Genomic DNA, 72089 nt, shown 5'->3' on the forward strand with positions numbered 1-72089 from the left:
AAAAGGCACCCCAACTGCCATCAGGCAGGAGCCCTGACATCAGGGTATGCCCCAAGGGAAGAAAGGGTGCGCCCTCTTGTCACTCCCCTTGCCCTAGGGAGCATCGGTGCGTGAATGATTATAGCAGCCAGAGCCACTACTACTCCAATCCTCCACTCCTGCTCCTCCTGGGCTGCTTCACGTGGGTATGATCCAAAGTGGCAAGTTTCTTCATAAGTTGGTCTGTTATCCGCTTCGAAGTTCCACTCCCCTATAATGTTACAGAAATGAATGACAGACCACGAAGTGGAACCTTTCTGGATTAGTCCCCTGGTAATGAGGGAAACCAGTCTGGACATGGTTACCTCGTGGTCCAGATTATGCATCAGGGTTTGTCTTCTGTCACATATTAATATAGTGGTACCCCCCAAGTTACAATGACCTCAGGATACAATATTTCTAACATAGAATGATCTTTCCATGGCCACTGTAACTTGAATCTACAGTTGACATACAATGCCTCACCCACTGCCAATGTTTGACATGTCATTTTGGGGACTTTGGAACCAATTTCCTTTTTCCCATAGACTTATGGTCTCAAGTTACTATATTTTTATCTTTCACTGATTGCCCTGGAACTAATTAATAGTGTAACCTGAGGGACCACTGTATTGTGCTCCTTATTACCTATTAGGACACACGTATGTAAAAATTATCCAAACCGTCTGACACGCCTTTTAGCTAAAAGTGAGATTCACAACCAGTGCAATTGCTAACACTGAAAGATTGAAGAAGTCCCAAATATGAGCACTGGATGTCAGGTTAAACTGGATATGCTGGTGGGACATCCCGGCAATCACATTCATTCTTGACAAAATGACAAAATGTAAGCCTGACTATAAACTTAAAAGCTATTGACACATTTGACAGGGAAAAACTGATCTTTACATAACAAAGACTGTGACAGTTTCAGTCTAAAGGGGATGAATCTCTCCAGTAACACATGCTAGATCTGTGTGTCCAGGATGCTTCTGTCTTTCCTGCCTTCCTCCATAGCTACCAAGGGCGGACTGGGAACTTAAAGTGGCCCTTGAAGAAAATTAAACGTGGCCCCATGCTCCTAGCATTAATTAATGGTGGGAGCATCAGATCGTTATGTACCCGACCATTGGCTATGAGGAGGGCTCGAGCAGCTCCCTGTGCATCAGCCCACAGGGAAATTTCCCTGTAGAGTCTGTGGCCAGTTTGCCTGTGATAGCTACAGTTTGTATCCTCCCCCTCCCTGCTGCTATCTCTAACACAGAGAGATTGGGGAGGTAGACCAGAGATCCATCAGAAACTCACAAACGTATGTCACATTTTATACTTTGTAGTGATGAGACGCACAGGAGTGGATGACCCCACAGAAGGAGGTGCTCACAGTAAAAAGGAATCGCCCCTCCTTTAAGGAAAAATAAAATTATATAGAGTATACTGGGCACTCAAACTGTATGTGGAACCAAATGATTAGTATCAGAAGCTTCAGTTAATAAGTTTATTAGCATAACCATACAATAACATATATAGGAATATAATGCCCCCACAATTAATATAATAAGAACAACCTAAAAACTAAAATTGAGATATAAAAATGAATAATTAATAATATGGTGGGTTATTTGAGCCTTAATATAACCACGGTACTTAATCTTGATGATTGATCTTATAATAAAAGGACGATGCCCACATACTAATAATTGTCCATCAGTGTGACCACATTAGTTGCCTTACGGCTGATGACCTTGATCACTTGCGACGATATATAGGGGCAAAAAGTCATTAAATTACTGCCAATATTGTCTAACTGGAGGATAAGGGTCCGCTGGTTGGGACAAAGTCTCTACGTTCCTAAGGTCCACTTTACAGGGAGTGTTTAAAGCGGCGTCCCGCTCTTACTCACTGTTCTGTGATTCCTCTTGCCAGGGCCGTCTTTGCCGCAGGGCAAAAGGGGCAACTGCCCCGGGCCCAGTTGCTCCTGGGGGCCCATGAGAGCTCCATTTCCCGACTCCCATTCACTAGTGGGCATCGCAAGGTTAAAACATTCGGGGCCTGGGCCCCGGATGTTTTGTCCCCAGCCCCGAATGTCCTGCCTGCCTGCTAGATGCACCTGGGTAGATGCTAGAGTGGAGTTGTTAGAACGAGGTCTGTGATGTCACTGGTCACATGCTCCTTCATGGTCACATGGTCAAGTGTGGGAAGTGCTTATAAACCCAGACTGCAGGAGCTTGTGAAGGAGGAGGAGCTGTGTGTGCCTGGATGTGCTGCAGAGCTAGAGTCCATAGGAGCGCATACATGAGGAGGCAGGTTACAGATCTGTGAAGGAAGGGAGGGAGGGGGCATGTGGTGTATTCTGGGGGGGTTAATCTGTGAGGGGGCCATGTGGGTGTATTCTGGGGGGGTTAATCTGTGAGGGGGCCATGTGGGTGTATTCTGGGGGGTTAATCTGTGAGGGGGCAGATCTATGGGGGGGGGGGCATGTGTAGTCTGTTACCATGAGGGTGCATATCTCTGTGGGGGGGGGGGGGTGCATGTGGGTGTATTCTGGGGCCATGAGGGTACAGATCTATGGGGGGGGGCATATGGGTGTATTCTGGCGCCATGAGGGTACAGATCTATGGGGGGGGAGCATGTGGGTGTATTCTGGCGCCATGAGGGTGCAGATCTATGGGGGGGGGGAGCATGTGGGTGTATTCTGGCGCCATGAGGGTGCAGATCTATGGGGGGGGGAGCATGTGGGTGTATTCTGGCGCCATGAGGGTGCAGATCTATGGGGGGGGGAGCATGTGGGTGTATTCTGGCGCCATGAGGGTGCAGATCTATGGGGGGGGGGAGCATGTGGGTGTATTCTGGTGCCATGAGGGTGCAGATCTATGGGGGGGGGGGGGAGCATGTGGGTGTATTCTGGCACCATGAGGGTGCAGATCTATGGGGGGGGGAGCATGTGGGTGTATTCTGGCGCCATGAGGGTGCAGATCTATGGGGGGGGGCATGTGGTGTATTCTGGGGACGGGGGGGTGTATTCTGGGGACATGGGGGGTTAATCTGTGAGGGGGCATGTGGTGTTTTATGGGGGGGTTAATCTGTGAGGGGGGCATGTGGTGTATTCTGGGGACATGGGGGGATTTAATCTGTGAGGGGGGCATGTGGTGTATTCTGGAGCCCATGAGGGTGCAGATCTATGGGGGGGGGGAGCATGTGGGTGTATTCTGGCGCCATGAGGGTGCAGATCTATGGGGGGGGCATGTGGTGTATTCTGGGGACGGGGGGGTGTATTCTGGGGACATGGGGGGTTAATCTGTGAGGGGGCATGTGGTGTTTTATGGGGGGGTTAATCTGTGAGGGGGGCATGTGGTGTATTCTGGGGGGGTTAATCTGTGAGGGGGGCATGTGGTGTATTCTGGGGACATGGGGGGATTTAATCTGTGAGGGGGGCATGTGGTGTATTCTGGGGCCCATGAGGGTGCAGATCTATGGGGGGGGGAGCATGTGGGTGTATTCTGGGGACATGAGGGTGCAGATCTATGGGGGGGGGGCATGTGGTGTACTCTGGGGTCATTAGGGTGAAGATTTATGGGGGGGTTATGGGGAGGTCAATCTGTGAGGGGGGTGGGTGTGGTGTATTCTGGGGACATGAGGGTGCAGATCTGTGGGAGGGGGGGCTTTATGGGGTGTATTGGAGAGGGGGCAGATCAGTAAGAGGGGGTGTGAGCCTCTGTGTATGGGGCTGGGTGTATCTTGTAGCTGCTGTGTGGTAACATTGATGTGTATTCACCCAATAGATTTTGTTCTTGAGAGCAGAATGGCCGAGCAGAGGGGTTGCCATCCAGCAGAGCCGGAGGAGACGGCACACAGTGCCCACTGCTGCACAGTCTGATAGCAGGAAGGATGCTGTATGCACCACTACACACTATATATAAGGGGTTGTTGTCACTGCTTGTCATGTTTCGGTGGCAGTCAGTAAACAGAATCTGTCCTAAAGACACAGCAGGATTGTGTCAGAAGAGCTATAGTCCCGTGTAGGGCTGCAACGATTAATCGATTATAACGACGAATCCAGTTATCGAATAATCGTCCGATTCGTTGCTGTGCGGGCGGGCGGTTTACTTTAAGTCACTGCATCTTTATTTTACCTTACAATGACGCTCCAGTAACAGGCAGAGCGGACGGCGGCGTAACGTCACTTACTCATGTGACGCGCTTGCTCCGCCTCCTTCATTCATAAAGTGGGCGGAGCAGGTGCGTCTCGTGAGTGACGTTATGCCGCCGTCAGCTCTGCCTGTTACTGGAGCGTCATTGTAAGGTAAAATAAAGATGCTGTGAGCAGCGGGGCCGGGGCTGTTATTGGGGGGGGGGGGGATCGGTCTATGGCACTGTTATGGGGAGGGGGATCTGGGCACAGGACCCCCTCTCCATAACAGTGTCGTCCACAATTTGTTTTAATATGGCCTTTGAACATAATTTTTCAAGTAAAATATATAAACCTCTCTGTTTTGTAATTTTGGTGGTGTTTTTTTTTCCCCGATCGATTAAATTATCGACAACTAATCGATTATTCAAATAATCGTTAGCTGCAGCCCTAGTCCTGTGTAAGCACCCTTAGCTGGGATTCAAATTGGTGATGTCAGCTTAACGGCATAGCAGTGTTTCTATGGCGGTGTGGGTGCATTCCAGTGTGCCATTGGCACTTTACTTGTGTAATTCCCCTGGATTCAGATGGCATAATGGCAGTGTGCTCATGTGCCCATACACCACAGCGTCTAAACTCCGGCCTTACAGCAGACACAGGCTAGCCCTAGTTTGGAAGCAGTGTCCTAAATATGCTGTCCTAATCCAGCCTTGCTTCTCTACCTTAGGGTGCCCATACTCTAGGCTCAGGGTGCCTGACCCCACTAAGCCACGCCTGACCATGTTAGACAATACTCCCTCCGATTCCGCAGCCAATACAAAATAAACTTCATGTCATCTGCTGTGGAGAGATGGTGACTCTCCCTGCACCGTGCTGCTGTATGAGAGGGAGCGGAGTCCATTCAGGCCCTGCGTCAGACGGAGGACAGGGAGCCTAAAGCTGGACCTCTGGCCGCCCTACTTTACCTGCTGAAGTAGCAAACAGCCTGAACGTTTATTACAGACCAGATAAGCGCACTGAATACAGCGACTGAACTTGGCCTACATGCACTTGGTTTAAAAACGACAGCCCTCATGTTTCAGTCACTTCAGCTGTCTTGCGTATGGAGGCAGGGTTACCAGGAACAAGAGGCAAATAGCCAATTTTATATACTTAAAGTATCTAACTTTATTTTTTTTATTTCTTGTAGGTAAACAAACTGATCAAATTGGTGAAAGTGGCATTACTTTTTTCATATGCAAGTCTGTATTTAATGTATAAAACTGTAAATGGTTCTGAAATGTTGGTAACAAACACTTTATTAATAACGGTTTCTCACTTTTTTTTCTCTTTGGTGTTGGGGGCTGAAAATAGACAACCAAATTTTATTATTGGTCTCTCAGAACATGTCAACAATTTACATTAAGGTGCAGTGTTCTCAGATATACAGACACCCTGCAGTTATATCTATGCACACACAGGACAAAGGGTATTTATTGAAAAGTTTTTAAATAAAGCATATATTTAATAAATCAAGTATGTGACTTTAATTTATGTATGTGTGTGTGTGTATATATATGTGTATATGTATATGTGTATATATATATTGGACATTAGACCAGTGGAAATCTGTGCTTTGGTCTGATAGTCCAAATTTGAGATCTTTGGTTCCAACCACCGTGTCTTTGTGCGACGCAGGAAAGGTGAACGGATGGACTCTACATGCCTGGTTCCCACCGTGAAGCATGGAGGAGGAGGTGTGATGGTGTGGGGGTGCTTTGCTGGTGACACTGTTGGGGATTTATTCAAAATTGAAGGCATACTGAACCAGCATGGCTACCACAGCATCTTGCAGCGGCATGCTATTCCATCCGGTTTGCGTTTAGTTGGACCATGATTTATTTTTCAACAGGACAATGACCCCAAGCACACCGCCAGGCTGTGTAAGGGCTATTTGACCATGAAGGAGAGTGATGGGGTGCTGCGCCAGATGACCTGGCCTCCACAGTCACCGGACCTGAACCCAATCGAGATGGTTTGGGGTGAGCTGGACCGCAGAGTGAAGGCAAAAGGGCCAACAAGTGCTAAGCATCTCTGGGAACTCCTTCAAGACTGTTGGAAGACCATTTCAGGAGACTACCTCTTGAAGCTCATCAAGAGAATGCCAAGAGTGTGCAAAGCAGTAATCAAAGCAAAAGGTGGCTACTTTGAAGAACCTAGAATATGACATATTTTCAGTTGTTTCACGCTACCAACCTGACTCCCAGTCCAAAGAAATCCAGCCCATACAACTTTAACCAATCTCCAGCAAGCTATGCAGTACTTTTCTGCATTTCAGCTACCTCACCCAGTGAGACTGAACCACCAGGTGTGATACACACCCCCAAGTTCACATCACCAAAATATATATATATCAAATTGCAATAGGGCCCATACAGAACACCTATATATTCTTCTGCCCACTACATGGTAACCAGAGCTCTGAAAACTGGCAGGAATGGAGGGTGAGGTGATAGAGAAGGCCAACTGCACACCCGCCTCACACTACATTCGTATAACATTTTATGTGAAATCAAAGAAAATGATGGGGGATGAGGCTCTTTTCTATGGAAAGGTTTTTAATCAGTTTTTGATATCTGCAGCATGAAGACAAGCTTTGGATATCAAACACTCAGTGGCATCAGATTGCATAGAAAAAATATACAAGAAAATAATAAAGGTAAATTCTTAATAGTAAAACTATTTACTTAAATGAGAATGTAAGGTATTTAATAACATCAAGAACAGGAGAACCTCTTCCTAACAACTCCTCCTTTCTAGCCTGCTTTATAGTTATTGAGCAGGCTAGATTTATGACCTGGGGGGGGGGAGGTTACGGGACCTCCTGCTAACAACTCCATTCTAGCATGCTCCACGCTGAACAGGCTAGAATACTGAGACTAGGATGGAGTTGTTAGGAGGTCCCGTAAACCCCCCCCCCCCCCCCCCCCGAAGTCAGAAATCTAGTCTGCTCACTAACTATGAAGCAGGCTAGAATGGAGTTGTTAGGAGGCGGTTCTCCTGTTCTTGATATTAAATTCTTTACATTCTCAAGGAAACTTTTTTAGAACAATGATTCCAAGAGGAGGAACTCCTTCTAAAAACGCTACAGCTTATACTACTGGCTTCTGACCTCTACAGCTTATATTACTGATAATAGAGGAGGACCTCCTAACACAGGCATCCTCCAACTGCGGCCCTCCAGCTGTTGCAAAACTACAACTCCCAGCATGCCCGAACAGCCTACAGGTATCAGCCTATAGCAGGGCATTATGGGAGGTGTAGTTTTACAACAGCTGGAGGGCCGCAGTTGGAGGATGCCTGTTTTAACACCTCTACAGCTTATATTACTGATAATAAAGGAGGACCTCCTTCTAACACCTCTGCAGCTTATATTACTGATAATAGAGGAGGACCTCCTTCTAACACCTCTGCAGCTTCTAGCAATGATAATAGAGGAGCACCTCCTTCTAACAACTCCATTCTAGCTGATTCTATAGTGAACGGGCTAGATTACTGACTCCAGGAGGAGGACCTCCTTCTAACACTTCTACAGCTTATATTACTGATAATAGAGGAGGACCTCCTTCTAACAACTCCATTCTAGCTGATTCTATAGTGAACGGGCTAGATTACTGACTCCAGGAGGAGGACCTCCTTCTAACACCTCTCCAGCTTATATTAATGATAGTAGAGGAGGACCTCCTTCTAACACCTCTGCAGCTTCTAGCAATGATAATAGAGGAGGACCTCCATCTAACACGTCTGCAGCTTCTAGCAATGATAATAGAGGAGGACCTCCTTCTAACAACTCCATTCTAGCTGATTCTATAGTGAACAGGCTAGATTACTGACTCCAGGAGGAGGACCTCCTACTAACAACTCTACAACTTATATTACTGATAATAGAGAAGGACCTCCTGCTAACAACTCCATTCTAATATATTACTGACTACAAAGTGTGGACCTCCTCCTAACAACTGCATGTTAGGGCCCATGCACACAGACGTGTGCCTTCCGAGACATAGCGTTCATGAGCAGGCCATATGTCCCAGAGCGGCATCAATCATGTCCCATGATAATACGAGTCTGGGACGGTAGTCCCGCGGGTCGCTCGATGTGCACTGCATTATAGTAAACTATGAAGCTATGCGCTCTGGGACATATGCCCTGCTCACGGACTGTATATCTCAGATGGCATATCTTTATGTGCATGGACCCTTATTAGAATAGTGGGAGAAATAAGGTCCTCCTTCTGGAGCCAGTAATATGGTAGAATAGGAATGTTAGGAGGAGGTCCTCCTGGAGCCAGTAGGATATGCTTTAGAGGTGTTAGAAGGAGGTCCTCCTCCTGGAGTCAGTAATCTAGCCTGTTCACTATAGAATCAGCTAGAATGGAGTTGTTAGAAGAAGGTGCTCCTCTATTATCATTGCTAGAAGCTGCAGAGGTGTTAGAAGGAGGTCCTCCTCTATTATCAATAATATAAGCTGCAGAGTTGTTAGAAGGAGGTCCTCCTCTATTATCAATAATATAAGCTGCAGAGTTGTTAGAAGGAGGTCCTCCTCTATTATCAGTAATATAAGCTGTAGAGGTGTTAGAAGGAGGTCCTCCTCCTGGAGTCAGTAATCTAGCCTGTTCATTATAGAATCAGCTAGAATGGAGTTGTTAGAAGGAGGTCCTCCTCTATTATCATTGCTAGAACCTGCAGAGGTGCTAGAAGGAGGTCCTCCTCTATTATCAATAATATAAGCTGCAGAGTTGTTAGAAGGAGGTCCTCCTCTATTATCAATAATATAAGCTGCAGAGTTGTTAGAAGGAGGTCCTCCTCTATTATCAGTAATATAAGCTGTAGAGGTGTTAGAAGGAGGTCCTCCTCCTGGAGTCAGTAATCTAGCCCGTTCACTATAGAATCAGCTAGAATGGAGTTGTTAGAAGGAGGTGCTCCTCTATTATCATTGCTAGAAGCTGCAGAGGTGTTAGAAGGAGGTCCTCCTCTATTATCATTAATATAAGCTGCAGAGGTGTTAGAAGGAGGTCCTCCTCTATTATCAATAATATAAGCTGCAGAGTTGTTAGGAGGTCCTCCTCTATTATCAGTAATATAAGCTGTAGAGTTGTTAGTAGGAGGTCCTCCTCCTGGAGTCAGTAATCTAGCCCGTTCACTATAGAATCAGCTAGAATGGAGTTGTTAGAAGGAGGTGCTCCTCTATTATCATTGCTAGAAGCTGCAGAGGTGTTAGAAGGAGGTCCTCCTCTATTATCAATAATATAAGCTGCAGAGTTGTTAGGAGGTCCTCCTCTATTATCAGTAATATAAGCTGTAGAGGTGTTAGAAGGAGGTCCTCCTCCTGGAGTCAGTAATCTAGCCCGTTCACTATAGAATCAGCTAGAATGGAGTTGTTAGAAGGAGGTCCTCCTCTATTATCATTGCTAGAAGCTGCAGAGGTGTTAGAAGGAGGTCCTCCTCTACTATCAGTAATATAAGCTGTAGAGATATTAGAAGGAGGTCCTCCTCTACTATCAGTAATATAAGCTGTAGAGATATTAGAAGGAGGTCCTCCTCTATTATCAGTAATATAAGCTGTAGAGATATTAGAAGGAGGTCCTCCTCCTGGAGTCAGTAACCTAGTCTTTTCTATACAGAGCAGGCTAGAATGGAGTGGGCAGAAGGAGGTCCTCCTGTATTTGCCGTGGCTTATTGAGTTAATATTGGTCCTCTCTGAGAAGTCCTTAATCTAGTCGGCTGTGGCAGATAAAACTGAAATTAAAATACATGAAGGGTGTGCTCATGCGGTCGGCGTGGTTTTAAAAGTGGCATCTTGATTGACACTTGTGTTTTATTGGCAAAACCACAGCCATTAATGAGAGTTTAAACAAAAAATGTCCGTGCTGTGTGAACACAACTGTAAGACTCTGAATGTGATCATGTCAGCTTAGAATTACATCATTGGTGTAGGAAATGATAAATGAGCCGGGCCACCCCTTCCCCGCCATTCCTCCTTATTTAGAACTGGTGTAAGTGACTTGGAAGGGGAAAAAGTCTTAGATTTTGCCGCAAATCACCTTTGCGAAAAAATCTGCACCAAAAATACACCAAAAGGTCGTATATATATTTGAAAATAAATGACCCCTTAGTTCTATTTTTATGTATTTGTGAAAACAAGCAGAATGGAATTTTTTTTTCTTTTGCATCGATAAAAATATATATGAAAAAATGATATAGGAAATTCATAAATCTAGTAAAACAGTTTCCAGAATTAAGAATGCAAAGAATTTAATAAGTAACATGAAGAACAGGAGGCCCTCCTCCTAACAACTCCATTCTAGCCTGCTTTCTAGTGAACAGACTATATTTCTGACTCCAGGGTGAGGACCTCATTGTAACAACTCCATTCTAGCCTGCTCTACACTGAACAGGCTAGATTACTGACTCCAGGGTGAGGACCTCATTGTAACAACTCCATTCTAGCCTGCTCTACACTGAACAGGATAGATTACTGACTCCAGGGGGAGGACCTCATTGTAACAACTCCATTCTAGTCTCAACCCAACTGTATTGCCGTACACAGAACGGCAATACAATTGAATCTAATACACTGTGAAGAGGCGAAGGACCTTTGGTGACATCACAGGTCATGTGATCAGCAAAACAGGCTGTGATAGGATGAGCTGGATGATGTCACCATCATGTGACCAGTGCAGGATTCGACTGGAGTGAAGAGGAGTACTAGGAGCCTAATGCTGATGTCTGTATATCAGGACTGGAGAGGTAAGTGAAGTGAGAGGCAGAGCAATGCTGGGAGTTGTAGTTATTTAACTGGGATGTATGTTAGGGCTGAAGGGAGGGATGTTATTGACATGGGACTGTATGTGGAAAGTGGATGGTGGGGGGAATGATGTTTATGTACATGGGACTTAATGTTTTGGCTACGTTCACACTTGCGTTTGGGGATCCGCTTGTGAGATCCATTTCAGGTCTCTCACAAGCAGCCCCAAATGCATCAGTTTACCCCCAATGCATTCTGAATGGATGCGGATCCATTTAGAATGCATTCGTTCAGCTCCGTACGGCCCCCCGTTCCATTTTGGAGGCGGACCCCAAAATGCTGCAAGCAGCGTTTTTGTGTCCGTATGGCCTTGCGGAGCCAAACGGATCCGTCGTGACTTACAATGTAAGTAAATGGGGACGGATCCCTTTGCATTGACACAAAATGGTGCAATTGTATGCGGATCCGTCCCCCATTGACTTTCAATGTAAGTCAGGACGGATCCGTATTGGGACTTAGGCTACTTTCACACTAGCGTTCGGGGCTCCGTTTGTGAGTTTGGTTTGAAGGCTCTCACAAGTGGCCCCGAACGGATCCGTCCAGCCCTAATGCATTCTGAGTGGATGCGGATCCGCTCAGAATGCATCAGTCTTGCACCGTTCAGCCTCCGCTCCGCTCAGCAGGCGGACACACCTGAACTCTGCTTGCAGCGTTCGGGTGTCCGCCTGGCCGTGTGGAGGCAAACGGATCCGTCCAGACTTACAATGGAAGTCAGTGGGGACGGATCCGTTTGAAGTTGACACAATATGGCTCAATTTTCAAACGGATCCATCCCCCATTGACTTTCAATGTATTCAATGTAAAGGATGGACGGATCCGTCTGAGCAACTTTCACACTTAGAATTTTTTCTAAACTATAATGCAGACGGATCCGTTCTGAACGGATCCCATCGTCTGCATTATAGGAGCGGATCCATCTGTGCAGACACCAGACGGATCCGCTACAAACGGATCGGTCCTGAACGGATGCATTGGTTTGTATTATATCAGTGCGGATCCGTCCTGTACAAGTACAGGACAGATCCGTACGAACGCAAGTGTGAAAGTAGCCTTAGGGGGTGATGTTTACATTGGATTGTGCGTTGGAGGCGGCTGGGGAGGAGGTGATGTTATTTACTTGGGACTGTATGGTGGAGGGAGGATTATAACTGCAGGGGGCACTGCAGATCCAGGGGACATTATAGGCGGTCTTATTACTACTGGGGGCTCTATAGGAGGGACTTATAGATCTGCCTTATTTCTACTAAGCGCACTATGGCGGCCTTATTGCTACTGAGGGGTCTGTAGGGAGCTTTATTACCACTGGGGGAACAATAGGGGCCTTATTTCTACTAGGGACTCTGTGAGGGTATTAATAATATGGGAGGGTTCTTCTAATAATGGGGGCATTGTTGAGGAGCATTATCACGGTTGGGGCAGTGTTACTAATGAGGGCATTCTAGAAAGGAATTACTATTGGTGGGACTATGAGGAGCACTATTACTATGTGGGGCAGTAATGTTTCTTCAGGATAGTATTTGGGGGTATTGGGGGGCAGGGGCGTAACTAAAGGCTCATGGGCTCCGGTGCAAGAGTTCGGCTTGGACCCCCCTTCTCTCAGTGCTTTGTGTGTCTTCTTATGCGGCACAAGTGTCCTTGGGCCCCTTCATGCTCCTGGGCCCGGTAGCGACTGCTACCTCTGCACCCCCTATAGCTACACTCCTGGGGGGGGGGGGGGACAGCAAGCAGCAGGATAACACTGTGGGGACTCCAGTTGGGGGATAATGATAGAATGTGAGGAAGCTAAGATGTCTGTGTGTCACACTCTGCAGAGACGAGGCGGCTGAGAGAAGTTGTCCAGACCGAGTGGAGAAGATGATAAAAGAGAAGATGATGACAGAGAGGAGACATCACCTGGAGGCCCTGGACGTGACAGGTAAGTGCTGCTGTATAGCAAGTACAGCAAAGTGCGGGCGGGTGGGGAGGGTGGGATCCAGGGGGCCCAAGTAAATTCTTGCCCAGGGTCCAACCAATATTAAAGACGGCCCTGCCTCTTGCAGTATTCCACTGCTGAAGTTCCGGTTCACTGTGTCGTCAATACCTAGCTACCAGGTTCATCTGCTGCTGGTCTTTTATGGCTCTGGGCACCGCTCCGTTAAGATGAAGAGCCGGTGTCCTCCAAGCCTATAGTTACCCTGCTTCCACGCTGCGTTGACTTTACAGACACGATGTTGGATAATCTCGTGCTGGGATCTTGAATGATCACTGTTTGTAGTCAGTCAGTTCGCCAGGATCTCTTTGCTTGCAGGATACTTAGATTTTTTTGCAGCGTCAGTCTGGAATAATAGTGCGGTATATCTTAACACAGATTTAGATGAGTGGACTGGGGGTCTTGAACCAAACGCGTTTCGGGGCTTAACGTTGCCCCTTCCTCAGTGGTGAGAGTATGTCACATTTTGCTGCAGCAGACTTGCACACACTCTGCAGAAGCTACATTTTTATTAAGGAAAGTTACAGAATTTTGCATTCAGGGAGCAAATGAACAATTTAGAAAAATTATTAGACAGAAACACCATGTAAGCACTCCGCAATACGGCTACGGCCGGGCAACGGGCGTGTGCATGAGGCCTTAGGGTACGGTCACATGGTCAGGTTTTCTGATGCAGTTTCAGAAGCTAAAATCGGGAGTGACTCATAAAAGGAGAGAAAGTATACAGGGCTGATACAACTTCTCTTTTTTGAATCCACTCCTAGTTTTGGCTTCAAAAACTGCTTTAGAAAAATGACAGTGTGGCTGTACCCTTAAAGTGTGATTCGGGAGGATACTGCTCTTCTATGCAAGTTTGATGGCATAAGGCTCTGTTCACACTTGGACCTTTTATTTTTGTGTTCTTTCTCATAACTTTACTATTCTTTTGCAGTTTGCAGGCACATGTAGGATTGCTGGTCAATTTAGTTTATAAAGCATACTGGTCCACTTATGTAGAAATGTGCTTGTTACTGGAATACTTGTGACTTTGCTTCTATTCTATTATTTTACAATTCTGCACACTGTGTCCTGGGTGGATTTTCTGTGACCTCAAAATCCATTTCTAGACACAAAACGACTTTTGTGTGGACTTGTTTTACTGGGTAGCACAGATGTCATAAAACTAGAGGCATGTGTGAGAATCTTTTGTTCTTTGACTCTTTTACAAAACCAGATTGTGTACAGTGGTATATTAATGAGTCTCATCCCGCTCGCACCCATACTAGTCATGTGATGACATTTCAGTGCCATTTCGGCAAACCATTCATGTCAAGGCACAATTATTTTTCTGTAGCATAAAGGACATCATCACATAACATATCAAAGTGTGCAATGCGAAAAAACTAAATCTCAAGTTTAATGCGTAAATGGCAAAAATATTGTTTACTACTTGATTTGGGGTTGCCATGGCAACATAAAATAGTTGATTTTCGCATGGCTCTGCAGCAGCTACGAAGGCATCTTTTATACAGTCACGCAAAGGCCCAGTGATCTGCAACACAAGAGAATAGAAGTACTTCTGATGGGTCAGTGGGTCACCTGTCACATATTTTACAATAGGGGCGGGAGCGTCAAAGTGCATGAATTTGCGATGATGTGAACTTACATTTGTAAATAATGGCAGAAACTGTTTGGAAAGGGTGAGGCACTCATAAAATCTGTTTAAACCCCCCTATAGTGGCGTCGCTAGAGGGGGGCGAGGGGGGGCAATTGCCCCCCCCTATGTTGTCCCTTGCCCCCCCGGGTGCCCCCCCGCTGATTCCCCAGAGTGAATACTAATGAGCGCTTCCATTATGGAAGCGCTCATTAGTACCGAAGGACCAGGAAGTGGTGAACGCTCTGTACTCCCCACTTCCTGGTCCTCGGCTGTCGGCTGTGCAGGGCTGCGCACAGCGTAAGGTCGCTCTGTGACCTCACGCTGTGCGCGCCAGTTTAGAGCACAGTCGACTGAGGAGAAAATGGCAGGCGGCGTCCGTCCAGGAGCAGGAGAGGTAAGTGTTTTTATTTTTTATTTTATAAAAAATGTGGCTGCTGGGGGCTGATTGGAGGCATATGGGGGCATTTGGAGGCATATGGGGGCTAATTGGAGGCATATTTTGGGGCTAATTGGAGGCATATGGGGGCTAATTGGAGGCATATGGGGGCTAATTGGAGGCATATTTTGGGGCTAATTGGAGGCATATGGGGGCTAATTAGAGGCATATGGGGGCTAATTGGATGTATATGGGGGCTAATTGGATGCATATGGGGGCTAATAGGAGGCATATGGGGCTAATTGGAGGCATATGGGGGCTAATTGGAGGCATATGGGGGCTAATTGGAGGCATATGGGGGCTAATAGGAGGCATATGGGGGCTAATTGGAGGCATATGGGGGCTAATTGGAGGCATATGGGGGCTAATTGGAGGCATATGGGGGCTAATAGGAGGCATATGGGGCTAATAGGAGGCATATGGGGGCTAATTGGAGGCATATGGGGGCTAATTGAAGGCATATGGGGCTAATAGGAGGCATATGGGGCTAATAGGAGGCATATGGGGCTAATAGGAGGCATATGGGGGCTAATAGGAGGCATATGGGGGCTAATAGGAGGCATATGGGGCTAATTGGAGGCATATGGGGGCTAATAGGAGGCATATGGGGCTAATAGGAGGCATATGGGGGCTAATTGGAGGCATATGGGGGCTAATTGGAGGCATATGGGGGCTAATTGGAGGCATATGGGGGCTAATTGGAGGCATATGGGGGCTAATTGGAGGCATATGGGGGCTAATTGGAGGCATATGGGGGCTAATTGGAGGCATATGGGGGCTAATAGGAGGCATAATGGGGCTAATAAGAGGCATAATGGGGGCTAATGAGGCATAAGGGCTGATATGGGGGCTAATGAGGCATAAGGGCTGATATGGGGGCTAATGAGGCATAAGGGCTGATATGGGGGGCTAATGAGGCATAAGGGCTGATATGGGGGCTAATGAGACATAAGGGCTTATAATGGGGGCTAATGAGGCATAAGGGCTGATATGAGGGCTGATATGGGAGTGATGAGAGGCATAATGAGGGCTAATGAGAGGCATAATGTGTCATCCACAGATCCCCCATAACAGTGTGTCTTCCACAGATCCACCATAACAGTGTGCCTGTGCACTGACGAGAGACAGAAAGAAGGGGAAAGAATCCGTGGAAGCAAGCAGGGGTCAGCACAGCAGACGACTCAATAGCTTCTTTTGTAAGTAAATTGCTTTATTATAACTATCCCTGCATATCGCAATTCTCTCGTATTTTGTAATCTTATTGATATATACTTATTTTGTTTGCGCCCCCCCATTTTTGACTGTGGTATCTTTGTGCCCCCCCCTATATATTGTTCCTAGAGTCGCCACTGCCCCCCTACAACAAGAGCACTCAACTTAGGTGTCTACTTTGGATCAGCATGTTCACGTGGAGGCTAAAGTAGTCACTTGCAGAGTATAATGATGATGCATACTTCCCCATAGTGTCCAGCTGTCCAGAATTTTCTGGATTTGTCCTGAATTTTAAGGGACAATCCAAGCAACTTTAGGGGGTCATTTATTAAGACTGGCATTTTAGACGCCAGTCTTAATAGCCTCTTTAGATGGCGATGGATTAACCGAAGTTATGAAGAGGCGCTGGCCTCTACATTACTTCGGCATATCCAGCGCCAGTCTAAGTGTAAGCCAGCTTCCTTGCTGGCTTACATTAAGACCATTTTCTATGCCTTAAACAGGTGTAGAAAGTGGTGAATGAGGAGATGGGGGCCCACCAAGGGCAAAAAATGTGCTTTTATTATAATATATATTTTTTTCTTTCTAGTCCCAGAGAGCGGTGAGTGTAGCTGTGCTAGCGATTGCTTTAGTCACTGCTCCCTAGTTCTCTTCTCTGAGTGCACAAGCTATAATATGCCCTGAGAGAGTACAGCTTCAGGACGCAGTTCGTGTAGGCATGCATTGTGACCTGGCACCTGGAGGAAGAGCACAGTGGACCAGGAACAGAGGAACAGTGGTGGTGCATTTAGAGGACGGAAAGATGGGAATTATACAGGGTCGACAATGTATATGGAGTTAGATCTGGTGTCTGAGTGAATCCACGGTTGGATTTGTGGTCTGTATTAAGTTTAAGTGTAGGGGATGATGAGACCCGCACACCCTGTTTTAGTGGTGGGTGCCCACGGAGGACGATAAAACGTCACGTAGCACAGAGAAGAAATTCGTGGCACACCAGAGTAAATTTGATGCAATTTAATTCATTGATGTTTTACATCATTTCATTTCATAACTTCATGTATATATACACATAATTAATACATCCGGATCGCAAATTAGGCTTGTATAACGTGTCCCAACGTTTCGGCCATATATCTGGCCTTTGTCAAGGGATCTGTGAAAAATTATATAAATAGAAATCACTAATAAGTACATATAATGATGAAAGTGAAATGAGGGTCATATGCAAAAATAAACAATAAATAATAAATGGTCAGGTATATATGTCAAATCAAGAAACAAAACAAGAGAAAATATAATTTCATGGGTATCATCCCTAAAAGAAAAATCACAGTGCGGCATTGACAGAGAACATATGTGGGGTAATAGTAAAGGCGCCATATAATCAAATGGTAGACATGAGTCAGTGGAAGTCACTGAATGCATCCATGTTGGTAAAGTATTGTCATATAAACCAGGGAGTATGGCTGGGTGCCCCACTATATGTTGTCAGAGGTATCAGGAGATACCTGTTACTGTAAACAGACCTGTTAGGGAGGAAAGAGAAGACCAGCGATTACCTGTGGTTATGATAGCGGAGACCTCGACCGGATGTGTCCGCAGTGAGAGGCGCGCTGGGATTTATAAAGGGTACTAGATTGTATCGTCTCTGTGGTGGCTGCGTGCGTCCTTGATGACGTCACGCCGCTCGCGCATGCGCGATAGCCTCTGCTGGACAAGTGAGGGCATGTGAGTTGCCCTTACTACAGGAATCAAACTACTGATATATAGAGGGCCCTGGTATCGCGTTATAGCTATATGGAGGGCGCTATTGAGTCACAGCTAATGTCTGGTCTGTTGGAGATGTGAAATAATAAAGACAAATAATAAAAACAAATGACATTATGTAGATAGCACCGTCCTCTGTTAGTCACAGGTAATGGCATATAATAATAACTGGGTTATATGGATGAGTGGGAAGGGGGAAGGAACAGTGGGAGGGTAAAGGGTTAGGGGAAGGGAAACAGGGGGAAGGGAAAGGATAAGGAAAGGGGGAGGTTGTGGGGATTGGAGGGGTAATCTCACCCATATGTTCTAGATCTAAACTCCCATTTTATCGAATCTGTGAGGAGAAACATATAATAATTGTTATTAGGGATATAGGATTGAACAGTGATAATAATAACAGCATAAAGTCCATTATATATTAAAGAAGAAATCGCATTCCCGGTTTAATCCTCTAGGGTTCAATGTGTCCAGGCGGTGGATCCAGTAAGATTCCCTTTGTTTAAGCAATAGTATCTGATTTCCACCCCTCCGTGGGGTTTTTATCTGCTCTAATACCTGAAATCTTAAAGATGAGATCTGGTGATTTCGTTCCTTAAAGTGAGCAGGGATAGGTAGAAGTAACTGATTGGTCCTGATAGTGGACTTGTGCTTCGAGATCCTGTCTCTGATATGTTGGGTGGTTTCACCCACATAACAAAGTCCGCATGGGCATTTGATCAGATACACCACATTTGTGGAGTCGCATGTAAAAAAGTCATTAATGGTGTAGCGTTTACCCGAATGTGGGTGTGTTACCGTGTTCCCTTTAATCACACTTGAGCACTGTGCACAGTGAAGGCAAGGAAAGGTGCCTGATTGTGGGGTGCCAAGGAACCTCTGCCGTGGGAGTTTTGTCAATGGTCCGATATCTGCTCGGACCAATCCATCCCTGATGTTTTTGGTACGTTTATAGCAGGTTAGCGGCGGAGTTTGAAATTCTGCTATCCTTGGATAGGCTTGTGTCAGTATATGCCAATGACGTTTGAGTATGTACTGAATCTTTGGTGTTAAAGGATGGTAAGTAAGTATACTGGGTATACGTCTAGAGGATTGTGGCTGTGACTTGGTCATATCTGTAGATTTGGGTTGCTGTGCAAAGGAATCATTGGGGTAGCCTCTCTCAATGAATTTCTTAGTCATTTCGTCTAATCTTTTTACCTTTGTGGAGGAATCGCTGACGATGCGTTCTACCCGAGTAAGTTGGGAGCGTGGTAATGATTTCTTAGTGGCTTTTGGGTGATTACTGGTGTATAGTAGGAGGCTGTTTCTATCCGTTGGTTTATTGTATAGATCAAAGGCTACATTACCATCTTCGTCTTTTAGTACTAGAGTGTCCAGAAAGCTAATCTTATTACTATCAATTTGCATAGTGAAGCTCAGCTCAGGGTGTATACTATTAAGATACTGGTGAAAAGCTTCTGCGCTGGATGTGGGTCCACTCCATAGACAAAAAATGTCGTCAATGAAGCGTAACCACACCCGGGCATGTTGCTGAAAAAGAGGGTGTTTGTACACATGTGTCTCCTCGAAGTAAATCATGTATGCATTAGCATACGGGGGGGCCACATTTGCCCCCATCGCGGTTCCCCGTTTCTGAATGTAGAATGTGTCGCCAAAGAGGAAGAAATTCTCATGTAGTACTGTGGAAAGGAGGGCTAGACAAAATGCTTGTTGCTGACCAGTGAGTACGGATTGTGTTTTGAGTATGTTAGCAGTTGCTTCAATGCCCTTCTGATGTTCTATTGACGTGTATAGACTATTAACATCCAAAGTTATTAATATGGAGTTAGCTGTTGGTGTGCTCTGACTCAATTTGGTGATAAAATCTTGGGTATCTAGTAAAAAAGAGCGTGATTTTTTGATAAGGGGGGTCAGAATCTTATCTAGATAAATGGATAAAGGTGAAAGTATCGAATCTGTTGAAGCAACTATCGGTCTCCCAGGGGGATTGCTAAGGTTCTTATGGATTTTGGGGAGAGTGTAAAAAACTGGCGTAATTGGGTGTTGTTTTGTCAAGAAGGTGATAGTCTTGTCATCTATTATCTCTTGTTCTTGGTAGTGTCGGAGTATGTCTTTAATTTTTTTAGCAATGCTCGGGGTTGGATCAGTTTTGAGAGGTTCATATGTGTCAAGGTCATTCAATTGGTTGGAAATGTCTGTAATGTACATTGTTTTATCCATGACCACTATGGCCCCTCCCTTGTCTGCTGGTTTGATCATGATTTTTGTGTTTGTTTGTAATTCTTTTATTGCTCTCTGTTCCTCTACCGTCAGGTTAGAGGAATGTTTGAAATCACCCCTGGTGTATGAATCCAGGGTCTGTTGTATGGTGTGTTTTGTAAATGAGATATAGGTCTCTACTGGGTGGTATGATTTAGGGGGCATGTAGGAGCTTTTGTTTCTCAGGCCTAATGTTTGTAGTGCCAGGGCATCATTCATGTTTCCACTTGATACCACACTTGGTTGGTCACATTGGCCAAAGTGTGTTTTTAGTCTAATGGTTCGGTAGAACCGTTGTAGCTCTTGTTCCAGAAGGAAAGTATTAAGTGGAGTAGTGGGACAGAATGATAGCCCTTTTTGTAAGACTGAAATTTGAGCAGGTGAGAGAATCACAGAGGAAATGTTCATCACTAAATTGTTCATGTTACCTGTGATCGAGTCAGAATGCGGTTGTCTGGATCTCCTCCTCTGGCTTCTCCGCGGTCGCCTCTTCCTTGTCTGTAACGATTGCGTCCTCGTCCTAAAAAATGCTGGCGGCGTTGGGTGTTGATCCTTCCGCTTTCCGAGCCGGATGAACTTTGTCCTGAAGAGAAGTCGTGGTTTCTGTTGTCCCAGCTTGCTTGTGAATTGGGGTCGCGCCATCTGTACACTCTGTTCAGCCTATAATCCTCAGCGTCGCGGATGAATTTGGCCCTTTTGGTTCCTTCTGTGTATTTTTGATATTCAGAGGTGTGTTTAGATGTTTTTTCTTTTAGTGTTGTCCACTCTTCCGTAGATAGTAGGCTTGATAGTTCATCCGGCTCGGAAAGCGGAAGGATCAACACCCAACGCCGCCAGCATTTTTTAGGACGAGGACGCAATCGTTACAGACAAGGAAGAGGCGACCGCGGAGAAGCCAGAGGAGGAGATCCAGACAACCGCATTCTGACTCGATCACAGGTAACATGAACAATTTAGTGATGAACATTTCCTCTGTGATTCTCTCACCTGCTCAAATTTCAGTCTTACAAAAAGGGCTATCATTCTGTCCCACTACTCCACTTAATACTTTCCTTCTGGAACAAGAGCTACAACGGTTCTACCGAACCATTAGACTAAAAACACACTTTGGCCAATGTGACCAACCAAGTGTGGTATCAAGTGGAAACATGAATGATGCCCTGGCACTACAAACATTAGGCCTGAGAAACAAAAGCTCCTACATGCCCCCTAAATCATACCACCCAGTAGAGACCTATATCTCATTTACAAAACACACCATACAACAGACCCTGGATTCATACACCAGGGGTGATTTCAAACATTCCTCTAACCTGACGGTAGAGGAACAGAGAGCAATAAAAGAATTACAAACAAACACAAAAATCATGATCAAACCAGCAGACAAGGGAGGGGCCATAGTGGTCATGGATAAAACAATGTACATTACAGACATTTCCAACCAATTGAATGACCTTGACACATATGAACCTCTCAAAACTGATCCAACCCCGAGCATTGCTAAAAAAATTAAAGACATACTCCGACACTACCAAGAACAAGAGATAATAGATGACAAGACTATCACCTTCTTGACAAAACAACACCCAATTACGCCAGTTTTTTACACTCTCCCCAAAATCCATAAGAACCTTAGCAATCCCCCTGGGAGACCGATAGTTGCTTCAACAGATTCGATACTTTCACCTTTATCCATTTATCTAGATAAGATTCTGACCCCCCTTATCAAAAAATCACGCTCTTTTTTACTAGATACCCAAGATTTTATCACCAAATTGAGTCAGAGCACACCAACAGCTAACTCCATATTAATAACTTTGGATGTTAATAGTCTATACACGTCAATAGAACATCAGAAGGGCATTGAAGCAACTGCTAACATACTCAAAACACAATCCGTACTCACTGGTCAGCAACAAGCATTTTGTCTAGCCCTCCTTTCCACAGTACTACATGAGAATTTCTTCCTCTTTGGCGACACATTCTACATTCAGAAACGGGGAACCGCGATGGGGGCAAATGTGGCCCCCCCGTATGCTAATGCATACATGATTTACTTCGAGGAGACACATGTGTACAAACACCCTCTTTTTCAGCAACATGCCCGGGTGTGGTTACGCTTCATTGACGACATTTTTTGTCTATGGAGTGGACCCACATCCAGCGCAGAAGCTTTTCACCAGTATCTTAATAGTATACACCCTGAGCTGAGCTTCACTATGCAAATTGATAGTAATAAGATTAGCTTTCTGGACACTCTAGTACTAAAAGACGAAGATGGTAATGTAGCCTTTGATCTATACAATAAACCAACGGATAGAAACAGCCTCCTACTATACACCAGTAATCACCCAAAAGCCACTAAGAAATCATTACCACGCTCCCAACTTACTCGGGTAGAACGCATCGTCAGCGATTCCTCCACAAAGGTAAAAAGATTAGACGAAATGACTAAGAAATTCATTGAGAGAGGCTACCCCAATGATTCCTTTGCACAGCAACCCAAATCTACAGATATGACCAAGTCACAGCCACAATCCTCTAGACGTATACCCAGTATACTTACTTACCATCCTTTAACACCAAAGATTCAGTACATACTCAAACGTCATTGGCATATACTGACACAAGCCTATCCAAGGATAGCAGAATTTCAAACTCCGCCGCTAACCTGCTATAAACGTACCAAAAACATCAGGGATGGATTGGTCCGAGCAGATATCGGACCATTGACAAAACTCCCACGGCAGAGGTTCCTTGGCACCCCACAATCAGGCACCTTTCCTTGCCTTCACTGTGCACAGTGCTCAAGTGTGATTAAAGGGAACACGGTAACACACCCACATTCGGGTAAACGCTACACCATTAATGACTTTTTTACATGCGACTCCACAAATGTGGTGTATCTGATCAAATGCCCATGCGGACTTTGTTATGTGGGTGAAACCACCCAACATATCAGAGACAGGATCTCGAAGCACAAGTCCACTATCAGGACCAATCAGTTACTTCTACCTATCCCTGCTCACTTTAAGGAACGAAATCACCAGATCTCATCTTTAAGATTTCAGGTATTAGAGCAGATAAAAACCCCACGGAGGGGTGGAAATCAGATACTATTGCTTAAACAAAGGGAATCTTACTGGATCCACCGCCTGGACACATTGAACCCTAGAGGATTAAACCGGGAATGCGATTTCTTCTTTAATATATAATGGACTTTATGCTGTTATTATTATCACTGTTCAATCCTATATCCCTAATAACAATTATTATATGTTTCTCCTCACAGATTCGATAAAATGGGAGTTTAGATCTAGAACATATGGGTGAGATTACCCCTCCAATCCCCACAACCTCCCCCTTTCCTTATCCTTTCCCTTCCCCCTGTTTCCCTTCCCCTAACCCTTTACCCTCCCACTGTTCCTTCCCCCTTCCCACTCATCCATATAACCCAGTTATTATTATATGCCATTACCTGTGACTAACAGAGGACGGTGCTATCTACATAATGTCATTTGTTTTTATTATTTGTCTTTATTATTTCACATCTCCAACAGACCAGACATTAGCTGTGACTCAATAGCGCCCTCCATATAGCTATAACGCGATACCAGGGCCCTCTATATATCAGTAGTTTGATTCCTGTAGTAAGGGCAACTCACATGCCCTCACTTGTCCAGCAGAGGCTATCGCGCATGCGCGAGCGGCGTGACGTCATCAAGGACGCACGCAGCCACCACAGAGACGATACAATCTAGTACCCTTTATAAATCCCAGCGCGCCTCTCACTGCGGACACATCCGGTCGAGGTCTCCGCTATCATAACCACAGGTAATCGCTGGTCTTCTCTTTCCTCCCTAACAGGTCTGTTTACAGTAACAGGTATCTCCTGATACCTCTGACAACATATAGTGGGGCACCCAGCCATACTCCCTGGTTTATATGACAATACTTTACCAACATGGATGCATTCAGTGACTTCCACTGACTCATGTCTACCATTTGATTATATGGCGCCTTTACTATTACCCCACATATGTTCTCTGTCAATGCCGCACTGTGATTTTTCTTTTAGGGATGATACCCATGAAATTATATTTTCTCTTGTTTTGTTTCTTGATTTGACATATATACCTGACCATTTATTATTTATTGTTTATTTTTGCATATGACCCTCATTTCACTTTCATCATTATATGTACTTATTAGTGATTTCTATTTATATAATTTTTCACAGATCCCTTGACAAAGGCCAGATATATGGCCGAAACGTTGGGACACGTTATACAAGCCTAATTTGCGATCCGGATGTATTAATTATGTGTATATATACATGAAGTTATGAAATGAAATGATGTAAAACATCAATGAATTAAATTGCATCAAATTTACTCTGGTGTGCCACGAATTTCTTCTCTGTATTAAGTTTAAGGACTGTCTGAAGGTTTGTATCACTTGGGGCATGGATGTCTGTATTTATTCATGGGTTTGTCTGAAGGTCTGTAATTAATTTTGGGCTCTGGTCTCGGGGTCTTTATTAATTTTGGTGTTTGTCTAGATGTCTGTATTTATTCACGGGTTTGTCGGATGGTGTAGTTAATTTTGGGGTCTCATCTGCGGTCTGCATTAAGGAGTTGTCCAGCCATGTATAATTTATTTTTAAAAAAATTATTAGATGTCATAAAATAATAAAATAAGAGATATCCTTCTGATCCCTCGCCGCTCTCCTTCAACTGCTTTCCATGTCCTTGCTGGTCTCTGTACTTCCATGTCCCTCTTCTCATGGACATGTGACTGTTCCAGCCAGTGATTGGGAAGCGAGCGGTGGGGATCAGTAAGGTATGACTTCTTAAATCTCCTAATGCTAAATTTGTTTACAGACCTCCATGTACCATGTGTCATTTATTTATATTGGTGTCTTCTTATATAGCAGAGCCCACCCTGCCCAAGGATTCCTGAGCAGTAAACTCTGCAGTCTTAAGGGGAAATTGTCATGATGGTCTGAACCAAATGGAGAAGAAAAGGAGAGTGAACAACTGAAATCAGTGACGACATCACCTGTGTGTCATTGTAATTAAAATTTTTATGCCTGTGACTGCTTATTTTAAAATGCAGTATGTTTAAATCAGTTTTTTATAAAGTAAGGTCACTTTTTGCCTACTCTGCCTAGGGTGCCAAAATATAAAAATCACAGAAAATGGTGTACTCAATAGTAAATGCAATTGACAATATATGGCTAAACCCTCACACTGATATTAAAATGAGACTTTCGCCAATATATTCTTATATCAAAAACATACCGGAGCCCACACACCCCGTCAAGGTCTCTCAAAATGGCTAACCTACCTATGCCGTATGGACAATGTATGATAGGTGCATAAAGTCCGACAAACAGCCAGCAACTCCCAGTAACATCCAGCGTGAAATGACACATACAAAGGGAGGAGGCTGTGAGTCCCACAAATAGCTGGCTCATGTGATGCAGGCTGCCCAGGTGCACCTGAATGTTACCCACCTCCAGGCATAAATATACAGACAATTGGATAATATAGCAGCATATACAGCACTTATTCAATATAACTACTAAGATTAGGATGGGTATGCACACTCAGGTTTTGCTTAGGCTTTTTGTTGACATTTTTGAAGCCAAAACAAGAGAGAATAAATTGATATTTATGTTTGGAATGAAACCTTTGGAATGAGTTTTATAAAGAGGGAGAGCCTGGCAGTAGGGGGGTCATTTATCTAGCTGAAATACACCTAAATTTCCCTGCTCACGCCAGTTCTAAAAAAGTGGGCGTAGTTTGGGCAGGGAAGGGAACGGCCCATCTCATTTACCATTTTCTACGCCTGTTTCAGGTGTAGAAAAAGGTCTAAATGTAAGACAGATAGCGACCCCTGCCGATCAGCTGTTTGAAGAGACACCAGTGCTCGCAGTAGCACTGCTGACTTCACACAGCTTTTACTAGGCCATGTCACATCACCTTCATTGGTCACATGGCCTAGATGCAGCTCAGCACCATTGAAGTGAATGGCGCTGGGCTGTGACACCAAGCACAGCCACTATACAATCTACACCGTGTGCTTGATAAGCAGAGAGAAGGCTGCTACACTATTGCGCGCTCCGATGCCTTCTCAAACTCCGATGCCTTCTCAAACAGCCGATCGGCGGGGGTCCCGTGTTTTGGACACCCTCGACCAGATACTGATGACCTATTCACAGAATAGGTTATCAGTAAAAAACACTTGGAAAACCACTTTAATTAACTGGTACAAAGGAGAGGGATAACCCTACCCGCGAGGGCTTACAGTTTACAGAAATAACATGGCGCTCAACATCATGGGTTCATTGGTAATTTCTGTAACCAAATGCCACCCTGATCTAGAGACATGACTGGTCTGAACGTCTTCTGGAGCACATAGTATTCTTGCTGTGTGGAGGTGCTATTACTGTGGTCTTAAACTCCTGCTTTTCATATTACATTATTGAAGGCCCATCACTGTTTTTTCAGACTCAGCAAGATGCTGAATGACAACGGCTGAAAGCATTAAGCGTGCACAATGAACAATTAATAAACTCCATATCATTTAGTGTCTTCCCTGCTCTGAACTCTGAGCAATCACCGAACAGGGAAAGGAAGGTGAGTCAGCATATCAGGAACAGCATGAAAGCATGCAGAGAGCTACAGAGACCCCATTGTCTAATAGTCGGGCCACAGTAAACCTGCATACGGGATTTATTCAAGACAGAAATAGGTACAAATTAATTTGTTACAGCAAGAATCTCCTTGTAGGAAACAATACCCAGTTATGTTTTCTCTCTCTTCCAGAAACTGCATCACCTTTGCTAGCACGCCTGCGAGCATTCCTTCACGCCTAACCCTTGTAGTCTCCCGATAGGCCTGAAGGGCAATAGACAACTGGGATATTTCTATTTTCTATTAGGTCTCTTATTAGAACCAGAGGCTTTACATTCAGTCACAGTCACAGTCACTTGCACAGTATGCTATATAATTGGATGTTAATTAGGCAACTTTAACAAAAGACTCCAGCACAAAGACACAGCGCCCCCCTGAAGGCTGCCACACACCCATCCAAAATCCAATTTTCTTGGAAGCTGGAAACAGTTGGAAACAGTAGTGCTCCTAGCTCATTTTGTTGTTAGTGACCCGTCAAGGTTACTATTAGAAAAGTACATAAGATGTGACTAGTAGTGTTGGGCGAGCATGCTCAGTCGAACACAAATTTTAATCGAGCATTGCGATGCTCGGCACATTGCTGTGTTCAACCGAATACTGCGTGTGGTCGAGCGCGATGCTCGAGTCTCCTCCCCGCACATGCAGTTAAGTGCTGCCATTCACTGTAATGCCGTAGCCATGTTGGCATTACAGTGATTTGCTGGCTTGAACGCCTCATCGGGTACTATATAGCACCCGATGACACGTGTTTGGCTCAGTCTTAGTCAGGGAGAGCTGGAGAGCAGAAGGGAGAGATAGTGTAGGGAGCGAAATATGAATATTTTAGTTTTTATACTTGTTATAGACCCAGAAGTCCTTTTAGGGACTATTGTGTGTGGCAGCAATATATATTTTTAGTGCAACCTTCACTAAATTGCTAAAACTTGTTACAGACCTAAAAGTTCTTTTAAGAACTATAGTGGTATCTGGCAGCAATATATATTTTTAGCACAACCTGCGCTAAATAACTTGCGATTGCACGGCCGCTGCAGACAGCGACATTATCTGTGCTACATCTCCTGTCTAACGTGTGCGCAGCCTAAAAATATCTGTGACATCCAGTGTACTTTTTCCGTAGACGGTGTCCGTGCGGACATTTACATTACCTGCGCTAGATCTCCTGTGTAATGTTTGCGTATCCGAAATATCAGTGACATTCAGTCTAATTTTTGTTGCTGCTGGTGGCAGTGACATTTCCTGCGTTACATCTCCATTATAACGTTAGTGCTGTGGCAGGCGCAGCACTATGCTCAGAGGGCGAAGTGATAGCGCTCCTCAACTTGCACAGTAAAGAGCGCATTAGAGCAGCGGAGCGCCAGCATATACCGCCACGAAACTGTTCCCTGAGTGAGCAAGCAAAGACACCTCAGTGGAGCTACCATAGAGGCCATAGAACATGTGCATTAGTGAAACTGCAGACAAATCTTAAAGTGGCAGAACGGCAAAGGCAAAATAGTCAGAGAAAGAGTGCTAACCCTCCTGCGATCCCTAGAGAGAGAAAGAGACGCATGGTGGGAGGCCAAAGTTCAGAGCTAGAGTGCCACGGAGAGACCAGGTACTGCAGCCAGCTAGTTTCCTGCCCCTAGGCCCAAAGCCTGCAAACAGCATATCCAAACCAGCGCATAGCAAGCATTGCAAGTCTGCACAGAGCATCGCAAGTCTGCACAGAGCATCGCAAGTCTGCACAGAGCATCGCAAGTCTGCACAGAGCATCTCAAGTCAGCACAGAGCATCTCAAGTCAGCACAGAGCATCGCATCATATCAAGAAAAGGCACGTTTCCTTTAAGACTGACATATGTTCCTGCTCTTCAGAATAAGGCCAGAGCTTTCCTTTTATTACTTGTCATTGCATATAGGCTTTGACATAAAGAGACATTATCGTGTTCAGGAATAAAAGACTTTAAAGTAAAACAAAGGACAGTTTTGTATTTAAAGTGAAAGTAATTTATTTCAGCATTTTTTCAGTATTGCATTTAAAGTGAAAGGTCCCTTATTATTTGTATTGATTGTTATTGCATTTAAAGTAAAATGTCTGAGTCTAGTATTACCATGTCACTGTTAGAGGATGCAAAGATAGAGTAGAAGTGGAAGAGCAAGGGAACCTGTCTTAGGTAGAAGAGTCTGATGCAGCATTAGTCTTGCCTCAAACAAATATAGCCCAAGCAGATGAACTAAGACGTTCATCATATGCCATAAAACCGACCCCGAAGATGCTGGAAAATTTGGAGCAAAATTTGGTCACTAAAGATTTGTTAAGCTCATGAGAGAACTATCATCTGCGGAAAACTATGATGAAGTTAAAGCAAGAAGTAGAATGAATGAGTTTTTTATGATAGACTATGCTAGGTCCTTAGGTGGTACCACAGTCTGAGGTGTTATTTTCTTCGCTAGCAGAAGTGCCACCCACATATCAGAGTCCTCAAATACTTCAGGACTGCGCTCACTGGACTTTGTGTGGCTGTCATGGCCCATAAAAGGTAGGAACTAGTGTTTAGGGACCACTCATTAAGGCGACCTTGACGTGGTGAGTGGCTTATTACGCTTTGGCCAAAATGTACACCAATGCCTTATTCAACATCCAGCATAAAGGCAGGGCAGAGTGCTGGTTGCAGAATGCGATTGCATTTTGTGTTTTTGTGTTTGTATCTGTATTTCGCCATAGCAATCTGCACCTGCTAGGGGTTTTGCGGGGTGAATCCCCAATATTTTTTCTTTGTAGTATATATTGGAGGCGTGGCGATCTCCAAGCAGTCATGCACACCTGACCAGCTAGTATGCCCTGGAGGCTGGTTTTAAAGTCAGTATAAAACTGAGTCTGCTTATATAGCACCTACCAGTAGCCATTAGGCTCCAGGAGAAGTATATAGTGGGCTCAGCATGCATGTTGGTACCTGCATCCCTGAATCCGATAAAAGCTGTAATGGCACCGGACGGGGTTAAAAGCAGATTGTGCTTGGCGTGCATGCTGTACCTGCGCTCCCTGGACTTTGTGTGGCTGTCATGGCCCATAAAAGGTAGGAACTAGTGTTAGGGACCACTCATTAAGGCGACCTTGACGTGGTGAGTGGCTTATTACGCTTTGGCCAAAATGTACACCAATGCCTTATTCAACATCCAGCATAAAGGCAGGGCAGAGTGCTGGTTGCAGTGTGCGATTGCATTTTGTGTTTTTGCATTTGTATCTGTATTTCGCCCTAGCAATCTGCACCTGCTAGGGGTTGTGCGGGCTGAATCCCCCATATTTTTTCTTAAAAGTAAGGAATTAACTGGACAACTTGCTGTCAAGAGAGCAGAGATTGAGATGGAGGCTGCCATCAATGCACAGCGCCAACTGATGGCTGAAAAGGAAGCTAAAAAGGATGCACAACACCATCAGATGGAAGCTGAAATGGAGGCACAGCGCCATCAAATGGAAGCTGAAACGGAGGCAGAGCGCCATCAAATGGAAGCTGAATTGAAAAGTCTGGAACGGCAAAAAGAAGTTAAGATTATAGAAGTCAGACTCAGAGTACATGAGGAGGATATGAGTCAGAATAGTCATAGGTTCAAATCTGTACTAAGTGAAGAAACAGACTCCTATTTTCCTTCATACGCCCAGGAGAATGGAAATCTCCAGCTTCTAGTGAGGGAATACGTCATTATCCTTCCATCCCTGCTCAGAAAAACAAAGAGAGTCCTAGTCCAATGTTAGGAATAAGGTGTGTGAATTTACCCTCTATCTCTACCAGAAAAGATAAATAAAGGGACTCACCTAATTCAGAACTAAGTGAGAAAATAGAACAGGATGATTCTATTCCTAGATGTCACGGCAATGCTCAGGAGAGTGTTACAACTATTGTCCCAGCAAGACACAGAGAACAGTTCTAGCTAGACTTCCTGTTCCGCAACCTACTGTATTTCCGGGAGACGTACTGAAGTTCATATAGTGGAAGGCAAGTTTTAAGATGATCATTGAGCATCATTGCTTCAGTCCAGTTGACAAGTTATTCTACCTTCAGAGATATGTTGGTGGAGAAGCCAAGGAAGTTCTTGAAGGTAACCTATAGAAAAGACAAAGAAGCCAACAAGCAAGCTTGGGAAAAATGCAATGCAAGATATGGTCATCATTTCTTAGTACAAGGAGCCTTTAGAGAGAAACTGAATAACTGGCCTAAATTAGGTCCTAAAGAACACTTCAAACTCAAAAAGTATGGTAGAATGAATTGGTGGTTGGCTCACACTTAGATAATTACGGGCGGGTGCTGCAAACTCACAAATTGGGTGCCCGAACCCAAAAATTGACAAACAATATGATAAAAAGAGAAAGGAGTGAGCACTCACACTATCTGGACCATGGGGAATAAATATTATTTAATTCTTAATTAATAACACCACTCAAATACAATAAAATCACATAAAATAACATAAAATAATAGGTGGTACCAACACAAAATCACACTGGCGGGTGATAGTTGCACAAGCCTTGTATATTGAATTCACACTTGCCACCAACTGGGATTAAATGGTGGCGATGAAACCGCAGACCGTAAATGCAATGTCCCAATATAGATTCGTGTGGCTCCGGATTAAAGTGTCCACGTGTATGAAAATGTCTCTCACATAAACAGACTCTCCACAACTGGTACAGTATGTCCGCAAGGGGCTATAGGTATTTGATGCCCAATTCAGGTTCCTACCTTAGTCCAAAATTCTACCAGCTGTTCTCCGCTGGGCCGTCCTGCCACGAGCAGCAAGTGTGCCGGCCGCTTCGGCGTCTCACGTCACAGATCTCGAGCCGCTGACGTCACAGTATCGCGGGAACACAGAATTTGGCTGGTATGGATGGTAGGCGATTATTCAGACCTGTATTCAGCTCCTATGTCTTAGTGGAGTATTGGTAGGATTCCTTATCGCATGGCCATGCAATGTATTTTATCAGAATCCAGTAGATTGGGTGGGCGCTTCTTCCAGTCACCAGACGCGTTTCGGGGCGTTCTACACCCCTTCCTCAGTGGAAGGGGTGTAGAACGCCCCGAAACGCGTCTGGTGACTGGAAGAAGCGCCCACCCAATCTACTGGATTCTGATAAAATACATTGCATGGCCATGCGATAAGGAATCCTACCAATACTCCACTAAGACATAGGAGCTGAATACAGGTCTGAATAATCGCCTACCATCCATACCAGCCAAATTCTGTGTTCCCGCGATACTGTGACGTCAGCGGCTCGAGATCTGTGACGTGAGACGCCGAAGCGGCCGGCACACTTGCTGCTCGTGGCAGGACGGCCCAGCGGAGAACAGCTGGTAGAACTTTGGACTAAGGTAGGAACCTGAATTGGGCATCAAATACCTATAGCCCCTTGCGGACATACTGTACCAGTTGTGGAGAGTCTGTTTATGTGAGAGACATTTTCATACACGTGGACACTTTAATCCGGAGCCACACGAATCTATATTGGGACATTGCATTTACGGTCTGCGGTTTCATCGCCACCATTTAATCCCAGTTGGTGGCAAGTGTGAATTCAATATACAAGGCTTGTGCAACTATCACCCGCCAGTGTGATTTTGTGTTGGTACCACCTATTATTTTATGTTATTTTATGTGATTTTATTGTATTTGAGTGGTGTTATTAATTAAGAATTAAATAATATTTATTCCCCATGGTCCAGATAGTGTGAGTGCTCACTCCTTTCTCTTTTTATCATATTGTTTGTCAAAAAGTATGGTGACTTCCTGCAAGCATGCAGCAATGCCATCCCACATGTACGAGGACTAGAAGTACCGAACGATTATCTAGAAAACCACAGGATGCTAACTAAGCTACGTGAACAAGTGGCTTCTAGATGGAATCACTATGTGACTGAACAGTTAGATCTAGGTAAGGACTTCCCAAGTTTTAAAGAGTTCTCTGAGTTCATCAATAAGGAAGCACAGATAGCATGTAATCCAGTAACAGCATCTTACATCTTAACATCCTTAGAAGAAAGGCTTGTGAGAGATATGAGATGCACAAGAGCAACTAGCTTTGCAACCAACACATGAGCTAAAGAGCAAGTCCAAAGTCACTACTGGGATCAGTAGAGAGACAGAACTGACAAATCTTCAGACTACCTTGAAATGTATGTATGTATGTTCTGTGAAGAGAACCACTCCATACACAAGTGCCAACAATTTAAGGAGAAGTCCCCAGATTAAAAGAAAAGGTTTGTACTGGACAACCAACTGTTTTTTGGATGCCTAAGAAAAGGCCATGTTACTAAGGAGTGTAAGAAAAAGGCCACATGTAGCATGGATGCCCAGAGTGACGTCACCTTCATTGATCAAGAAATCTGCAAGAAATTACAAGTGGCTACAGAACCAGTGAAGCTCACCACAATGATGGGGAGAGACACATTAGTGAACAGTCAAAGGGTCAAAGGACTGAGAGTTAGAGGACTCCATTCAAACTGCACATTAGATCTATATCTAGCCTATACAAAAGATGATATACAGTTGCAAGAAAAAGTATGTGAACCCTTTGGAATTATATGGATTTCTGCACAAATTGGTCATAAAATGTGATCTGATCTTCCTCTAAGTCACAACAATAGACAATCACAATCTGCTTAAACTAATAACACACAAAGAATAAAATGTTACCATGTTTTTATTGAACACACTATGTAAACATTCAAAGTTCAGGTGGAAAAAGTATGTGAACCCCCTAGACTAATGACATCTCCAAGAGCTAATTGGAGTGAGGTGTCAGCCAACTGAAGTCCAATCAATGAGATGAGATTGGAGGTGTTGGTTACAGCTTAGACAAAAAATCACAGGAAAAACTAAGATAAAAACATCCTGCACGATATGATACAAATGCGCGGATGTCCCTGGCCATATTATTGAAGAAAACCACAGAAATAAGATAATAATGCACTTAATAAAGTAGATGCAAGCACTATATATGGACAAAGTCCTCACTCTGATATGATAATATCTGAGACACTTAGTCAATATATTTTGATCAAAACACATCTAAGCCCGCCTACCGAACGCCAAGGTGGTCTCAGGTCAGGCGGGTCCTACGCTAAACCTTACCTAAGCCGTTGGGCTTCTATGTTCAGGAGCGCAGACACCGCACATATGGTGTGCTGCTCCTAGTAACCTCCATGTGCATCAAGCAACCAATGGGAGGAGGAGCAAGCACAGCCATATGTACCACCTAATTAAGGCGCTCTATTGGATAGGGGAGGGGGCAAAAGTGCAGAGGAATGCTACTCCCAAGATAATAGGTGCGCATTCACACTTGAAGGTGGTTGGTTACAGCTGCTCTGCCCTATAAAAACACACACCAGTTCTGGGTTTGCTTTTCACAAGAAGCATTGCCTGATTTGAATGATGCCTCACAAAAAAGAGCTCTCAGAAGGCCTACGATTGAGAATTGTTGACTTGCATAAAGCTGGAAAGGGTTAAAAAAAAGTATCTCCAAAAGCTTTGATGTTCATCAGTCCACGGTAAGACAAATTGTCTATAAATGGAGAAAGTTCGGCGCTGCTGCTACTCTCCCTAGGAGTGGCCGTCCTGTAAAGATGACTGCAAGAGCACAGCGCAGACTGCTCAATGAGGTGAAGAAGAATCCTAGAGTGTCAGCTAAAGACTTACAAAAGTCTCTGGCATATGCTAACATCCCTGTTAGCGAATCCACGATACGTAAAACACAAAACAAGAATGGATTGCATGGGAGGATACCACAGAGGAAGCCACTGCTGTCCAAAAAAAAACATTGCTGCACGTTTACAGTTTGCACAAGAGCACCTGGATGTTCCACAGCAGTACTGGCAAAATATTCTGTGGACAGATTAAACCAAAGTTGAGTTGTTTGGAAGAAATACACAACACTATGTGTGGAGAAAAAGAGGCGCAGCACGCCAACATCAAAACCTCATTCCAACTGTGAAGTATGGTGGTGGGGGCATCATGGTTTGGGGCTGCTTTGCTGCCAGGACGGATTGCTATCTTCGAAGGAAAAATGAATTCCCAAGTTTATCAAGACATTTTGCAGGATAACTTAAGGCAATCTGTCCACCAGCTGAAGCTCAACAGAAGATGGGTGTTGCAACAGGACAACGACCCAAAGCATAGAAGTAAATCAACACCCGAATGGCTTAAACAAAAGAAAATACGCCTTCTGGAGTGGCCCAGTCAGAGTCCTGACCTCAACCCGATTGAGATGCTGTGGCATGACCTCAAGAAAGCGATTCACACCAGAAATCCCAAGAATATTGCTGAACTGAAACAGTTCTATAAAGAGGAATGGTCAAGAATTACTCCTGACCGTTGTGCACGTCTGATCTGCAACTACAGGAAACGTTTGGTTGAAGTTATTGCTGAAAGAGGAGGTACACCAGTTATTAAATCCAAGGGTTCACATACTTTTTCCACTTGCACTGTGAATGTTTACATGGTGTGTTCAATAAAAACATGGTAACATTTGATTCTTTGTGTGTTATTAGTTTAAGCAGATTGTGATTGTCTATTGTTGTGGCTTAGATGAAGATCAGATCACATTTTTTGACCAATTTGTGCAGAAATCCATATCATTCCAAAGGGTTCACATACTTTTTCGAGATCGAGATCGCATACCTACCTGTGAAACAGGCAATGAATGGGAGCATCTATCTGTCATATCTTATGAAATGTCACCGCTGAAGGAGTTTGATGTTGGACTGTTGATAGATTGCGATTGTCCTGAAGCCTTGGTGCCACGAAAGGTAATCACAGGAGAAAAGGGTGAACTCCACGCTGTTCAAACTGATCTAGGATGGGGTGTTGTTGGAGGAAAACAGCAGATTGCAAGCTCAAGACAGGTGACAGGATTGTGTTATCGAATATTTGTCCAAGAGTTACCAACTGTAAGTCCAGCGAAAGTAATCAAGATCCTTGAATCTGATTTTGCAGACATAAATTCTAAAGAAAAGAGTGTATCCAAAGAAGACATAAAGTTCGTACACACTCTAGAAGAAAGTATTCAGCAGAAATGCCCTTACCTTTTAGAAAACGACCTCGTCTGCCAAATAACAGAAATCTTGCCCTAGCAAGATTGAAATGTTTGAAGATGGGAAGAGATCCCAAACTCAAGAATGATTATTTGAAATTCATGGAAGGCATCCTTGAAGAAGGACATGGAAAGAAAGTTAATAACCAACTTAAAGAAGAAGTGTGGTACCTCCCACAGCAAGGCATTTACCACTCAAAGAAACCAGGTAAGATTAGAGTAGTATTTGATTGTTCAGCAAAGTATGATTGTGTTGCATTGAATGAGCATCTACTAAACGGACCAGATCTTACAAACACTCTGCCTGGAGTACTCTGTAGATTCAGAAAGTATCCCGTAGCAGTCAAGTGCGACGTTGAAAAGATGTTCCTCCAGTTTTATGTGAAGAATGATGATAGACACTTCCTGAGGTTTCCATGGTGGGAGGATGGAGATACAGATACAGAGCCAGCAGAATACAGAATGAAAGTACACTTGTTTGGAGCAGCATCATCTACAGGTTGCGACAATTATGGTTTGAAGTACCTGACCAATCAGAATGAAATTTTTTCTGAAGAAAAACTTTTATGTAGATGATGGTCTCATAAGTCTAGAGTCCACAGAATCTGCAATCAAACCAGTGAAAGAAAGCCAAGAGTTATGCGCAAGAGGAAACTTGCGCCTTTACAAATTCATCTCAAACAGAGTACGTAGTTCCTTGGCCAACCAAGGAGGGAACGAGGGGAACACAAAGCAGTTCCAACAGAGGCAGGGCGACACTCTCCAAGGCCTGGGACAGTTTTATGACACCTCGCCAGCACCCTCAACCTGATGCGCGGCCTAGTGTCACAAGGAGGGAACATTTTTGGAAGATGGTGAACTGATAAGCGCATCCGCCTGTCAACTGAAAATGCTGACCGGTTGACTCTTATAAAAATGAACAAGGCCTGGATTGCCCCTGACTTCTCTACTCCACCAGAGGAAAGCAGCTGAACATAAAGGCACTCTAAATGTGGCTTTTATGGTGTATTGTATACACTGTATTCCCATGCCCCCTTTCCACCACTAAAAACGGTATATGGTTCAATCTCCCTTTTCTCGTTCTCCTCCTCCATTATATCAACATGCTTATTAGGCTGCCCTCGCTCCTAATGTTTTAGAGCGTCAGCTCAGCAGCGGCCCCTTACCCATAATGTTTTAGAGGGCCACCAGCAGGCCCTCACCCATAATGTTTTTGAGGGTCACCAGCAGGCCCTCAATCATAATGTTTTAAAGGGTCAGCTCAGCAGCAGACCCTCACTCCTAAATTTTTAGATGGTCAGTCTGGCAGCAGGCCCTCACCCACAATTTTTTTTAGATGGTCAGCTGGGCAGCAGGCCCTTGCCCACAATTTTTTTTTGATGGCCAGCTCAGCAGCAGGCCCTTGCCCACCAATTTTTTTAAATGGTCAGCTCGACAGCAGGCACTCACCGACAAAATGTTTTAGATGGTCAACTCAGAATCAGGCCCTAGCCCACAAAATTATTTGGATGGTCAGCTCAGCAGCAGGCCCTCGCCCCTAATGTTTTAGAGGATCACCATCAGGCAATTAATCATAATTTTTCAAGGGTGTGTATGATGCCCTCCTTTATGTGAAATCCTTGTAATTTTTGGCAGCCCTCTCTCTTAGTGCATAGGCTTTATGAGTGTAGGAGTCCCACTACCTGAACAATTGTACCACAATGTGAATGAGGCCCTCCTTTTTGTGATATACAGGTTGTTTCGGAGTGCCTCTTCCTTGTAATTTTTGGCAGCACTTGCACTTTATATACAAGTAAATATACAGGAAAGAATGTTTCCTAACAATTTTTCCTCTAAAATCGATTTTATCTTTGGTTTAGTGCGTATTATTGTCACTCTGTAAAAGTGGCATACTACTCGGACAACATCGTTCCCAGCAGCGACCTGGTCCAAGATGCATCCAGACATCCTCCCCATGCTGTTCCTGAACCATTTCAGTGGTGTTTCCATCAATTTCTGACCTTTTCCTATGAACCAGACACCCTCCCCTCTTCAGAGCAGGGGGTGCCTGGTTTAATGCTCGGGTTCTCCCATTGACTTCCATTGTGTTTGGGTTCTCGGTAGAGCATCCAAGCTTCCCGAGGTGTTCTACTCGAGCACCAGAGCACCCGAGCACTTTGGTACTCGACTAACACTAGTATATTCATTTCCTTCTGGAAATGTTTTTATATCATCATTTATACACAGATATTATCCTATTTATCTGCAGAATCTACTTTTATCTATCAAAAAGTCCACTTTTTAATTTCCTGATGCCCATCAAATTTACTTTTTTTATTTTTATTGATTGATTTATTAAATTGCAAGCTATATAGCCCAGTCCACTTGCATTAGTCCGTCACAATGGCCTAGGTTCGGTTCTATTAATCTCATTTAACCCCCAGAGCGCCTTAAATCCTTCTCTTTGACAACCTGCTGGGCCAATGCGTCCTGCCAGTCACGTGGTTGCGACAGTAGCGATCACAAAAATCCATCCTGGCACTGTGTTTATCCATTAACATGACAATCAGACAGGTGACCATCTTCTTTGTTTACATGATCGTGATGCTAGAGATCACGTGACAAAGCCGGGTCCCGAAGCCAAAGCTTCCGCTACCCGGCAACAATGAATAAGCAATGAGGCCACGTGACCACCGGACCCGCGATCACGTGACCTGAATATATAATAATGAAAAAATCTATTTATTCGACCTAATTTAATAAAATCACAGCGATTTTAATTAATTTAATTTGGCTAATATACCATCTCATCACACCCTTTTGAATTTATGAGTTTGTCATACGTTATGCAAATGAGAGTACACCTGGAGGGCATCTCATCTCACCAGGAGCCGCCCTCAGGTGCATTTTTCTGGTGGATTTTTTATGGTATAAATATGTGCATTGTACACTACGTCTCTATGAAGTTTTTTAACCTGATGAAGGAGACCTAAGCTTCTCTGAAACGCGTTGTTTTATCTGCTTCACCTGATAAGCAATATCTAATAAAGACGAATCCTTCTTCTGTCCTGCCCGGTGTTTCTGCTCCTCAACTGTGGTCCTAACTATCTACTAAGTCGGAGACAGTGCAGGTCCTGCAGATCCATTTCAGAGTATTGGGTGGTGTAGCTTTACCCTGCACAGTGAATGGACGGGTGCATACCCTGAGGCCTTCACCACCTTAGGAACCTAGGGAACCTTCTCAACTTTATTGCCCCATGTACACAAAGCCACCTTTCTTATATGTGATTGAGGTAGGGAGTCAGGTTACCTTCGAGTTCCAGAGGTGGGATGGAAACCTTCACCAAATTTATTGCACAACCTTATTCCCGTCCTGCCTAACCAATACTTTTAACGGTGAAGAAAAACACATTGGGGGAGATTATCAAACTGGTGTAAAGGTAAACTGGCTTAGTTTCATTTTCCAAAAGAGCTCTGGAAAATGAAAGGTGGAATCTGATTGCTTGCTACAGGCAACTAAGCCAGGTTTATTTTACACACGTTTTAATAAATCTCCCCCATTATATGTCTACATTATGCTTCACCGTAAATTAATAGACCCTTAGATGAGAGACAGGCAGATTACACTAATCCATAAGGTGGAAAAAAGGCATACCAACATATACAAACCTGATACTAACCAAAAGAATGCTTTTTTGCCTCCATCGTGTGAACGAAACTATAATTTACATAACTGAGTATATTTGTCATGTGTAAGGAACTGGTGGAGGGGGTGATATGTATTATGCTTCCTGCAGATGTGGTAGGATGATTGGTGATCATCAGATGAGCATATCTCTGCTAAAAATTCCAACACTGCTGGATGTTCTGCAATTCTGTGTCCGTGACCAGAGGTGTAACTAGAATTAACTGGGCCCCACAGCAAACTTTTGAAAGGGGCCACCTTCAGCAACTTCTTCGCAACCCCCTTCTCCCGTGCAACCACCACTCCTGTGGTTAGTCATGATTGCTCTACTAGAAGAGGTCCAGCTGCTGCTCCGTTTGTTTCCTACATGTATATACTGTATGCCATGTCCCTGTATATAATGTTGTATTATATAATACTGTTTACTGGGCTCTCACAATAAAATCTTTTAGTCCTCTTCCTAGGTGGGCCCCTTCTTAGTTCGGGCCCCAAAGCACCAGCTTCCCCTGCTTCCCCTATAGCTACGCCCCTGGCCGTGACGACTTGCAAGTCTTGCTTCAACCCCATTAATTTCTATTATCAAAAATCAGAAGACATGCCAAGTGGCCCATGCTGTAGGCACTTTACAAAGTAAACCCTATTTAAAGGGGTTGTCCAGGATCAGGAAAACATGGTTGGTTTCTTCCAGCCACACTTGTCTATGGATTGTGTCTGGTATTGCAGCTCAGCTCTGTTAAAGTGAATGGGGCTGCAATACTACACACAACCTGTGGACAGGAGTGGCACAGGTATTAGGCTACTTTCACAACAGTGTTTTTGCTGAATTTGTCATATACACCGTTGAAAGTCAATGGGGGACGGATCTGTTTTCGGTTGTATCAGAGAAAACGAATCCGTCCCCATTGACTTACATTGTGTATCAGGACATCTTGCTCCGCACCACATCGTGGACAGAAAAATGCTGCTTGCAGTGCTATTTTGTCCGCGATGGGGACTCAACCAAACGGAACAGAATGCATTCTGGTGTACTCCTTTTAGTTCAGTTCAGTTTTGTATCCATTGACAATTAATGGGGACAAAACAGAAGCGTTTTCCCCCGCTATTGAGCTCCTATGACGGATCTCATTAGCGGAAAGGGAAAGCGCAAGTGTGAAAGTAGCCTTAGAAGCAAGCAGTAATGTTTTTTACGATCCTGGACGACTCCTTTTAATGACCCACAAAAAATATTCTACAGTTTTCAAACCAACACCTGGATCTGAATTCTTTTGCAATTGCATGTAATAAAAAATTTAGTATAGCCACTGAGTTATTCAATAAAATGTATTTGTATAGCGCCAGTTAATTTCTTATTTCTTTGTCCGGCTCATTAAGAAGGCCGCACATGCTCAGTTTCCTCCTTCAACTGCCTCCTGAGCTGTGATAGGGGGAGCTGAGACACACCTCCTGAGCTGTGATAGGGAGACATCTGCAGCAGAATGGACACGCCCCTTGAGCTGTCAGCTTGATATAAACGTAGCAGAGCAATGAATGGGGAGATCTCTGGATCCATGTGAGGTCCAGGGCTGGTTCCAGCTTTGTTAGAAAGAGATTGTCATGTACTATTCGATATCTTTTTTTTTTTTTTTATTTTTTTTTTTACATAACTACCATAGCGGCAGACCACGCGGCCCACGGCAAGAGGGTGCCCAGTCTTAGTTTGGATTATCTCCTCTTCTACTGGGGTTGAACAACCCTCTAAAGCAGTGCTTCTCAAATAGTGGGGCGCCAGGCTCCGTAAAGGGGGGCTCGTTCAGGGCCGGCCTTTGGGGTATGCGGCAGGGAGATGAGCGCTTCCATTGTGGAAGCGCTCACCTGCCTTCCTCTGATGAGAGGCCGGCGCAGTACGGAGCGGGGGCCGGGGGAGGGACTGGGAGGAGGAGCTGGGGGCCGGAAATAGCGGTGGGGTGGTGCGGTCACTGTACTATAGCCCCGCCCCACCGCTCCCTCCTGTATACTAGTAATAGTACCGTATATCCGAATTTCTTCTGTATAATGCCGGCAGGCAGGCCGGGCGGCCGGCGCGTCCCTCAGTGATGTCACGTGCCTGCGCCACCTGCTTTATGAATGAAGCAGGCGGCGCAGACAAGTGACGTCACTGAGGGACGTGCCGGCCGCCCGGCCCGCCTGCCGGCATTATACAGAAGAAATTCGGATATACGGTACTATTAGGAGTGAGGGGGGCATGTTTAACCCCTTAAGGACATAGGACGTACCGGTACGCCCTATTTCCCGAGTCCTTAAGGACCAAGGACGTACCGGTACGTCCTAACTTTAAAATCGGCATTCCGGCGCCCCAGGGGTTAATCTGAACAGGATGCCGGCTGAAATCATTCAGCCGGCATCCTGTCACAACGCCAGGGGGGGGTCATGTAACCCCCCTGTGTCGGAGATCGCAGCAAACCGCAGGTCAATTCAGACCTGCGGTTTGCTGCGCTTTTTGCAGAAACTTCAGAGTGCCTAAAATCAAGATTTCACCTCCCCCTGCACGATTTGATGGCGGCGGGTGGTGCAGGGGGGGTGTCGCAGGCGGTGGGGGCGTTGCGGGAGGCCCCCGCCCGCCTCCCCTTGAATATTGCTGGCACCATTGATGCGATGTCAGCCGTTTAACCCTTTCCATACAGCGGTCCCCCGCCCGCCTCCCCTTGAATATTGCTGGCACCATTGATGCGATGTCAGCCGTTTAACCCTTTCCATACAGCGGTCCGTACGGACCGCTGTATGGAAAAGGTTAACAGCGCAGGGAGCTCCCTCCCTCTCCGATCGGGGGGCTGCTGTGCCTTTGCAGCCCCCCGATGGAGAGGGAGAGAGCCCCCAGGCAGCCCCCCGCAGCCCCGTCCTCACCCTTCCTCGTCTGCGAAGTTGTGGCAGACGGGGAAGGTTCCCATGGCAACAGGACGCCTGCTCAGGCGTCCTGCTGTCCATGGTGCTGAACAGATCTATGCTAAAAGCATAGATCTGTTCAGTGTAAGTAAAATACAGTACAGAACCCTATATAGGTTCTGTACTGTTTTATACAGACATCAGAGCCACTGGTTCTTCAAGAACCAAGTGGGTCTGGGTCAATTTTTTTTTTTAAAAAGTGAAAAAAGTTTAAAAAAAAAACATTTATCACTGAATAAAAATTAAAAAAATAAAATACACTACACATATTAGGTATCGCCGCGTCCGTAACGACCTGATCTATAAAACGGTAATGTTACTTTCCCCGCATGGTGAACGCCATAAAAATAAAAAAATAAAAACTATGAGAAAATTGAAATTTTGCCCACCTTACTTCCCAAAAAAGGTGATAAAAGTGATCAAAAAAGTCGCATGTACGCCAAAATAGTACCAATCAAACCGTCATCTCATCCCGCAAAAAATGAGACCCTACTCAAGATAATCGCCAAAAACTGAAAAAACTATGGCTCTTAGACTATGGAGACACTAAACAATTTTTTGGTTTTAAAAATGAAGTTATTGTATAAAACTTACATAATTAAAAAAAAATTGTATACATATTAGGTATCGCTGCATCCGTGACAACCTGCTCTATAAAATTACCACATGATCTAACCTGTCAGATGAATGTTGTAAATAACAAAAAAAAACGTGCCAAAAAAGCTATTTCTTGTTACCTTGCCGCACAAAAAGTGTAATATAGAGCAACCAAAAATCATATGTACCCTAAACTAGTACCAACAATACTGCCACCCTATTCCGTACTTTCTAAAATGGGGTCCCTTTTTTTTGAGCTTCTACTCTAGGGGTGCATCAGGGGGGCTTCAAATGGGACATGGTGTCAAAAAACAGTCCAGCAAAATCTGCCTTCCAAAAACCGTACGGCATTCCTTTCCTTCTGCGCGCTGCCGTGTGCCCGTACAGCAGTTTACGACCACATATGGGGTGTTTCTGTAAACTACAGAATCAGGGCCATAAATAATGAGTTTTGTTTGGCTGTTAACCCTTGCTTTGTAACTGGAAAAAAAAAATTAAAATGGAAAATCTGCCAAAAAAGTGAAATTTTGAAATTGTATCTCTATTTTCCATTAAATCTTGTGCAACACCTAAAGGGTTAACAAAGTTTGTAAAATCAGTTTTAAATACCTTGAGGGGTGTTAACCCTTGCTTTGTTAGTGGAAAAAATGGGTTAAAATGGAAAATTAGGCAAAAAAATGAAATTCTCAAATTTCATCCCCATTTGTCAATAACTCTTGTGCAACACCTAAAGGGTTAACGAAGTTTGTAAAATCAGTTTTGAATACCTTGAGGGGTGTAGTTTCTTAGATGGAGTCACTTTTATGGAGTTTCTACTCTAGGGGTGCATCAGGGGGCTTCAAATGGGACATGGTGTCAAAAAAACTGTCCAGCAAAATCTGGCTTCCAAAAACCATACGGCGCACCTTTCACTCTACGCCCCGCTGTGTGGCCGTACAGTAATTTACGGCCACATTTGGGGTGTTTCTGTAAACATCAGAGTCAGGGAAATAAAGATACAGTCTTGTTTGGCTGTTAACCCTTGCTTTGTTACTGGAAAAATGGGTTAAAATGGAAAATTTGGCAAAAAAATGAAATTCTCAAATTTCATCCCCATTTGCCAATAACTCTTGTGCAACACCTAAAGGGTTAACAAAGTTTGTAAAATCAGTTTTGAATACCTTGAGGGGTGTAGTTTATAGAATGGGGTCATTTTTGGGTGGTTTCTATTATGTAAGCCTCGCAAAGTGACTTCAGAGCTGTAGTGGTCCCTAAAAATTGGGTTTTTGTACATTTCTGAAAAATTTCAAGATTTGCTTCTAAACTTCTAAGCCTTGTAACATCCCCAAAAAATAAAATATCATTCCCAAAATAATTCAAACATGAAGTAGAAATATGGGGGATGTTAAGTCATCAAAATTTTAGGGGGTATTACTATGTATTACAGAAGTAGAGAAACTGAAACTTTGAAATTTGCTAATTTTTCCAAATTTTTGGTAAATTAGGTATATTTTTTTTTTTTACTTTATTTTACCAGTGTCATGAAGTACAATATGTGACGAAAAAACAATCTCAGAATGGCCTGGATAAGTCAAAGTGTTTTAAAGTTATCAGCACTTAAAGTGACACTGGTCAGATTTGCAAAAAATGGTCTGGTCCTTAAGGTGAAAATGAGCCCAGTCCTTAAGGGGTTAATAACTTTAAACGGCGGCGGCGGGCACATGGAATCTGTGGATGGCACAGTTAAGGGGTGGGGGTCTGTGGATGGCACTGTTATGGGCTGGGGGGGCACTGTGGATGGCACTGTTATGGGGTGGGGGGGTCTGTGGATGGCACATATATAACAGTGCCAGCCACAGATCCCCCTGTAACAGTGCCAGCTACAGATCCCCCCCCCCCCCTGTAACAGTGCTAGCCACAGATCCCCCCCATAAGTGTCCGTCATCCACAGATCCCCCCATAAGTGTCCGTCATCCACAGATCCCCCCATAAGTGTCCGTCATCCACAGATCCCCCCATGACAGTGTCCGTCATCCACAGATCCCCCCATAACAGTGTCCATCATCCACAGATCCCCCCATAACAGTGTCCGTCATCCACAGATCCCCCATAACAGTGTCCGTCATCCACAGATCCCCCCATAAGTGTCCGTCATCCACAGATCCCCCCATAAGTGTCCGGCATCCACAGATCCCCCCATAAGTGGCCGTCATCCACAGATCCCCCCATGAGTGTCCGTCATCCACAGATCCTCCCATAACAGTGTCCGTCATCCACAGATCCCCCCATAACAGTGTTCGTCATCCACAGATCCCCCCATAACAGTGTTCGTCATCCACAGATCCCCCATAAGTGTCCGTCATCCACAGATCCCCCCATAAGTGTCCATCATCCACAGATCCCCCCATAAGTGTCCGTCATCCACAGATCCCCCCATAACAGTGTCCGTCATCCACAGATCCCCCCATATCAGTGTCTGTCATCCACAGATCCCCCCATAATATTACTGGCAAAGGGGGGCTGTTATTACTGGCGGGGGCTGTTATTACTGGCACAGAGGGGGCTCTTATTACTGGGGGCTGTACTTATAACAATTTTATAGACAAATGATACTATTTACAGTCGCGCAGGGGGCATGACAGAAATGTTTTCTTCTTCCTAGGGGGGGCATGACAGAAAATAATTGAGAAGCACTGCTCTAAAGGAACAACTTTTAGCTAATAAGGCAGTGGAAACATGTCCTAAGGGTCATAAAAAGGGGTTTAGTCAGAAACCCTTCAATCCTGTGTAGGGGGCCTGGTTTATCCTTGCTATGGGGCCCTTACTTCTTACTTCTCTATGTACGCCACTGCATGGGATAACCCCTTTCATGGGCTGCACTGCATGTGAGGGAGAATTCCAGATAATTTATGATTAGTAAATCTCCTCCTATATGGCTGGCTCTTAGGGCTCATGCACACGAACGTGTGTGTCCAGTGCCCACGGTGTGAAACGCAAATTGCGGTCTGCAATGCAGGGGCACCATCCGTGTGCACAGTGTTTGCAGATGTGGACCCATTCACTTACATGGGTCCATGATCCGCAAGAGAAGGTCCGCACTACAAATAGGACATGCCCTTTTTTTTTGCAGTGCGGAGGCTTTGTAGTGCTTCTGTGGGCTTCCGATCCGTGCAACTGGACCGTTTCTTGCGGACTGCAGACCTATTCAAATCAATGGATCTGCATCCGTGATACAGAATTTACACGGCCAGTGCCCATATATTACGTACCCTCTGTTTAAGGTCTTCAGTACGGGGACGGGGCACACACGATCCTGTGCATGAGCCCTAACTTGGATTTACTCTTTATGCCATTGAACTGAATTATGAGAAAGCAGAAGACAGTGGGGGTGATTTCTCAAAACTGGTGCAGAGGTAAACTGCCTTAGCTGCCCAATCAGATGCCACCTTACCTTTTCCAAAGGTGCTCTGAAAAATGAAAGGTGGAATCTGATTACTATGGGCAGCTAAGCCAATTGACATCGGTAGCTTTATAGCTAGCTAGTACAAATGCCAGGCCTGAGTATAAGGTACTACCCTGGATTAACTAAACTAAAAGAGAGAAAAATACATGCCAGATAATGGGTTGCCATATTGTGTGATATATCATTGATTAAATCAGTTGTAAGAGTGGGGAAATACTATTGGGGAATTTATTAAGCCCTACACGCCAGAAGTCCCAAGTAGATGGTTTTTGAGACGTTTTGGGGTCAATTTTACAACTTTTTGAGCGCTACCTACAGGTTTGGGGGGAAACTTATCAAAAGTGTCACATCTGTTGGTGCAATTTTGCGACTTTTGGCCGCCTGCATCATCTCGTGCTACTTTCAAAAGGGGAGTGGGACTTAGTGACGATCACTTTAAAGGGAACCTGTCATCAACTTTATGCTGCCCATACTAACAGCAGCATAAAGTAGAGACAGGAGAGTTGATTTCAGCGGTCTGTCATTTATAAGTTAAAAGTAAGTGGTTGCCGAGAACCAACATCACAACCATTGCAGACCGGGCCTGGAAAAGAGTCCCTGGCCACCTGAGAAGAGTCCTGGTTATTCATGGATTCCTGCTCTTCCTGCCACCTGCTGATGACTGACAGTCTTCTACCTAGTTTTCTCCCTCTCTCTCTAGGAGAGAACTGACAATCATCAGCAGATGAGCAGGAGATTATGAATAGCCAGGACTCTTCTCAGGTAGATTTGGCTCTTTTCCAGGCCCGGGCTGCAATGATTATGATGCTGGTTCTCAGCAACCGCTTACTTTTAGCTCATGAGTGACACAGCGCTGAAATCCTCATTTCTGTCTCTATTTTTTGCTGCCCCCAGTGAGATCAGCATAAAGTTGATGACAGGTTTTGTTGAATGGGTCATTTAGGTTTTTAAAAAGTTGCAAAAACGTTGCAACTCCACTCCAGGCATCCCCCATGGCATACATTTTACTGATATAGCTGTAAAACAACATCGTACTTGCCTTAAATTTATTATTACTGTGCGCCAATGTCATAAATTTGCACACAGCAACTCCAATCTAGAAACTGACCTCAAATACACCTATACTGATAAATTCCCATTTGGAGTGAAATTTTGGACAGAATTTCATGGTATGTACATTTTGTGTCACAGTACTACTTTTTAAAAAGTCTCCAAAAAGTCACAAATGTACGCCAGGCATCCCCCAGGTGTACTTTCTGCTCAAATAGGCACAACCATATTGCACTTGTGCCAAGAGCAACTGAGCAAGTGTGTATGCTGGGAGTTGTAGTTTCACAGCTGCAGGAGTGACAAAGGATGTTGACCCCTTATCTAAACTTAGGGTTTCTTTCATCTGAATGGGGCTTGCAGAAATCCATGTTCTTACCTGCTCATTCAAGTGAATGGAAGCTATTTTCAGTTGCTGAAAATTCTGCAACAAAATCTGCAGCGTGTGAAGGTATACTAAGGCCTCAAGACTGCAGTTTCAGTCCGCATCCGATCCGCATTCTTTGCAGATCGGATGCGGACCCGTTCATTCCATGCCCGAGCAAAAATTTTATAAAAAATAGAACATTGTGATTTGCGGTCGAGAATAGGCAGTTCTAACAGAGGGCAAGACGAGCCACAAGATGCGGAACGCACACGGCCGGTGTCCATGTTTTGCCGATCCACAATTTTGGGCACTGCAAAAACGGCTACGGCCGCGTGCATGAGCCCTAAGGGTATAAAGAAGGAACATGCACATATTTACAGTTGGTTTTGCTTTCAACAAGTTGTTTGTAGATGGATGGATGGATAGATAGATAGATAGATAGATAGATTAGACAGATAGATGGATAAATAGAAGATAGATAGATAGATTTGTGACAGATAGATAGATAAATAGAAGCTAGATAGATAGATATGAGATTGATTTGTGACAGATAGATCGACAGGTGAAAGATAACTGAATACATAGATGAAAATAGATAGATAATAGATATTTGATAGATAGATGAAAATAGATAAAAGATGGATATTTGATATATTGTTTACTAGATAGATAGAAGATAGATATGAGATAGATAATAGATAGATATGAGATAGAGCAGGTATGCTCAACCTGCGGCCCTCCAGCTGTTGTAAAACTACAACTCCCACCATGCCCTGCTGAAGGACGATAGCTGTAGGCTGTCCGAGCTTGTTGTAGTTGTGTTGTAGTTTTGCAACAGCTGGAGGGCCGCAGGTTGAGCACCCCTGAGATAGAGCATAAGTGTACAGCTAGAATCACACACACACATGACTGCGGATACTTCTCCTATATTTGCATCTATGGTTGCTGTTACAGTAAATCTATTAGGCCACGTGCAGCGGTTTTCTCATTAGAGTTTGTGGTCAGCTTTCATTACTGTTAAGTACGTCAGTCTAATTTACAGAAAGCTCTGCGCACCTTTACGACGTACGTGTTAAGCAGAGACCACAGAGTTATCACAAATGCAAGAGGAAGGAGTTTTCTTCAGTAACAGAGCAGGTGATGTAAGTGGTGCCATGCAACGGCAGGAACTGTGCTCAAGATGATGATATCAAGTGGAGCTGTGGTTGACCGCAATGTTCTCGTGATCAGCTGAACGGTCAGATGTCATGGGTGACTGAGAAAGAAGTTCATTTTCCCACAGTAGAGTCTAGAGAAGAAAAAAATGACAGCTTGCAACTGAAACAGATTTTAAACCATTGGATATCATGATGGTTTATCGAGATAATATTAAACAGTGATGTAGAGGGTTAAGTATATGGATCTCTACAGAGGTTTCTAGGAATATGATGATAGATCGCAGCCTTAAAGGGACATTTATTATATGAAGAACTGACTGCTGTGGTGATGGGAAGGCAGCTGTGTTTTGTGCAGCTTTTCCACTCTCAATACGATTTCACTTTACAGAAAGGTTGAACAGACATAATGAATTATTCTAAAAATACAGATACATATACAGAGAGAGATACAATAAGAACATTTGGTCTTTGACAGAGTGAAGTTCATGACTAGGCAAGTAAAAAGAGATTAAGAAACCTCTGGGGAGATATATCAATGTCACTGCACCTGGAAAGTGTCTTGATTTACACCAGAACTTATGTTGTTCCAAACATATGGAGTGTATGCAGCACAATGTTTCATTTATGACGTGCTAGACACAAGTTTGTTCTGACAACTTTTGCACCATCTTTTTGTCTAGTTCCAGTTTGCTAAACAATGCTTAGAGGACACCACCATACTGCGACTGGATAATACCACCATATAGCGACTGGATAACACCACTGTACCATGCTTAGATAACACCACCATGCTGTGACTGGATAATACCACCATATCATGACTGGATAACACCACTATACCATGCTTAGAGAACACCACCATACTGCGACTGGATGATACCACCATACCGTGACTGGATAACACCACTATACTGTGCTTAGATAACATCTCCATACTGCAACTGGATAATACCACCATACTGTGACTGCATAGAACCACTATACCATGCTTAGATAACACCACCATGCTGTGACTGGATAATACCACCATACCGTGACTGGATAACACCACTGTACCATGCTTAGATAACACCACCATGCTGTGACTGGATAATACCACCATATCGTGACTGGATAACACCACTATACTGTGCTTAGAGAACACCACCATACTGCGACAGGATGATACCACCATACCGTGACTGGATAACACCACTATACTGTGCTTAGATAACATCTCCATACTGCAACTGGATAATACCACCATATCGTGACTGGATAGCACCCCTATACCATGCTTAGATAACTCTATCATACTGTGACTGGAAAATACCACCATATAGGGACTGGATAACACCACTATACCATGCCTAGATAGCACCACCATACTGTGACTGGATAATACCATCATATAGTGACTGAATACCACCACTATACCATGCTTAGATAACACCTCTATACTGCAACTGGATAATACCACCATACCGTGACTGGTTAGCACCACTATACCATGCTTAGATAACACCTCTATACTGCAACTGGATAATACCACCATACCGTGACTGGATTACACTATCGTACCCTGACTGGATAATATCACCATACACTGACTGAATACAACCAATATACTCACCTGATTCCACAGATGGTCTGCTGCAGAACCAAGACCTATTCTGTTCTGTGACCTTAAATGTTATATTTCTTTCATTCATCCCTATGGGAGCTCGCTCGGCTGTTTTCGGAAGTCCCATGGTGTTGACTGGAGAGCACATTGGGCAAGCATGGTCATCTCTCCGTTCACCACTATGGGACTGCAAGAAATAGCCAAGTCAGCGCTCTGCTGGAACTGAATAAGCAGCTGCTCTCTGTTCACTTCGAGGCCTCATTCTGGAGATAGGAGTGGGTCCCAGATGTGGGACTAGCACCCATCTGACATTGATGGCTTACCAGATCAATATGCCATGAAAGTCCCAGATGGATCAACCTCTTTAAGGCTATTTTTAAGTTATATCCTGCAATATCAGCAACTTTCTATAGTAACGATTGTTAAAAGCCAAAAAAGGGCCATTTGTTACCTAAAATACTTCCTGGCCCTTGGACTGAATTAATAATGCACATTGTGTACCTGTGTGATGTATAATGTGGTGCAGTCGTGTAGCTTTTCAAAGTAATGTGGCCAAGGAGGAAATGGTGTCGTAAGTAGTGCTGGAATAGAACTCAGACCCTCACATCTTGTGCCCTGCAGCAGAGAGGTCAGGCAGCTGCTTCCCAGTCCTTCCTCTGTTAGTCCTCATCTACATAAATGAAAGAGCATTTCCCTTGAGATTAGGAAAATGGAAATTTTTCTACGCTTTCCCTCCACCCTTTCGATGCTGATTGAAGCAGTCACAGAATGTTTCAGGTTTCTCCGGATGAGGCCAACTGTGTTGTATGGGAATTTTTGGGCGACTAATTCAGTAGCTGTCTTTAAGGGCAAATATATATATATATATATATATATATATATATATACAGTGGATATAAAAAGTCTACCCACCCCTGTTAAAATGTCAGGTTTCTGTGATGTCAAAAAATGAGACAAAGATAAATCATCTCAGAATTTTTTCCACCTTTAATGTGACCTATAAACTGTACCACTCAATTGAAAAACAAACTAAAATAATTTAGGTGGAGGGAAGAAAACAAAAAAACTAAAATAATATGGTTGCATAAGTTTGCCCACCCTCTTATAACTGGGGATGTAGCTGTGTTCAGAATTAAGCAATCACATTCAAAATCATGTTAAATAGGAGTCAGCATACACCTGCCATCATTTAAAGTGCCTCTGATTAACCCCAAATAAAGTTCAGCTGCTCTAGTTGGTCTTTCCTGAAATTTTCTTAGTCGCATCCAACAGCAAAAGCCATGGTCCACAGAGAGCTTCCAAAGCATCAGAGGGATCTCACTGTTAAAAGGTATCAGTCAGGAAAAGGCTACAAAAGAATTTCCAAGGCATTAGATATACCATGGAACACAGTGAAGTCATCATCAAGTGGAGAAAATATGGCACAACAGCGACATTACCAAGAACTGGACGTCCCTCCAAAATTGATGAAAAGACGAGAAGAAAACTGGTCTGGGAGGTTACCAAGAGAAACATAGAAACCTAGAATGTGTCGGCAGATAAGAACCATTTGGCCCATCTAGTCTGCCCAATATACTGAATACTATGAATACCCCCTGGCCCTATCTTATATGAAGGATGGCCTTATGCCTATCCCATGCATGCTTAAACTCCTTCACTGTATTTGCAGCTACCACTTCTACAGGAAGGCTATTCCATGCATCCACTACTTTCTCAGTAAAGTAATACTTCCTGATATTACTTTTAAACCTTTGCCCCTCTAATTTAAAACTATGTCCTCTTGTGGTAGTTTTTCTTCTTTTAAATATTTTCTCCTCTTTTACCTTGTTGATTCCCTTTATGTATTTAAAAGTTTCTATCATATCCCCTCTGTCTCGTCTATCTTCCAAGCTATACATGTTAAGGTCCTTTAATCTTTCCTGGTATGAGCACCTCCCTCTTTCTACTGGTAATGCCTCTCCCTATACACCCAAGCATTCTGCTAGCATTTCCTGCTGCTCTATGACATTGTCTGCCTACCTTTTAAGTCTTCTGAAATAATGACCCCCTAAATACCTTTCCTCAGAGGTTAGGACTGTATCACTGATTTTATATTCTGCTCTTGGGTTTTTGCGCCCCAGGTGCATTATCTTGCACTTATCAACATTACATTTTAGTTGCCAGATTTTTGACCATTCCTCTAGTTTTCCTAAATCCTTTCCATTTGGTGTATCCCTCCAGGAACATCAACCCTGTTACAAATCTTTATGTCATCAGCAAAAAAACACAGCTTACCATCGAGGCCTTCTGCAATTTCACCGATATGGGTCCCAGAACAGATCCCTGAGGTACCCCACTGGTAACAAGACCATGGTCTGAATATACTCCATTGACTACAACCCTCTGTTGTCTGTCCCTCAGGCACTGCCTAATCCATTCAACAATATGGGAGTCCAAGCACAAAGACTGCAATTTATTGATAAGCCTTCTATGTGAGATAATATCAAAAGCCTTACTAAAGTCTAGATAAGCGATGTCTACTGCACCTCCGCCATCTATTATTTTAGTCACCCAATCAAAAAAATCAATAAGATTAGTTTGACATGATCTCCCTGAAGTAAACCCATGCTGTTTTCATCTTTCAATCCATGGGATTTTAGATGTTCCACAATCCTCTCCTTAAGTATGGTTTTCATTAATTTCCCCACTATTGATGTCAGGCTTACTGGCCTATAGTTGCCTGATTCCTCGCTACTACCTTTCTTGTGAATGGGCACAACAAGAGGCCTACAGCAACATTAAAGGAGCTGCAGGAATATCTGGCAAGTACTGTCTGTGTGGTACATGTGACAACAATCTCCCGTATTCTTCATATGTCTGGGCTATGGGGTAGGGGGTAGAGTGGCAAGACAAAAGCCTTTTCTTACATAAAACATCCAAGCCAGGCTACATTTTGCAAATACACATCTGAAGTCTCCAAAAAGTATGTGGGAAAAGGTGTTATGGTATGATGAACCCAAGGTTGAACTTTTTGGCCATAATTCCAAAAGATATGTTTGGCTCAAAAACACTGCACATCACCAAAAGAACACCATACCCACAGTATGGTGGTGGCAGCATCATGCTTTGGGGCTGTTTTTCTTCAGCTGGAACTGGGGCCTTAGTTAAGCTAGAGGGAATTATGAACAGTTCCAAATACTAGTCAATATTGGCGCAAACCTTTCAGGCTTCATCTTTCAGCATGACAACGACCCAAAGCATACATCCAAATCAACAAAGGAATGGCTTCACCAGAAGAAGATCAAAGTTTTGGAATCGCCCAGCCAGAGCCCAGACCTGAATCCGATTGAAAATCTGTGGGGTGATCTGAAGAGGGCTATGCACAGGAGATGCCCTCACAATCTGACAGATTTGGAGTGTTTTTGCAAAGAAGAGTAGGCAAGTCAAAATGTACCATGCTGATAGACTCATACCCAAAAAGACTGAGTGCTGTAATAAAATCAAAAGGTGTTTCAACAAAGTATTAGTTAAAGGGTGTGCACTTATGCAACCATATTATTTTATTTTTATATTTTTTTTATATTTTTTCAGTTTGTTTTTCAATTGAGTTGTACAGTTTATAGGTCACATTAAAGGTGGAAAAAGTTCTGAAATTATTTATCTTTGTCTCATTTTTTTACATCACAGAAACCTGACATTTTAACAGGGGTGTGTAGACTTTTTATATCCGCTGTATATATATTGTGGGGTTTCGCTCTGGTAGATAGGGTAAGCGGGCGCACTACAGAGACAAAACACAAGTTCTTAACTCAAAATGTCAGTGTTTGTTCACACGAGGCAATTGCACAAAGCAGCACATAACATTGCAGTCTTGGTGTTCATTCACACACAATGCAAAATTCATATAACACAAGTCACCTTGCTGGCAGTTCTGCCTCCAGTAGTCCACAGAAGGCTTTAGGGGGCCTGTTTCCCCAGCGTGCGTCTCTCAGCCCTCCAGCACGGCACAAAGCCTCAGATACAAAAAACAGAGACATCTCTGCTGAGCCCAGCTGCCTATTTAAGGACAGCCAGATGCTGCCAAAACCCAGACTGGCACTTAAACTCCGGTCTGGTATTTGACCTCACCTGGCTGGAAATCAGCCCAGCCGCACATGCTGGGAGGAAAATACCTGCCTTTCCAGACACAACCCCTCACTGTGTCGCAATATATATATATCTCTCTCTATATATATAGAAAAAATATAGAGATTGGGCAGCACAGCTGTATATCAAGTACAGGCGGAGTGCCAGCGGCTGTGAAGGCGATCCCCCTTCAAATAATAGGCGAAAAAAGTCCACGGCACCAGGCGTAAAATAGTATCAAACTTTAAAGTTTGATACTATTTTACGCCTTGGAGGTGCCGTGGGCTTTTTTCGCCTATATATAGATCTATATATATCAAATCCCCCATTATTCTGCACTCAATACTCAATAATGACAAAGTGAAAATCTTTGCTAATTTATTGAAATGGAAAAGCTAAAATTTTGCATTGACATAAGTATTCAAACCCTTTATTCAGGACTTGATTGAAGCACCTTTGGCAGTGATTACCACCTCCGGTCTTCTTGGATGTGATGCCACAAGGTTTGTACACCTGGATTTGGAGATTTTCTGCCATTCTTCTCTGCAGATCCTCTAAAGCCCTGTCAGGTTGGATTGGTGCCTAGGTGGCCAGCCATTTTCAGGTCTCTGTAAGGGTTCAAGTTATTGCTATGGATGAGTCACTCTAGGACATTCACACAGTCCCCCCCTGCATAGTCTTGGCTGTGTGCTTAGGCCCTAAAGCATGTAAAAAAAACGTCCGCTGGGCCGTATTTAACAAATAAAATGTTTTTTTATTCCTCAGGGCCACACCGCCGATCACCACAGGTGGCGCGGCCTTGGTTCTAGTTGCCGGCGGCAGGGGTGTGGGGTAGTAGGGGATGAGCGCTCCTCAGGACAGCGATACAGATGGCTGTGCTGCAGCGGGGCATGGGAGGGAGAGACATCTCCATTCCCTGTTCTTCTGATAGGCTGCAGGCACTAATGCCTGTGGCCTATCAGAGGCCGGCTCAGGTGGCGCGATGACGTCATTATCATCGCGCCGCCTGAGCCGGGCAGCACACAGCAGGGACACAGGCTGGAAGAGGCCGCATTGCATCACTGCTGATGGAGGTAAGTACATATCATATTTAGCATGGCTGGATCTTAACAAGGTTACATGTAGAGCTTCAACATGCAACAAGAAGAAATGGGAGTGAGACAAAACATTTTTTGAGCATTTAATTTAATGAAAACAACAAATAAACTGAAACAGGCTGTTTTTCAGCTGATCAAAAGTTTAGGACAACACCAAAAAAAATAAACTAAACCCCCCAAAACAGAAATCCAACTTCCAAACATGAACTCAGTAATGAGTAGCTCCGCCGTTATTGTTTATCACTTCCAAGATTCGTTTCGGCTTGGTTGATGCAAGTGTTTCCATGAGGTGAGTGGGAACATTTCTCCAAGTGGTGAAGACGGCCGCACAAAGGCAATCTACTGTCTGTAAACTTCCCTTGTCCTGCGGGTATTGTGTACTGTAGCGTTGTCCTGTTGAAAAACCCAGTCGTTACCACACAGACGAGGGCCCTCAGTCATAAGGAATGCTCTCTGCAACATTTGGACATAGCCAGTGGCCATTTGACGCCCCTGCACTTCCTGAAGCTCCATTGTTCCACTGAAGGAAAAAGCACCCCAGACCATTATGGCAGCCCCTCCACTGTGGCGCGTACAAAAACATCTCAGGTGGGATCTGCTTGTCATGCCAGTAACGTTGGAAACCTTCAGGACCATCAAGGTAAAAAAAATTCTCATCAGAGAATAAAACTTTCCTCCACCTTTGAATGTCCCATTTTTGGTGCTCTCTTGCAAAGTCCAAACGAGCAGTTCTGTGGCGTTTAACGAGACGAGGTCTTTGAAGGCGTTTTTTGTTTTTGAAGCCTCTCAGTCTCAGATGCCGTCTGATGGTTATGGGGCTGCGGTCAGCACCAGTAAGGGCCTTAATTTGGGTTGAGGATCGTCCAGTGTCTTGACGGACAGCCAATTGGATCCTCTGGCTCAGTGCTGATGACATTTTTTGGGGTCTTCCACTTTACTTTTTTGTTCCATAACCCTCAGGATCATTTAAGAAATTCCAAATGACTGTCTTACTGCGTCCCACCTCAGCAGCGATGGCGCGCTGTGAGAGACCCTGCTTATGCAGTTCAACAACCCGACCATGTTCAAAAAGGGAGAGTTTTTTTGCCTTTGCCATCACAACGTGTGACTACCTGACAGAAAATGACAATGAATCCACATCTTTGCACAGATTTGGCTTTTTAAAGGCATGTGGTCCTAAAATTCAGTTTAATCGCTATTTTCAATTAATTGAATGTTTAAAAAAAATTTTGTTGTTGCATGTTGAAGCTCTACTTGGAACCTTGTTAAGATCCAACAATGTAAAATATTATTTTTTGCTATTTTTCAAGTGGTTTTAAACTTTTAGTCAGGACTGTATTAGTGTTTTTTTTTTTTTCTTTGCGGAGGGAGCTGGCACTATGGGGGCATCTGGCATTTCTTACAGCAACATTTTTTTGGGGGTGGCACTCTGGGGGCATTTATATCTTGCCCATTTTTTGGGGGGGCACTAATGGGGCATTTTTTTCTGGCACATTATGGGAGGCACTATAGGGGAGAGCGGCTCTGTGGGGCATTATTTGAGGGCACTATGGGGGAGTGGAGCACTATTGGGGAATCTGGTGGCACTAAGAAGGGGCATTTTTTACTGGCACATTATGGAGGAGAGGAGCACTATAGGGGCATCTGCTGGGGGCACTAAGAAGGGGCATTTTTTACTGGCACATTATGGGGGAGAGGAGCACTATAGGAGCATCTGCTGGGGGCACTAAGAAGGGGCATTTTTTACTGGCATATTATGGGGGAGAGGAGCACTATAGGAGCATCTGCTGGGGGCACTAAGAAGGGGCATTTTTTTACTGGCATATTATGGGGGACACTATGGGGAAGGGGGAGAGGAGCACTATGAGGGCATTTACTTGGGCACTATATAGGGGTATTTTATACTGGCACATTATGGGGACATTAGCTCAACTGCAGGCACTAAGCGTGGTATTTCATGTACTTTCATATTATAGGGAGAATTATTACTACTGGGGGTATTATGAGGAGCTTTATTACTACTGGGGGCTATGAGGAACATGATTACTAGTATGGGCACTATAAGGGCATTATTACTACTAAGTGTGCTCTGGCAGATAATTATTTATATTGGTGGGATTTTGGGGAGCACTGTTACTTTGGTGGGCACCCTGGCACAGTATCAGCTTAGCACAATTATTTTTTGGGGACATCATCTTTACAGTATACTATTAGTGTCTGGGTGTAGTTATTTTTTAGAGCACTGTGTGCCAATAATTGTTAAAGAGGGCACTATCTGTGTGGTAGCAGTATTTCCAGGGGGACTGTTTCTGTATTGGGAGCGGCAGAAAAGGGTGTTCAGAAGATGTGAAGATGATGGAAATGTGGGAAACTAATGTCTGTTTGTCACTCTGCAGAGATGGGAGATGGCTGAAAAATCATCATGGCGGTCTGGTCTGAATGGAGAAGACGAGGAAAGAGAACATCAACAAAGGTGACATCATTGGATGTAAGAGGTATGGGGCGCTATGTAGGAGAGGAGATGCTCTGGCTCCTCCCCCTGCCATTTGCAGAAGGGGGATTCAGAGCTGGGTGAGGACGGCCAAAGGGGGCAGCAGGCCATGGGCGGGTGACAGATGGTGGGGGGTGGGAACCACAGGCCTTGAGCAGGATCTGGGGAGGGAGCAGAGTGGAGGAGCTTCCTGGCTGTAGCTATTTATTGTATAATGTGAAGCAGGCAGTGCAGCCAGGACAGACCCTCCCCCTCTCCTGTATGATGTGTAGAGACAGGCCGCAACTATAGAATGTCAGCTGTACAGTGTTTGCTGGGAGTGGCCTAAAAAATTCAGCCCTCAATCAAGAGTAGAAGGGCATTGAAAGAGGTGGACGAACGGAGCCTTTAGGTGCAATGCTCCCCCCCCCCCTGAACCTGGGGGCTAATTTGCATAAAAGTAAGAATTCTGCAGTAACGGGGCATGAATAATCACAAGGATAGCATAGATAGGTGTAGCTGACATTAGCACATCACTAATGTCAGCCAGTTTAATAGTGTAAAGTTTGTATTTTTAATATTTGCAGCTGAATATAAAACTGTCATGTTGGAAAGCCCTTCTTCTCTGCCTTTCAGTTTTCATTACAATGTGCAGATCTGTATAGGTGTGGGAGGAGAGTTCAGCTCTTCACTCCTCACTATAGTGATTTTGATTCACAACAGATGTAGTAGATGTTCTGGCACACAAGAGCTGGAGGAGCAGAAGTCTCATTGAGAAGTAAGAAAGAAAGAGCCTGTTTCATAGAGAGATTGAAAGAAATGACTGTGGAAAACTGAGGAAGTAGTGATCTGTCATATGGGAGAGCTAGGGAAGTAGTGATCTGTCATATGGGAGAGCTAGGGAAGTAGTGATCTGTCATACGGGAGAGCTAGGGAAGTAGTGATCTGTCATATGGGAGAGCTAGGGAAGTAGTGATCTGTGGACATGGCAGAAGTATTTTGTGACTTCCTAGCTGTATTTGCTGACCTTGTCCATGTGTTGTCCTTTGGACTCTCACTTGTTACTTGTAGTGATGAGCGATATAGGCAATATTAGTTTTTTGTGAATTTTTTGCATATAATTCGCAATAAATTTGCAAGTTCTAGAATTCGTGATCTCCAGTCATTATTTTTGTGATTGCGCAAATCGGCACCAATGATGCACATATTGTTTGCGCAATACATGCAACTTCACATTTTATCAGGTCTGAGTAGATATTACTGGTTGCTGCCCTAAGTATTGTTGTGACATCACAGCACTATGTGCAGTGTCCCACATATGTGTGTAACTGGGACACTTCAAATTGAATATGTGTATATTGAACCTCAATGTATGTGCTGGCACCACATAGTATATATAGTGGGGGGTGTCTAGCTGAGAGTAGCGTAGTATGTAGTCAGAGAAAAGGAGGAGAAGCAATCTCATGGAGGAAGGAGACAGACCAAAGTCACCATGTAACTGCTGTACTTTTCTCTGGGCCCTGATCAAGCCTAGAGAAGATATCTACAGAAGACCAGCACCAGACAGTGAGTCTATACACAGAGATGCAAGGAGACTAGTGAGGGTAACAGCTGACTAAGGCCTCTTTCACACTACAGTATGTTGAATTCAGTGTTTTGCGTTCCGTTTTTCGCGGATCCGTTGTTCCGTTTTTTGCTTCCGTTGTGGTTCCGTTTCCGTTCCGTTGTGGTTCCGTTTTTCCGTATGGCAAATACAGTATACAGTAATTTCATATTAAAAATTGGGCTGGGCATAACATTTTCAATAGATGCTTCCGCAAAAAACGGAACGGATACGGAAGACATACGGATGCATTTCCGTATGTGTTCCGTTTTTTTTGCGGACCCATTGACTTGAATGGAGCCACGGACTGTGATTTGCGGCCAAATATAGGACATGTTCTATCTTTTCAACGGAACGGAAAAACGGAAATACGGAAACGGAATGCATACGGAACACATTCCGTTTTTTTGCGGAACCATTGAAATGAATGGTTCCGTATACGGACCGTATACGGACCGCAAAAAACGGACCGTATACGGAACGCAAAATACTGTAGTGTGAAAGAGGCCTAAGGCTTATGGACCTCATTAGCACCAGTGATCAGGAGAAGCTTTCAGAGTGCCTGAACATAACCAGACAATTTAGGCCAAATTGTCCTTATCACTAACTTCACCTTCCGGGTGATAGTAAGAAAACATAAAATCAGTTTCTAGATGAGTTTCCCGCCAAAGAATGAAGCAGATGTGTTTGTCTGCCGTGAGGGGGACGCCCTTAAAGGAATACTCATAGATAAAGAATTATTAGCATCTTAGTGCCAGTGTGCTGTGAAGGAAACATAGGATTTGTACCAGTCTACTCCTAAAAGGACAATTCCTCGAATACATTTGCCATTACCAGATAATAGGATTACCAGTGAACTTATTACTTGTGCAACACGCCAGACCTGCAGGGTATGACGAAGTGAGGTCACAGTTATGGGCAATCGAGGGTACTCACTATATTTGAAGAGCCCTGGGCAGGCGCGTGGCAGTGAAGGAGAGGTAGACACAGTTCCTCTGGGGCACGCTCTGTAGATAGGGACCAGGCCGGATGGTAGTTGAGGTGCCCTGGATGTTACAGGTATTTTGTGTGCCTGGGGCAAGGTCCCTGTGGTATTCGTGACGCCAGTGCCTTTGGACGGTGGCACGCCGGTGGGTGGTTGGAATGACGAAGGTACACAAGTATGCAGTGAACCAAACGTAAACTTTACTGGACAATCCAACTTTGTACAGCAGGTGTAGCACAGTCTCTGTATTACAGTTCCACAAAAGGGGCTTATTCACAAATATGGCAGGCAATAGTCATGCAAGTTACACTGAGGGTAAATTCCACAAGCACTCAGCAGCAGGTTGCACTTTTACACTGTCCTTTCTAGAACTCCTACTCTGGCTTGATAATTCCCAAGGCCCGGATGCCTAAAAGGGTGGCTTATATCCTTGGTTACTTCCTTCCTCAGGTATTATACTGCTTGCAATGGTTCCTAAGTTCCTCTGCCTATCAGGGGCACGTGGCTTACCCTGGGACGCCTCTTATCAGATGGGTAACTGTAGGTTTCTCCCAGGAGGTTAGATCCTGCAACTGGGGTATCTCGACTGAGCTGATCCTAGCCTCAGGAGCTTCAGGTGGACGAGCTGACTCCTCTAGTCCCCTGGAATGAACTAACACTTCCCTGTCTGGGCCTTCCTATATGTAACTAGGGCTCTCCAGCTCCCTCTAACGTCTGGGAGGCTAAACTACACCCTGACAGGCCTGACACCCAGATAATACAGGGAAAAACATGCACATGACATTTAATGCAATGCAACACATTAACCTGTGCAGTGCCCACCTTTACCTGGTGGGACACTACACTTGTACCATATAAAACGCTTCTTATTGATGAACTGTACCAACTGTCCAGAGACTATTGATTTTCAGTAAATGTTAAACTGGTTTACAATTACTGACTCTTCATTCTTACAACTACTACTCTCAATATTTGCACCTAACAGTGTTGGCGTCACAAACCAGGGGCCCAGCCACAAGTATCCTAAATATCACCACCATCCAGGGCCGGACTGGGGATAAAAACCAGCCCTGGGAAAAGTTGCATACCAGCCCCACAGCATTGCGTCATTATTTACTTGTTTATAAAAGGGGAAAGCAGTCATTTTAAAACACGTGTGTAAACACGAATATGAACTTTGCCCCACGATAGCTCTTTTGTAGAACCCCCATTGTTCATATTATCACAGTGTTTACCCAACCAGGATGCCTCCAACTGTTTTGGAAAACTACAACTCTCAGCATGCTCAGACAGTGTTTTACCACACCCTTTGACCCGCCCCTTTTTTGTTGGCCACCTATTTAATGATTGTTGCATGCAACATTTTACTTGACCAGCTATTTTAGATATTCTACGGCAGTCCTGTTACAATCCCCCCCAATGAGCCTTTTGACCAAATAATAAAAATATTTATAAAATCTCACCCATATGCTCCCACTAACTATCTGTATTATATATATGAGCTAACTAACTAATGTAATTGGATAAGGAATAGGATCCAGATGAAAGCACAGAGCAGAGCAATGTCACTGCTCTCTCTCTCAGAACTGCAAAAAAACAGCAGAAAATGGCTGCTGGGGAGTTTCTTATATAGTAAGGGGTAGGCAACTTTACTCTTGGTTGCTAGGGATGTTGCTAAGCCTTCTCATTGGCCCACAAGCAAGAAGGGAGGTTACTGATGAAAAAGAAATCTAGAATATTCTCGATTACGAATATATAGCACTATATTCTACATCTTCGCGAATTCTCGATCACACTCTCTCACTAGATACTTGCTAACTACCTGTTCCTGACTCTTGGCTTGTTTCTGACTACGTTGCATTACTGCTACAGTACTGTCACTAGAGATTAGCTAATTTTAGAAAAATTTGATTCACCGGTTCGCCAAATGTTTTTGAAAAATTTGGTTCAATCCGAATTTATTCGCTGTGAATTACATAAAAAAATGGCTATTTCCTGGCTGCAGAGAGTCTTTAGGTCTCTTTCATGCGGGTGAGTTTTCCGTGCGGGTGCAATGCGTGAGTTGAACTGAATCCGGACCCATTCATTTCTATGGGGCTGTGCACATGAGCGGTGATTTTTACGCATCACTTGTGCATTGCGTGAAAATCGCAGCATGCTCTATATTGTGTGTTTTTCACGCAACACATGCCCAATAGAAGTAAATGGGGCTGCGTGAAAATCGCAAGCATCCGCAAGCAAGTGCAGATGCGGTGCAATTTTCATGCATGGTTGCTAGGTGACGATCGGGATGGGAACCCGATCTTTATTATTTTCCCTTAATACAGAATGCTTAGGGATGGAGGGGTTAAAAAAATAAAAAAAAATTAAATTGAACTCACCTCATCCACTTGTTTGCGCAGCCCAGCTTCTCTTCTTTCTTCTTCTTTGATGACCTGGGAGGAAAAGGACCTTTGGTGATGTCACTGCGCTCATCACATGGTCCATCACATGGGCCATCACCACGGTGATGGGCCATGTGACAGACCATGTGATGAGCGCAGTGACGTGTTATAACCATGTTATAAGGGAAAATAATAAAATCTACACAACACCTAACCCAAACCCGAACTTCTGTGAAGAAGTCTGTGTTTGGGTCTGGGTACCAAACATGTCATTAAAACGCTTTGCACTCACATGGAAAAATCGTATGAAAGAGGCCTTATAGTGGTGTAGAACACTGTTCCTTGCAGTAACACGCATAGGGAGTCTTCTGTGGTAGTGAAATAATACCGTGAGTCCGTATGAGATGCAGATGACAGGCATCGCTCTTAGAATCACTGCACCCAGTTGCCTACTGCCAATATAGGCAGACCACGAAGGTTCTATGGGGCTGCTATGGCACGGGGGGGGCCCGGAGTGCATGGAAGGCCCCTCCCACTTTTATTCTGCTCCGTTCAGGGCCCTGCTTGCTTCCCCTATGCTCAGTCAGGGCCCCCCTTCCCCCCATGCGCCGATGTCCCGAGTACAGACTCTGACCCTGTCTTGCCAGTCCATCTAGGCTCCCAGGCATGCCCAGCCAGTAGCCTCCACACACCAGGGACCCCTGCACCCCCATGCGCTGCTGCCGGCAGCTGCTGACAAGGAAATCCAGGAAGTTTGTTGTGAGCCTCCTGCGAGAGGTGAGGAGAATCCTGTACACAAAGGTGAGGGCGCTGTGGTACTGCGAGGAGGAGGAGGAGTATAAGTCAGGTGCCGACAACCGACAACCATCCAGGAACAGAGGCATGTCAGATCCTGTGGGAGTTGTAGGTGAGGAGTATGGATGATGAGTGTAGTAGGTGAGGAGTAGGATGGATGTAGTATGTTATTAGTATGGTGGATGATGGGTGTAGTAGATTAGTAGTGTGGTGGACAGTGGGTGTAGTAGATGATCTGTATGGTGGACAATGGGTGTAGGAGGTGATGGGCATAGTTGATGTTTAGACGGTTGGTTTTTGGAGGTCAGTAGTATGGTGGATGATGGGTGTAGTAGGTTAGTAGTGTGGTGTACGATAGGTGAATTAGGTGTTGGGTATTGTGGACAATGAGGATAAAAGGTGATGTATAGGGTGGGTTGTTGGAGGTTAGTTGTATAGTAGATGCTGGGTGTAGTAGTGTGGATACAATCTCTTCCTCTGCTCTTCACTTCTGGTCACATCTATTTTGAACTTGTGCAGATTTTAGGATTTTTTTGCTGCAAATTTACCAGTTGGATCCTGGGGTGGAGCCCGCCTTCAGCCGCCATCTATAGGACGGTGGGTCCAGCCTCCAGCATCACCGCCGTCGGCCCAGAATAAACACTTGCCTGCCCCTGATGTGTGCCACAGCCGAGCCACCCACAGTAAGAAGAGGGAAAAAAAAGTTCATATGGGTATTCTTGATGGGGGGAGGGCAGCAGCAAGCAAGCAGAGTTCCTGTGGGGTACTCATAGATAGAGAACTCAGGACAGTGTGCTCTCCCCCTTCCCCCTAAACTCTGCTTGCTAATGGAGGACAGTGTGCCCAGCCAGCACAGCAGTACATCCCCACTCAGTCACCTTGAAGGGTTATGCAAACTAACCTTCAGCATAACTTTTTTATTTTTCCATGCACATATCCATATGAGGGCTTATTTTTTGCAGTACAAGTTGTACTTTAATATGGCATACAATGTAATGGGAAGCGGGCCAAAATTCCAAATGGGATGGAATTGATAAAAAAAATAACAATTCCTCCACCGTTTTATGAGTTTTGTTTCTATGGCATTCCCTTTGCGGCAAAACTGACCTGTGCCTTTCATTTTCTGGGTCAGTAGGAATACAACAGGGGGAAGGCAGCGGAGGAGCCAGGGCAGGTGGTGGGATGGGCCACGGGTGGGTATTGGGCAGAGTTATGCGAGCCCAATTCAGATTCTTGCTATGGGGCCCAATGATTTCTATGTATGCCCCTGACTGCACAGTTCACTTATTAGGGCAGTCACGGGGCCAAAACTGACCAAATAACTCAAGTATGAACTCAGCCTTACAGGTCGATGTTAGCGTCAAGAAAAAGCGCACTCCTTTTACACCGTCATCAGCTGATTTCACATAGATGTCTACAGAACCTGTTCTGTTACACGCTCATACAAGTAGAGCCCCCCCCCCCGACAGAGTTGAGAGGTTGTCAGCAGTAAGTTTGTGTTGACATCACTGATTATTTTGCCCTTCCTCAGTTCTCCCAGGCCACTTAATGGTGATGATGCATATGTTGACGCAGGGCCGTGGTGCCAACATTGACACCCTGGCCACGCGTCACCTTCTGCCCACATATTCCACATATGGCCATGTTCACCTCCTCCGGCGGCTTAACAAAAACCAGGTTTGAAGTTTTAAGTATCGAATATATGTCCTTCTCTGCCTCCATGTTTGACCCCTCCTCCCCCATGCCCTGTGTAATCGTTTTCTCGATCTCCCCGCTTCATCTATTCATTTATAGGGAATATGGGGCAGAAGGTTAAAATTTCTCAACTTTCTAAAGTGTTGCTTAAAACACAATTTAATAATACACGTTCTCTGGGACAAAAGGTTTGGCAAATTGATTGTCTGGGAATTTCCATCGAAGATGGGGATAATATATTGGCGAATTTAAGTTTAGTTTCTTATAATTTGAATCAAGTTTTGGTTCAAGTTAATATTTTAAATTTAATTTAACAGATTGAAGAATGGGGACAATTCAAACTGATAATTGGCGGCAGTCCTTGTAATGGCTCATCTGTGGTTAACCCGCATCGGAAAGGCCATTATGGGGGCAGTGGACAACTGTTTTTTGACTTTCCACGATTACTCAATAAAGTGTTGCCTAAGACAGGAGAGAATCGGTTATTCGAGAACGTGGTTGCGATGAAGAAAGCATTCCAAAAAACTATTTCTCTCCACCTGGAGATGAATCCTGTCAAGATTGATGCAAGTGTCGTATCGGCTGCTCATCGAGCCAGATACTTCTAGGGGAACCTACCTGGCATGAACAGGCCTCTAGTAGCTACAAAAAATAAGAAGACAAAGCTGCAAGATTGCTTGGAGCCCAGAAGAGTCGCAACGTTCATCAAGATTCAAACCATAACTACCAGCCCCTAGTCTCTTTGTCAGGGAAAACATCACGAGTTCCCAGTCATCATAGATGGGAAGGAGGACGTCCTGTGGTGCACGGAGATGGAGAGGGTCTTCGGATTCCCCCCGCACTATACGGACGTCTCAGAAATGAACCGCTGCTCCTGACAGAAGCTCCTTGGAAGGTCATGGAGCGTCCCGGCATCTATTCGCCCCGCTGAAGGATTATTTTAAAAGTGTGTAGAAGCCACACGGGGGCCCCATGCTGCAGATTTATCATGGAGGCACTGGATTTTATAGTATTACATTATTATATAAAGAAAAAAAATGAAGCCCCGGCTCCTAAGTGGGATCAGCTACATCATCATCATCGAGTACTGTCTGCACGTCACTGATGTCCTCTTCAACCATCTCTGGGTCAGGAGCCTGACCACTCGCAACACCAGTTCCCACGCCACTCTCCTCATCACTACTTGCTCGCCTAGTGGAGGAAGCCACGGATGTCTCCTCCACATCTTGGCTGGCGAGTAGCTGCTGACTGTCTTCTAGTAGCTCGTCCTCACTGTAGAGTGGAGCAGAGCCCACAGCATACAATACTTCTCTGGCTCTGGGAACAGAAAAGGACAGGGGCAGGCTGAGAACAGGTGAGGGCACAGGGTCTGCCCCCGGGACATGCCTACTGAGGGTTGTGTCTGAAGAACCCACTGACTCTTGGCTAGGGGTGTCTGATGTCACTTGCGACATAGTAGAAGATCTAGTCAACCACTCAAGAACTGCTGGGTTTCTGGTCACAACACGACCTCTAGCTGACCAAGGGAGCTCAGGTCTCTAGAAGTGACCCCTGCTGCCACGGGCCCTTAATCTGCTGCGACCTCTGCCTGCGCCAGAAACATTTAGCCCTCTGCCACTCCCCTGTGCAGGGCCTGGCACTTCTCTGTCTGACATAATATTAGATCAAATAAATAAATAAAAAGGAAATTAAAACACCCCAAAAAAGTCTGTAATTTTCTCACTTTACCACACAACGGCTAATAAGCCCTTTTTTTCCCCACACGAATACACACAAAGAAGGGCTTTAAAACATATAACTGCACAGCTGAGCCGCAAATATATTGTCTTTTTCCACTAATACAGACCACAAAAGGCTTTAGAACAGATAACTGCACAGCTGACCGGCAAATATATTGTCTTTTTCCACTAATACAGACCACAAAAGGCTTTACAACAGATAACTGCACTGTTGAGCGGTAAATATATTTTCCTTTTTCCACTAATATAGGTGACAAAAGGCTTCTGAAAAGATAACTTCACAACTGAGCCGCAAATATATTTTTTCTTTTTCCACTAATACAGGCCACAAAAGGCTTTGCAACAGATAACTGCACCGCTGAGCGGCAAATATATTTTTTCTTTTTCCACTAATACAGGCCACAAGAGGCTGCTTTACAACAGATAACTGCACCGCTGACCGGCAAATATATTTTTCCTTTTTCCACTAATACAGGCCATAAAAGTTTTTACAACAGATAACTGCACCGCTGACCGGCAAATATATTTTTTCTTTTTCCACTAATACAGGCCACAAAAGGCTTTAGAACAGATAAATGCATCGCTGACCGGCAAATATATTTTTTCTTTTTCCACTAATACAGGCCACAAAAGGCTTTAGAACAGGGTCCGTCATTGACAAGATGGTCGACCTGGTGGAGCGCTATGAGGCTACCCGGAACTTACAGGGGGTTCTTTTGGGAGAGGGGCAGTCAAATCCCATATCTCTCTACCCCGGACACGGCGACTGGTGCCCACCAAACCTGCCTGGGATGTAACCCCTGTGGAACCCGCTCCAATAGTCTGCTGGCGGTGTCGGGAGCCTGGCCATGTTCGAGCGGACTGTCCACAGCAGGGGGAACCCATGGACACGAACTATGGCTTTCGTCAATCATTGTATGCCAGGAAACTGTGTGCAGTGGGTGCTCCGGAGTCACTGAATCACCTGTGCCAGGTGTAGGTGGGAGACACTCCAGTGGAGGCTCTGTTGGACTCAGGGAGTCTGGTGACCCTGGTAAGGGCTCTCCTGGTATGGAGTCATGAGTATACTGGCCTTAAAGTAGGGGTCATGTGTATACATGGGGACTTAAAAGACTAACCTACTGCTATGGTGTCTTTGTCCACGGTTTCCAGCCGGTGGACCCACGAGGTGGCTGTCGCAACCTGTCTACATAATGAACTTATAATATGGGAGAGACTTCCCGGGGCTTCCCGGTACTGTGGCCTGTTCCGAGAGTGACTGATACCCATGAGACTGGTGTAACCCTAGCAGAGTAGCCCGGCTCAGGGGGGAGATCAGAACCCTGGGAACCTAAGTCCGAAGGGTCAGCGGTAGAGGTGACCGCCACTTCGGTGGAAGAGGGGGAAACAACCCCACTAAGTGTAATGGTAGGAGACATGGAGGAAATTATCTCCGGGGATAATTTCGGTACAGCACAACACCGAGATCCAACCCTATGCCGAGCCTGGGAAAATGTGTTAATGGTAGATGGTGAACCACAACAACCAGGGGCAGAGTCGGTGTTCCCCTGTTTTGTGGTTCATCAGGGTATGTTGTATCGTGTTGTCCTTGATTACACCACTCGATACCAGGAGGCAGTGCCGCTGCGACATACATCGGCAAAACTTATAGCTAAAGCGCTAATGGAGATGTTCTCCTTAGTGGGGCTACCTAAAGAGGTCCTGCCTGGCCAGGGGACCCATTTTATGTCCAAGGTCATGAGGGAACTCTGTAAGTTGCTGCTTATTAAACTGTTACGGATGTCCATGTACCATCCACAAACAGACGGACTGGTTGAAAGGTTTAACAAAACTTTAAAAACCATGTTAAAAAGGGTGGTGTCCAAAGATGGAAAGGATTGGGACTTTTTTCTGCCCTATCTCATGTTCGCAGTGCGAGAGGTGCCCTTCGAATTGCTATATGGCAGACATCCTTGTGGCTTGTTGGACATAGCCAAAGAGGCATGGGAACAACAACCCACTCCGCATAAAAGCGTCCTTGAATATGTTACCAAGATGCAACAGCGTATAGAGACTGTTTTGTCTCTTGTCAGGGAGCATATGGAGGCCGCTCAGCGAGCCCAGAGTTGGATCTATATTCGGCAGGCTCGGTCCGGATCTTTAACCTGGGTGATCGGGTTTTGGTTCTGATGCCGACCATGGACAGTAAGTTCCTAGCCAGGTGGCAGGGGCCCTATGAGGTACGTGAAAAAATTTAACAGGTAAATTACAAGGTACACCAGCCGGTGAGGAGAAAGCTGGAGCAGGTATACCATGTTAATTTACTAAAACCTTGGAAGGATAGGGAAACCTGTACGGAAGACACCCCGCGGCTGGGCTTTCTAGGGCAAGAGGTTCCAACTCCTCTGTCTGATGCAAAGGAAGCGGTTGCCACAATAAAAATTGCTGACAGCCTCTCCTCTAAACAGGCTCAGGAAACCAGGGAGTTCGTTAGTTGGAACACAAATTAGTTCTCAGACCTCCCTGGACACACTTCCATAATCCAACTTGACATTGTCACTGAGCCTCAGGCAAAAGTCCGGTTAAAGCCATACCGGGTACCTGAGGCTCGGCGAAAAGCCATCTCGGAGGAAGTGCAGCTCATGTTGTGGCTTGACGTCATTGAGGAATCTAAAAGTGAGTGGGCCAGTCCTATAGTCTTAATTCCCAAGCCAGACGGGATGTTACGATTTTGTAACGATTTTTGGAAATTAAACGAAATATCTAAATTCGATGCATAATTCCCATGCCTCGGCTAGAGGAACTTATTGAGAGGTTAGGCCAAGCCAGGTATTTTTCTGTTTTGGACCTGACCAAAGGGTACTGGCAGGTACCCTTGACGGAGGCTGCCAAAGAGAAAACTGCCTTTGTTACACCAGAGGGACTATACCAATATAAGGTGTTACCCTTTGGCCTGCATGGCGCCCCTGCCACTTTTTAACGTCTAATGGACATTGTGCTTCGTCCCAATCGGCGGTACGCCTCGGCTTACCTAGATGATATTGTCATTCACAGTACTGATTGGGAAAGTCACCTGCCCAAAGTACAGGCCGTAGTGGACTCCCTTCGAAAGGTGGGACTAACAGCTAACCCAAAGAAATGTGCGATAGGGTTAGGGGAGACTAAATACCTTGGGTATGTCATTGGGTGCGGAGTCATCTAACCCCAAGTAAACAAAATAGAGGCGATACGGCATTGGCCCCGACCTGTTACCTCTAGACAAGTAAAGTTGTTCCTGGGAATGGTGGGCTATTATATGAGGTTTGTTCCCCATTTTGCCACTCTAGGCTCTGTTGAGAGGGCTCTTGAAGGGACGGAAGTCCGTGATAGTAAGCTGGAATGATCAGGTGGAAGAGGCTTTCTCTGCTTTGAAGTCAGCCCTGTGTGAGTCTCCGGTTTTGGTGATGCCAGACTTCAAGAGGGAGTTTGTGGTACAGACTGATGCCTCCAAAGTAGGCCTCGGTGCTGTACTCTCTCAGGAAGTCAACAAGGAGGAGCATCCTGTTGTCTTCCTTAGCCGTAAGCTCACTTCAGCTGAGACCCGGTACAGTATAGTGGAGAGAGAGTGCCTGGCCATCAAGTGGGCACTCGAGTCTCTCCGCTATTATCTTTTGGGGAGGAAGTTCCGCCCTGTGACCGACCACTCCCCTCTCAAGTGGATGAGCCAGGCCAAAGAGGGGAATGCTCGGATCATCAGGTGGTTCTTTTCTCTACAAAACTTTAAGTTTACATTAGAAGGCCGGTTACAGGGAAATGCAGATGCCCTGTCCCGAGTACACTGTCTGGCGTGTGTTCACCCCCTCAGGGTTGAACAATGGGGGAGGTATGTAGGAAGGCGCAAGGGTCCGTCATTGATGGAAGGTACGTGTCACCGAGGTTCCTGGCCTCGGTGAGATAGGAACCGGTAATTTTGTGTGTCAGCGGCAGCTAGTGCTTGCTGACACTGTTTTTACTTAGTGTGGCTGTAAAGCCGATCCAGGCATGTTCTTATTGGGAGCAGCCAAAGAACAGGGTGGGTGGCTGTTCCCCACGTTCCAGGCCAGGTTTTGGGCTGGGATTTAAAAACCCAGCCAGCAGCTTAGCTGGGTGTGGAATGATCTTCCAGGTTATAGTGGAGCTTTGGAAGCTCTGTGTTTGGGAGCTGAGGATTTCCACCATGTTGCAAGGCTGAGAGCTGCATGAGAGCCGCCTGCTGGGAGTCAGGCGCCCTAAAGCCTGCTGTGAGCTGCCAGGTGACATGTTTTGTTCTGTGGACTCTTGCTGTGTGAATTAACACCAGGACTCTTACTGTGTGAATTAACACCAGGACCCTGCAAAGTATTGTTTTTCTTTTCTGCCTGTTTGTGTGAATAAACGCAGACATTTTTGAAATTT

This window comes from Bufo gargarizans, chromosome 6 (assembly GCF_014858855.1).
Source record: "Bufo gargarizans isolate SCDJY-AF-19 chromosome 6, ASM1485885v1, whole genome shotgun sequence".
Taxonomy (NCBI): Eukaryota; Metazoa; Chordata; class Amphibia; order Anura; family Bufonidae; genus Bufo; species Bufo gargarizans.